At 29.6% G+C, this 56,097-nt stretch overlaps 2 protein-coding genes across 2 annotated transcripts; both read left to right on the top strand.

The window, feature by feature from the left end:
- The first annotated feature begins 2,175 nt into the window (after nt 1–2,175).
- LOC124821639 (PI-PLC X domain-containing protein At5g67130-like) lies at nt 2,176–8,426 on the top strand. The gene is made up of 8 exons (XM_088108046.1): nt 2,176–2,244; nt 6,740–6,805; nt 6,944–7,057; nt 7,137–7,274; nt 7,385–7,474; nt 7,613–7,916; nt 7,996–8,219; nt 8,327–8,426. The coding sequence occupies exons 1-8, from the start codon at nt 2,176–2,178 to the stop codon at nt 8,390–8,392; spliced, it is 1,071 nt and encodes a 356-aa protein (XP_087964172.1). The 3' UTR covers nt 8,393–8,426.
- A 2,278-nt stretch (nt 8,427–10,704) lies between these two features.
- On the top strand, nt 10,705–20,564 carry LOC148206528 (PI-PLC X domain-containing protein At5g67130-like). Its single transcript, XM_088108040.1, has 9 exons — nt 10,705–10,766; nt 16,874–17,021; nt 17,110–17,232; nt 17,325–17,462; nt 18,810–18,908; nt 19,031–19,334; nt 19,547–19,770; nt 20,002–20,088; nt 20,172–20,564. Exons 1-9 carry the CDS (start codon nt 10,705–10,707, stop codon nt 20,328–20,330), a joined length of 1,344 nt encoding a protein of 447 aa, XP_087964166.1. The 3' UTR covers nt 20,331–20,564.
- The last annotated feature ends 35,533 nt before the right edge of the window (nt 20,565–56,097 follow it).

Below are 56,097 nucleotides of genomic sequence, written 5' to 3'. Positions count from 1 at the left end.
AATGAATATTTATTGATATGAGTGCAGTTATAATTATATTTATGTACATTAGAATGAAATATAGATTTTATACACGTTGAGTGTAAAGACAGGAATCAATATAGAATTTACTTAAAAAACGAGGATGAAGTTAGTCAAAACTCACATCCACTCATACTTGTCACCCTGGCCAAAACCACATATTTAGTGTTCACATATTTATTGTGCTTCTTCATGTTTAGGTGTTGAGAATCACAATATTCTATAATTCTTACATGCTCTAGAATAATATATTGCTTGTTATTCTTTCTTTTACTTCTATTTATCAATTAGTAAAATTCAATATTGAATAAAATATTTTGTACAAATATTAACATGAAAAAATCACATACAAGTCAAGAAAACCCATTAAATAATTCATAAACTTATTAAATGTGTATCATATACACCATCATCGACAGATGAAGTCGAAGTGGCTATCGAAAACATCTAATAATAAAGATAAAACATTAACATCTTAATTACACATTAACATCTTAATTACACATTAATAAGCATCGAAACTAATGATTATATTGGATAATAACTAATCAAAGATCAAGAATATATCACTACAATGGCAAAAATATCCGGATAAAATTAGTCATGGATAGTTGATATCATATTAGTCATACACTTAAGTATTCATTATCTGGAAAAAATTAATATAAAAATTTAATTTATATTTTATTAATTTAAATTTAATTTAAATTAAATATTATTTTATAATTAATTTAATTTATATTATATTTTATATTTTCTTTTGTAATTTTATTTAAGGTTAAATATGTTTTTGTCCCTCAGTTATCATGCGATTTTAGTTTTCGTCCCTCTCTGAAACTTTGATACACTTTCATCCTCTTCTTTTAAAAAGTGTCATATTTAGTCTTCCATGACTAGCAGAGTTAGTTTTTTTCTGACGTGGCTAACGGGTGCCACGTGTAAGGCTAATTTGAATTTTGTTTGTGATTTTAATTAAAATTAAAAAAAAAAATATTAAATTGTAAGGTCAAAATTGGAAACCTTTTCTTCTTGCTCACTGGTTCATCCTCATGGGGACACTCTTCCCTCTCCATCTTCAACGCAGTCATGGCCAACATCATGACAGAAAAACTCATAAGAGGGTTCAACCTCTTCCCCTAAAGACCCGAAAGACCCCATCAGCAAAGCTCACACTTGCATGGTTTTTTTTTACGCATCACACCATGCATGCTTACATCACAACAAATATAATTCTTAGACTAATTGATGAGCATTTTCAAAACTAATTTCAAAAATTTTTATTTGAATGTTTCTATTACTAATTCATGGTAAAATTCAATATACTTGTTTTTCCCAACATAATAATTATAAAAACATTATTTCACCTCAAAACTAAATTACGAATCTAGAATGAAAATAATGAACATATATTTATCTAAAATCACTTCAGTTGATTGTTGAATGTGATTCTGGAAACATGATGCGAGTTCAAACAAACAATTAATGTGTCTGTGATTTGGGTAGGGAATTTAAGGTGGGTTCAAGCAATGGAGTGGTCTGGTCAAAAAGAATTTGGGGCGTCTTGTGCGGTCCCATTTTTGATGGATGGTGAAGAAGCACTTCTTCAACATGACAAACTTCCACCATGAAATTGGGATAAGGAAAACTGGAATTTGGGAAATTTAGTCCAAAAGATGACATTATGCTTCATTTGCTTCTTTTTCCAAATCAAACTCCGATTCCATTCAAAGCCTCTCATACGCCCGAGTTTGCTCCCATTGTTGTTGCCAAGGCTGCCTCTAAGAGGTTTCCCAATCGGACTTCCACAACTACGTCATTCCTATCGCCAAAACCTACCATCGCTTCGAGGACATCTGTAACCACACCTCCAAGGAACAAATCAACGACCTCGCCAATGTCGTTGCCGCCTCTAAGGTCCCTGCGCTCTACTTCAAGGAGGACTTTTGCCTCGAGGACAGAGCTATGTTCCGTGCCGCCTTCCCCTTTGCCAACGTTGCCAAGAACCTCGCGCTGCAAGAGAAACTCTCACACTACCTCGATGTTGTGGACCTCCATCTCATGAAGGAGATCTCGCTCCTCTCGTCCTCATTCTTCAAGACGCAGGGCAGCTGTAGGATCTCGATCCGCTCATGACTGTTGGACCTGATGTTAGCCATGGCTGCCTTGAAGATAGAGAGGGAAGAATGCCCCCATCATGGTGAACCCGTGAACGAAGAAGAGAAGGTTTTCCGATTTTGACCATACAATTTAATATTTTTTCTTTTAATTTTAATTACAATAAGAAACAAAATTCAAATTAGCCTAACACATGGAACACCGTTAGCCACATTAGAAAAAAACTAACGTTGTTAGTCATGGAGGAGTAAACATGACACTTTTTAAAAGGAGAGGGATGAAAGTGTATCAAAGTTTCAGAGAAGGACGAAACTAAAATCGCATAATAGTTTAAGACTAAAAACATATTTAACCCTTTTATTTATATTTTATGTTAAACATTTATAAAATATCTTCTTCTTTTTTTATATATTTCCGGGTATCCACAAGTACCCTCGAGTTTTAAAATACCCGCAAATATAGTGGAATTCTTCTGCGGAGGAGACTGAATGTAGCTTACTTGGAGCGAATCGATATAAAAACACTTGTGTAATTATCTTTTCTCTTATCTAAATGATCCTCTTACAAAAACCTGTAGTTGCATTTTACTTACAAACACAACAATCTTCCAAGCTAAATGATAATTTTTCATAAAGGAAGTTCTTTAAAAACACTTGGCAATTATCTCTTCTCTTATCTAAACTATCTTCTTACAAAAACCTACAGTTGTGCTTTACTTCCAAACACAATAATCTTCTAAGCTAAACAATAATTTTTCATAAAGGAAGTTCTTACAAAACATTGCAAGATATATTCTGAATAGCACGACAAAAACTACTATTGTTTATTCATATTTATCAAGTCAAGCGTCTAAGCTTTTAAAAGAAAATTTTAGAGCTCGATAATGTACTATATTAGAAGGGTTGCAAAAAGTTTGTCATTAACAATATTCAACCCCCCTCTAGTGTTTTTCAGGTACTTCGAGAGTGACTACTCTCGAAATAGTACTTATTATTGTTGTTACTTGTTTTTATTGGATTGAGAGTTCACCATTGGACCAAAAGTTATGGTTAATAGTTAGGACACACCTCTTTCTACTTTTTATAGTGTACCATTTTAAATGTCATGATTTGATTATAACTTGGCCCACTTGACCTACACCATGGGAAAATTGATGCATTCTATAACAAAATTTTGCTTTACAATTGTTTTACTAGAAATCAAATTCTTTGATTATGAATGAACCCATTGGTCTACACCAAGAAATATATATGGAACATGAAATAGTCTCTCTTTAAACAATTTTTCAGTGAAAATCAAACTTAAAACCTTAAATCTAATACTAATTGTTGAATCAATCACTTACCACTAAACCAAAATTATAGGTCATAGCCATAACATAATTCTTTCTAGTTATGAGTATATCATCCCAAGTGTAATTTGATTGACTCGATCCACTTGACTTATTATAACATATAAAAATTTATAATGTAATATTTTTCATACATAAGCATTCTACTCTTTATAAATTATATAAATATTTTGTTATTATTTTTAAATAACATAAAGAAAAAAAAAATGGAAGGGGGTAGGAGCTTATCTCGTACTAATTTATAAGCGTGCTTGGTTAAAAATCTGAAAGTAATTAATACCTATAATGAAAGTAAATAAAAAAAATTAAGTATGGCTATAAATAGGAGGGATTTACGTAAAAAGATAAGGAGAAAGGGAAGAAAGAGAATGAAAACATGGAGAAGAAAATCAAAAGAGAAGAAAAGTAAAAGAAAGAGGAGAAAAGAGGGAAAAAATAATTTTAATATATTAGTCTCTAATTTCATTATATTTATTTATTTATATTTGTATTATTTATATTTATGTTAATGACGCTCCTAATCTCATTGTATTTATTTATTTATATGTATATCCAATTATGTACTACTTATATTTATTTATATTTATCTTTAATTACATACTAGTTATATCTGTTTATTTATATTATTATAGGTTTTTTAGTGATAGAAATGAAACAACGTGAGAACCAAAGTTCGATTTTGATTTTAAATGTGGTAAAAAGAACCTAAAGTTTTTACTACACAATATATTTTTATAAATAAACATTAGAAACCAAATAAAAAGAACATTGATGCAAATTTATGATTAAACTTCCCCATATATGGTCAGAAATGAAAATGGAAAGAGTAGCAAAAGCCAACAAAAATGTATAAATGAATCCCTAAACCACCATCATTTGGTTGTTAGAGATCGATCATAACTCGCAAAAACATTTTCGTTATTTTTCTATAATGAAAAAAGAAGAAGGAACCATGATTTTAATTTATAAAAAGAAATTTACATCAGACTTTCTATTATCAATGTAAAATATATAATTTATGTCAAACACTACAAAATCCAACATAAATTATATGTTTCACGTCAAATACTCAAACCTACGACATAAATCATTTTTTTTTATTTATAAAACGGTTAGTGTGATTTTTTTTATTATGAAGTCATTCATTATCAAAAATAAATTAGGTGAAGTAAATCACTAGTGATAGTAACACGAAAAATATTCAACTCTATATTGTTTTTAACTTGTTATCACAACTTTAATAAATATTGTTTTTAACTTGGTATCACAATTTTAATTAAGAGGACCTAAAGTTTTAACCATAACCTCATTTTATAGGTTAAAAAAATTGTAAAATATATTGTATATATTCTCAACTCAAACAAAGACTATCTCCAGGTTTCTTTTAAACATAAATAATTTTCACGAGATTAAATAACTATGTATAAACTCTTTCACAACTTCTTTTATTTCTATGTTGCTAAATCAAATTAGAAATCTTAATTTCAATTACTTGCTACGTATATTATGAGTCATGCTCAAATGATAGATAATAAAATTTAAATTAGATTAGCACAATTTTTTTTCTTGACTCTTTAATTTAGTTCAATATGAAAAATATAATCCCACGCCCCTAATGCACAGTGACCAGGACCATCACGAGTTTCATTGTTTTCTTTTTCTTTTTTAATTTTCTAGTTTATCTGGACTGTATTGTATATTAGAATAAAGTTAAATATTAAAAAATAAAAAATAAAGATTTAAAATTAATTCATATTTTTTATAGGTTCCCTTACGTTATAAATATAGTAAATATCAAATAATAATAGATGATATTTTAATTCATAGAAACGATAATTATAGATTATGCCCCTAACATAAACTTTATATGAACGTTATATATAAACTAATTTTTATATTTTTATATGATTGTAAAATATTTTTCTTTTGAAAAAAAAACTACACAAGTAAATCAGCCCGCTAGACCCAAAGACTAAAATTACCTAAATTGGCCCAACAAGTCTTTTGAAAATGTACTATAAACCTGTTACTATAAGCTATACCAAAATCACAAGGACATTCAATTTTATTCAATTTTTTTATAACCAAACATGTTAATTATGATATTATTAATTATTTTGGAAACAATAATTGTTCGTCCCCTCGTAATTGAATCTTCGAGCTAAACGTTTGTCGATTTTGGTCAATCAAACATTTATAACGAAATTATTGTTCTACAAAATCTTAATGCAAAATAACTCTTTCGGTAATGTATCTTCTAGTAAAATCATAATTTCAATGGCTAATCTATATTCTCAAAGGTTAAACATTTCAAATTTTAATATTTATGAGTTAGTTAATTAATTAATATATCAAACTTACACATATACAAGGGTGCATATAATTAATTTGAGCATTTGTTTACACCTTTTCTCTCATTTAAAACTCTAATATTCAAATTACATTTTACTCTTCTTTTCCTCTTGAACGTATCATGCTTAATAATCCTACTGTTTTCTTCACCCATCTGATCAAATCTAAAATGCTTTTTCTTGTGAACATTCTACACAGATGAATATTGTATTATTTAAACGCAGAGATAGAAAAACAATTCTTTTTTATTTTTTCAATTTAACATTTATTCTGAAAAGGAAGACATGAATATAAACATAAATAATACATAAACACATCATTGCAACAAACAAGATTTTTTAGAACATTTTTTTCCCATATATATATATAGAGGTGATAATAATTCGTTTTTAATTAGTATATTCTACATAATCGAGTTAGGAACAATTGCATAAGCCACTTCTATTTTTTGTTTTTTATTCCCGTAAGAGGAACATCTTGCAATAATACTAGGCTGTAGAACTGCCATATGATAATAATTGAATAATGCACGTTTTATAGTCATTTTCATTTTTTTTCTTTTTATTCTTGGGTCACCATCATGACGTTATTGTTTGGTTCAACTGTTTTATATTTTTTGAACGTACTTTTGCTATGTGATAAGACCAAAGCATTCCTAAATTACATAACCCTTTGGAACTGTTTTAGACAAATTAATGTTATCCGACAATCGAAATATGATTAAAATATATGTTAGCCATTCAAATATATGAAGTTTCATTTCCAATAAATATATATATATGAATTGGTTGGTTGCGTAAGTAATGCATAGAATAGCAAATAATGGAGGTACATTGCAATGTTAAGATTCTGCTCTGCATATTGCTTTACATTCAAACTTTCATCTTTGTTCTTTTGCAGAACTACCTTCTCATCGCTACTTTGATCAGCACAAGTCTTGTATTTGCTTGCTACATCGTTCTCATGGTAACTATAAGTATTTTGTATTTTCATAAAATTTCATAAAAATAACTGTAAACATGTTCTAGTTACAGTTATATATATGTTCAATGCTTTCAGTGATTTATGAAAATCATGGTTATTGTGTGAAACTTGCTTGAATAGGTGGGAGAAACATGTTCTCGAGACATTAATGACTGTGACATGGGATTGCAGTGCATAGAATGCAACTCGAAAAATCGGTGTACACGAATTCGAACTATAAGTCCTATTTTAAGGGTCCTTACCATGTTCATCAACCTGTTTTGTACCTCTCAATAAATTTTGTATAATTAAGAGTATGATGAATGATGTACAGGTGAAGGATCTTCCATTCAACCATTACTCATGGCTTACAACTCATAACTCATTTGCATGGAGGGGAATGAATTCAAGCATCGGTTTTCCAATTTTGGCCATCATGAACCAAGAAGATTCCATTACAGACCAACTCAAGGTATGTTAAGTAAATGTCAAAAACAGTAATGATTATCAGATGAATATCGTTTCAGATTTTCAAGACAACTTCATATGCTCATAGTATTTGTCAGACATTTTTTGTTGCAGAATGGTGTAAGAGGATTGATGTTGGACATGAGTGATTATAAAGATGACGTTTGGCTATGTCAAGGGATGTGCTCTAGATATACAGCTTTTGTAAGGCATTTTGTAAAAAATTCACAATCACCACTCTTCAAAGTTAAAGTGTTGTTTGATTTGGTAATGCTTAAACATGTCTTTGTTTGACATTCTTAAGGGTCCTATAATTTTGAAATACGAGGTACAATTTAACAGCAACCTGCCATTCATGTTCTAAAAGAGATCAGGGCATTCCTCGTAACACACCCAACACAAATCATCACCATTTTCATTGAGGATCATGTAACATCGCCAAATGGTGTGAATAAAGTTTTTAATGCAGCTGGGCTGAGGAAATTTTGGTTTCCAGTGTCGAAAATGCCCAAAAACGGTGGTGATTGGCCAACAGTCATAGAAATGATACGCAGGAATCATCGGTTAATTGTGTTCACTTCAAATGCAACTAAGGAGGATTACCAAAGAATTGCGTTTGTGTGGAATTATGTTGTCGAAAATCATTGTGAGTTTCACACATTCTTTCGGAATCAAATTCTATAATTAAATGGGTCTAATAATTTATACCAGTTTTGATATTGTAGATGGACATGATGGCATGAAAGGAGGTTCTTGTTCAAATCGAGCTGAATCACTTCCGATGAACACAACAACAAAGTCATTGGTCTTAATGAACTACTTTCGAAATGTCAAAAATTCTGAGGAAGCATGTAGGGATAACTCTTCTCCTTTGATGACCATGATGAATATGTGCTTCACTGCTGCAGGTAATCGATGGCCTAATTATGTTGCTGTTGACTTTTACAAGGTAAACGTTTTATAGCACTTTGAAAACCACTTCCTTAATAGCATCAATTATAAGCTACATATTCATATATATATTCAATGGAACTTATACGTGGCTGAAACATCCAGAGAAGTGACGGTGGTGGAGCTCCTCAAGCATTAGACGTGGCAAATGAAAACTTGCTTCAGACATAAACAAGCTCATTGCAATCATCGTGGCAGGTATAGGTATACAACCAATGAATTGACTTAAGTTATTTTTTTATGCATGTGATGAAGGATAACACACTTCAAATTAGGAAAAACTCTCTTTTAACTACTCTTTTTTACAATAACATATATGATATAACACGTGATTGTTTTAAATAAATGAACTAATAAAATAATGACAGATAATCGGTTATCAAAAAGTTGTTAAAATGTTATAGTCCTTAAAAATATTATGTTAGAAGTTTGTCTATTCTCATGCACCTAATATACTTTAATTTGTCTCACGTATCTGAGTTGACGTATATTCATATGTATCCGTATATGAATTTTAGGATACTTTACTAATATTTATCAATAAATTATCTAATATATAAATCAATATATTAGTGGTAATAATATATAAGATTTTATGTTAAAAATTTTAGTACATACGCTATGATTTTAATTTGGATTCACAATAATAATTATATATTTATTATGTTTTTTAAAAATTTTATAATTTTTCAATATACATATATTACGTATCATACTTTGTTATTTTTAAAATAAGTACATTTATGTAAAACATACTTTTCGTATAACAAACATATCAAATTTTTGCATCATAAACTCACACAAGTTAATGTAATATCTAAAATTCACTTGAAAGTTTTTCTAGAAGGGTATGTGATGGATGCGAAGTTGCTTGTTTATTGGAATTAAAACTTGATTTACTTTTTTGTTTACAACAATGAAGTTTTTTACCCCTTAGCTTAAAATCAAGCATTCTTCAAATGAATCTTAGTCACGAAAGTTTATCCTTGGAATTTTTGTTTAGAGATATAAATAATTAAATAAACTGAGAATACAAGAATAAAATTGATGAGCATATCGTAATCTTGATTATGGTTGTCCTAATAATTTTTACCATTTTTAGTTTAACAATGTTCCAATTGAATTAAGTCTGAATTATGTTATTTTATGTTTGCTAAAGTTCATTATTAAAAATTAATCACTTTTATGAAAAAGTGTTTAAAAAATAATAAATATATTTATTTTCAAAAAATTGAACTTAACATTCACTTCATTTATAAAAGCATTTAACTTTACTTTTCAATATTTTTTTTCTTAAAGTCAAGACCCTATTTATATTTCAAGATATAAATGAAAAGTGAATTAATTCACTTCAGAATATCAAAACAATTAACTTCACAAACTTAACTTCACCTAAAAGTTTAGATTTTACTAAATTATGTGGGACAGACAAGTATATCATCTCCTGAATAATTTTATACAAGTCTTTCGGGTTAAATATGTTTTAGCATCTCAACTATCAAGTATTTTTGAGTTTAATTTCTCTTCCAAATTTTGGTTTACTTAGATTTAGTCCCTCTTCCAAACTTTGATTCACTTTAATCTTTATCCTTAAGAAAACTATAATATTTTGTTCTCCATGACCAACGACAGTTAATTTTTTTCTGACATACGTGGAAGGCCAATTCAAATTTTGTTTTTAACTCTAATTAAAATTAAAAGAAAAATGATTAAATTGTAGGGTTAAAACTGGAATCTCTTTCTTCTTCGTTCAAGGGTTCATCTTATGGAACACTCTTTTCTTCTTCATCTTCAACCAGTCATGGCCAACACCAAGTCCATTTCCAACTATTACACTTACTTTCTTGTGACCATGATTCCAACTCATTTTGACCTCATTTTTTTTTTCATCTATCATCAACTCAAATCACAAAATTTATCATATATTTTCCACTCTCACTTACTTTTTCTTTCCTTCCCCCTTTCCTAAACCTATTCCCCCAAAAATTAGGGTGGAGGGCATTCCACATTTCTTCCCCCTTCTCCAGGTATAATTATTAATTAACAAAGTGTTGTACCGAGAACACGAACAATCTCCGCAGTACTACCACCATCGTCGAAAACAGGAAGAACGTAAGCAACGCGGTTAGTGAAATTCTTGAGCACATCGTTGAAGGCGGTGCCTCCAGAGAAGACTAGCAAAACCCTAGAGTAAAGGAATCACTTGTGTGAGGGAGATCAACAACCTTTATTGTTCTGAAGAGTAATGAAAATGGGAATTAAAGGAAAGGAAGGTGGGGTTTCAAAGGAGTAAAGGAGAAGAAGAATCCTAGGAATTAATTCTAAGGTTCAAAAATTGTGTTTGGGGTGATGGAGGAAGCCTATAAAAGGGCAAGAAAATGAGGGTTAAAGGCATCAAAGCAAAGGTTTAGAACTTAAGAGTGAGAAAGAGATTTTATGAGGCACGAGTTGCAAGTTAGGAAGTTATTCGACTGGAATGCGAAATGTGTGAAGCTACGAAACCTAGTGGAAAGGGTAAAATAGTGAGGAAGAGCAAAGTGTCCAGGTTTGGGGGGTTATTTTATCTTGATGGGTTAATTGATTGGATAATAGTTTCACCTATGTCCTTTGTTCTAACTGTGAACGGATTGATGGTTTGTTAAATGTGTTTTTATAAAATGAAAATAGTGAGTACTTCAATAATTGTATAGGGGTTAGGGAGAAGATAAGAATGATATGATACATGTTCCTGTATTGGGTTTATACATTTAAAATTGGAATGTTTTGGTATGATTGTTTTCTAATGCGTAGTAATGGGAAAGGTTGGATAAGTCTGGGTTTTGGGTGGTAACTTGAAATTGGTTTGGAACGTTAATTGGTCATGGCTGGTTGAAGATGGAGAAGTAAAGAGTATTCCCAGAAGATGAATCCATGAACGAAGAAGAGAAGGGATTGCAGTTTTGACCCTACAATTTATTGTGTTTTCTTTTAATTTTAATTATAGTCAGAAACAAAATTAGAATTGGTCTTACACATGGCATACCATTAACCACGTCAGAAAAAAATTAACAAAGTTGGTCATGGAAGATAAAATATTACAATTTCTTTAAGGACAAAAATCAAAGTGAACCAAAGTTTGGAAGGGAGACTAAACCCAAAAACTCTTAATAGTTAAGAGATTAAAAACATATTTAACCCAAATCTTTAGTAATAACCCAATTCTTATTTGCCTCTCTTGTTTCACATTCCCAAAATTATAAAAACCAGAAAAAATATTTAGTGTTATTAGAAGATTTCTAACAAAGAATAATAATTATAATTATTATTATTATTATTATTATTATTATTTTGTTATTATGTTAACGTGTCTAAATTAAATAAAGAATGAGATTAGAATGGAATAATTTTTACTATGAGATATATGATACTTTTTCATTCTTTGAATTCAGGTGTAAATATAAGCTCGAGACATTCTTGCATTACAAAGCAAATGGAGCTTGTTATTCTCCATACATGTTAAGTTAACTTTCAACTCATGCATTTAATACAATAATACATTACTTCTAATTTCTCCAATAAATTGTTTTTCGTGTTTCATGAGAATTCATTTTCATATATTTTCTTCTTTGGAATAAAGACTAAATTTTATGTCTTTTAAGAGCGTTTTATTATTTGTGTTCAATTAATCTATACGATTTCTAGAATTCACCATAAAAACTCAGTGATAATAATTATAATAAATAATAATAATAATAAAAACAACAACAACAACAATAATAATAATAATAATAATAATAATAATAATAACACTAGTAAAAAATCGGGTTTTTACAGCGCACATTATGCCACGGTTCAACGAAAACCGCAGCATAATGGTGCGCGGTGGCAGTTTTGTAAATAAAACGAACATATATGCCGCGGTTCTACTGGGAACCGCGGCATATACCCCAGTCAACCATTGCCATTGACGCCACGTATGAATAAAAAATTAAATAACAGAGTATATGTCGCGGTTGTGCAGAGAACCGCGGCATATACCCAGCCAATTTATTGCAGGTGCTGACTGGGTCAGAGAATTTCAGAAGTTACAGGGGGTATATGCCGCGGTTCTCTGGGGAACCGCGGCATATACCCCTGTAACGTCTCAACTTCTCTGCCAGTCAGAGAATTTAAGAAGTTACAGGGGGTATATGCCGCGGTTCCCCAGAGAACCGCGGCATATACCCCCTGTAACTTCTGAAATTCTCTGAAAGGCAGTTGGGGAGACAGTTGTGTTGAACACGTTTAAGGGGTATATGCCGCGGTTCTACGAGCAACCGCGGCATATTCTCCTATCTGAAATTAATTTAATGTTTATTTGAAATATTTCGAGGTATATGCCGCGGTTGCCCGCTGAACCGCGGCATATAGTTTGAAAATAATTTCAAAAATGCCATTTCTGATAATTTTTTAAAATAGTATATGCCGCGGTTTCACGTCCAACCGCGGCATATACCCCTTTTATACCGCGGTTAAGTAGTGAACCGCGGTAGATTCCCCCGTTCAGAGTTAAAAATTAAAACTTGGAACAGTGTCGTCTTCCTCGCGCGTTCTCTGTTTTCTTTCGCGTTTCTTCTCCTCCGAACCACCCATCACCTCAGATTTCGCGTTTTTCACCGTTTAAACTCAGAATTGTTCGGTCATTATTCATATTTGACGATAAAAACGAGTTTTAGCCGATCAAAATCGTGATTTCGTTGCGTTTTTCACCCTCACCGCCGTCGTTCCTCTTCCAGGTATTTATGTCCTTTTGCATTCTTAACGTTATTTCTTCATTAGTTTTGGTAATGTATGAAGTTTCTATAGTTTTGGTAATGTATGGTATAATTTTTGCTTTAATTTTGATAATGCATGAAATTGTTATAGTTTTGGTAATGTATGGTATGGTTTTTGCTATAGTTTTGGTAATGTGTGTTGTAGTTCTTGTATTATTTATAAACCTTAAAATATTATTTATGTAATATTTAGGAATATGGATCGAAATTGGATTAATTTACCACGTATTAGTGCTGAGTACGAGAGAGGTGTAGAGGAATTTATACAATTTGCGCAACGTAATGAGGGGAGAACTGATGATGAAGTGAAGTTTAGATGTCCTTGTGTGAACTGTTTGAATGGGAGAAAGTTGAACGCAACTCAAATTAGAGAACATCTTATATGTGATGGTTTTCTAAGATGCTATACAACATGGATCTGGCACGGCGAAGAAATGGATTTTCCCACTGACTCTCAAAGTGTAAATGTTACTGATTCCACCATGGAAGAAGATCGACCGGATGAAGACAAATTGGAGGACATGATCCGCCATTTTCATTTTTTTTTAGGGTTTAGGCAGCGGTTCCCTAGACAACCGCGGCATATTCCGCAGCCTATATACCGCGGTTCTAACCGCGGTATAAAGTGTCTGACTTACTACCGCGGCTGAATATGCCGCGGTTCAAGAACCGCGACGTATAGTGAAAATGAACCGCGGTAAAAGCCCTTCGCTGCACTAGTGTAATAATATTATTATTATTATAATAAAAATAATGATAATAATAATAATTATAATAATAATAAGAATAATAAGAATAATAATAAAAACTATAAATTATTAGTATTATCTTCTCTTATATTTATTTTTAAATATTTCTTGTATTAAATATTAAATGGTAAACTAAGACTAACAACAGAGCAAAACACACAATTAATCATGTTATGGGCTCATATTAAAAAATAAATTTTAAAGACCATAATAGGAATTTAGGAGGTGAAAATCTGGCAACAATAAAGAAGGATACAATTACTCCTTTATGTAACTACTTGGAGATAAATACAAGGATAATGATATTTTGACAATATTTTAACATCATGTCTCCAAAATTATTCTATAATCAATAATAATAATCATAAACACCAACATGGACCAATCACAAAATGACAAATGATGTTAAAATGTTATAAAAAAATGTTGTCAAAGTATTATTATCCTAAATACAATTAAAAGGTTAATTTTATGAAAAAAAAACAGAGAATCGCACTCACCAGAAAGAAGAAAATGAATAAGGAAAGGTTTTTATGAATTAAGAAACTTAGTGCTACAAAAGACTATTAATATTTTAGTGGTTATTGTTTAATTTAAAATTATTAATGTTTGACAAATTTCAAGATTCAATGCTTAGCTTTACACATTCCTTATATTTTAGACTAAATTTTTTAACATTTAAGACCAAATTCATTAATATTTTGATGAAACAAGTATAAAATAATATTTTTTTATCATGTGAAATCAATATAATTATATAACTATAAAATAATTGATAGTGAATATATATATATATATATATATATATATATATTAGTACTCTTTATATCATGTAACCCCTAACTAAATATGAGTTTTATTTGAAAGGTCATAATTTTTTGTTAAGACGGTATATTTTTAATAATGCAATCACTCTTTGTTAAGATGGAATATACTTTGGAACTCAACCATTCCAAACAAAAAGTGATTAACATCCTAAAACAAATACAAGTTTGAGTATACTTTTCTAGATGACTATTAATACAAACAATATTCTTCCTCTCACACAAAAGACTTAAGATTGCTTGAAAGCAAGCACCAACAATATATCTTCTTCACAAAGATTTTTTTTATATAAAGATTAAAAGAAAAAAGTCTTTGCAAATGGTTTTAGAGTCGTTGTGAGGATTACGAGTCTTTGTCTTCTTTATTTATGGTCTATCCCGTCAGACAATGTATATGATTAAGTGTTTTTTATGCAACACTAAATATACATAATTTCTTTACACAACTTTTTTTTTACATAACATTGACTTATCAAAGTTACTTTCCACTCTCATTTAAAGTATATGATGAACAACTTGGATGCTTTTGCAAGACTCTTATTCTATCTTTTCAGAAAAGTTTTTTTGTATAGAAAAATTTTAAACACATTCTTAAAAAAAAAGTTTGATGTAAACATAAGATTAATTTTTATAACCACTATATTGCCTTAGTTTTCTAAAAAAAATTGTTGACCTTGTAAGAAATAATTTTAAAGATCATGTGTACATTTGTCTTATAAAGTAATAAATTAGCACACAAAATAAACAAAATCTCTTTTGATAAATTTTATTAGTACTTGAACGAATTCATCAAAAGTTGTTCATAACACAATGTCATTTAAATGGCTGTATGTATAATGATGATAAATATTAATAATAATTGTATCTAAAATTATTCATATTCTTAACAATATTTTTTAACAGTACTTTGTAGTGAGAAATGATTAATGTATTTTAAAATATCAACTTAACTTAAATGTCATAATACAAAGTAATACCTACTGTATATTTTATATAACAAAAAGTAATTTTAACAAAAATCATATATAAAATTATAGAGATTCACAATTGTGTAACACTTACCTAATATATAGCATTTTCTCAAAGTATTTCATTTACACTTTGTACCTGTATTTTCTCTCTCTAATGTTTTGTTTGGTAAAAATTATTTAGTATTTGTAAGAGTATAAGGAGATTGATTTAAGAATTTATGGGAATTGATTCGAAATGATTTGTAAGAATTATGTATATGTAGTGTTTATGCTGAAATGGGACGAGGATCTCCACTAAACGTCTTTTTGTCGAGCATTCTACCTCTCCTAACTCCACTTAACCAAACGCCGAATGAGGGTGACCTGCAGAAGATACACCAACCATCAAGTCAGAATTTTTCTTAGCAGGTATATTATGAGTAATCAAAAGTCAAAAAGTCCCCTTTTATCTCGAAAGTAAACCTCTCTTTGAATCTGACTAATTAATTTACCTCGTCATTAATCCAAATCTTAACCGCTCGACAGTAGCCGTTACGACATTAATTGCTTCTTAACTATGCTCAACAGTTGTCGGGACAGAGCGATTCCAAGACGTTTTCTTTACAACCCTTATCGTTCGATCATAATTGGGCCTATAGTAACATGTAGTCTAATTGATTTGTGATGACTTGTATGAAAAGTTTGAAAGAAAAATTGAAGTGTGAGATGAAAAAAAACATAATGAATTTAAGGAAGATTGTTTAATAAATTACTATATCTGATGTTTATTTTTTTTTAACTTTATTATTTATTAAAAAGTAATAAACAGTAATTTTAAATGATTAATATTTTTAATAAATAAATTGTTATTATTTTCTGAATTAATTGTTTTAATAAAAGAATATTCTTTTAAAATTACATCACCTCACATGTATAAATAAATTTTCTGCGCTTTCCATTAAATCAAGTTACATTCCTTGACGTTTCCTCCTGCCATCTGCAAAACAATGTTTCAAATTACATATCCTAATCCAGACAAAACATGTTACATAACTTTTACATGTATAAAATCATTTTTATTATCATTATCTTATTAATACTTGGTTTCCATTTAATCATATTATTTTCCTCTTATAAAAGTGGTGTAGGTTAGTTAGAATATCAGTAGTTACACATAAATATGCTGTGAAAAGGTTCACGTTCAGCTCACACGTCTTGCTCACATATTGCACTCTTTGGAATTCAAATTTCGCATTCAACTGTAACTGAAAGATAAAGGCGACACTATCTCATCTTTCCTCTCACCCTATCAGCACAACAAATAATCATCATGCAGGTATCTTTCTTCCTTCTTCCTCATCCTCTGTTCTTCCTCTGTTTCAAAACACAGACTTCACTTTCCTCTTTCTTTCTCGCAGAATCCAACACTTGCGACAACCCTTTTCGCCATTTTGCTCCTTGTCCACTCCTCACTCGCTCTCAAGGTATAAACCAACAACTTTAATGCTTTTCGATAACCTTTTTGTCTCTAATTTCGATAAACTTGTCTCCCAACTCCACACTCTTCAACAGGAAGGAAAAACATGCGTAGCAGACAGGAACTGCGACTCGGGTTTGCACTGCGAAACGTGCGTGGCCAATGGGAACGTGCGACCAAGATGCACTCGCATTCAACCCATCAACCCCACTTCAAAGGTCTCACCTTTTTTTACTGCGGTTGGGCTTTTTGAGTTTTGTTGTGTTGTGGCTTGAAAGTGCTGGTGATGAAGTTTTCAGTTTTTGAACAGGTAAAAGGGTTGCCGTTCAATCGGTATTCATGGCTGACGACGCATAATTCATTTGCGATTTTGGGTCAGAAACCAATGGCGGGTTCTGTTATTCTTGCTCCCACCAATCAACAAGACTCCATCACTAGCCAACTTAACGTGGGTTCTTTCTCTTTCATCGTTTTTCTTTTTCTTTAATTGTAAAAACTTTATATTAACTTGCTTACATCTTTACTTTTTCCATTCACTGGCAACTTAATATAACTTATACAACCAATTAAAAACCATTTATTTGATTATTTATCAAAATAATGTTATTAATTCACTTAAATGATACAGCTGTCATGAAAAAGATTATGTATAGAAAATAGGTTGTAAACACTTGTAATTATAATAAATTGTACATGGTCTGAAATAAGATAAATTTATTAACAACTTATATTGAAAATGATTTTTATTAATTGGTGGATTAAAATGTCAAACTTTGTTTTCTTTAGAAAACAATGCCAAAAACATTTAATAAGCGTGTCTAGGTTTTGTACTTTATTTTTATTGCTCTTATATAATGGTGGTATTTGGATACTTGAAAAATTTTGAATTCCCGAGAAGTTTAAGTAAAGAAAGGAAAAGATTTCTGAAACTTTAAGCAGTTGTTGGTGATCATTTTGTCGTGTCCCTCATTGTGTCCATTCTACATTCCGGGAGAGTAACGTTTCTGCCTTCTGCTCATTGCAAAGAACATAAGGTCCCCATTATGTTTCTTTTCAATTCTTTAAAACTGAAAAGTCAGAAAGTGGTTGGCTATACGGTTGCTTGCTGCAGGATAAATCCCTATTGAAAACAGGCCAAGATTTTGTATTTTAAATAAATTGAACTACTAGAATTTGTTTACACGGTTGAATAGTTCAAGTGGTTCCTAGTTTAATTTCTTTAATGAGATGCTTGCATTGTTCAAGCCCACCAGTGATGAGGATGGCTTTATCTGTTTTCCTAGGTACAAAGAATGTCTTACATGAGGGAATTATATATTAATCTGACTAAACAATCAGGATTGTTTTTCCTGTGGTTGAATATTACAATCTGTTTCTAGTTTAACTGGATTAGTTAGTGCCTTTGTGTGAAACGCTGCTTATTTTTTAATAATTTTATAACGACACGTTTTGAGTTGGTAGAACAGAGATGAAGGAACGGCTCAAAGTTCAAACCTTTTTCCAAGTGAAACAGTAAACTCATCTTGTTTGTATTCTCACAGTAAAATAACTTCATTGAATAGCTTGACTTGACAACATTTGGTAACTTGGTGGGAATTACTCACCAATTTTTATAGAGATCAAGAACTGCTCATTCTTAAAGTACTCCCACAATCTAAGATACATAGTACAAATTGGATGAAAGAGAAGTTATCCCTTTTAATTTACATTTCACATTTCACGTAAAAGGAATCTAAAATGATTTCACTTCTAGAATTTTGGCACCTTATTCTTGTATTTCACTTTTGTTTTGAAGAATGGAGTACGAGGGTTGATGCTTGACATGTATGACTTCCAGAATGATGTTTGGCTGTGTCACTCTTTTGGTGGTCAGTGCTACAACTACACAGCTTTTGTAAGTAAGAAATAGCTTGGTTGTTGGTGATACGAATTAATGATAATGCAATTAAAAAGTTGTATTTTTCTGTGACCATGAAATCTGGTTATCAATAGTTGTCTGAAATATGAACAATACAGCAACCTGCCATTAATGTTCTGAAAGAGATTCTAGTATTTCTAGAGGCAAACCCATCAGAGATTGTTACCATTTTCATTGAGGATTACGTTACATCACCAAAAGGCCTAACAAAGGTGTTTGATGCTGCTGGACTGAGAAAATACTGGTTTCCAGTGTCTAGAATGCCCAAAAATGGTGGAAACTGGCCAACAATTGATGATATGATCAAGAAGAATCAGCGTTTAGTTGTCTTCACTTCAAAAGCATCCAAGGAATCTTCTGAAGGGATAGCCTATGAATGGCGATATTTAGTAGAAAACCAGTGTAAGTACAAGTTCCTATAATTTATGTTTACTGTGTGTGAGGAAATAAAATTATGGATAGAGAAATGTCAGACACACCCTCTAAGGCATTATTTTAAATATAACTTTATTATTGATTAAACTTCACGAAAAATCGTAAATTTGTTTGAATCATACTAAATTATAACCAATCTTAAGCATTCTAAAAATGGCGAATACTGATGGGGTTCACAGATGGAAATGGCGGAATGAAGGTTGGTTCATGTCCGAATCGTGCAGAGTCATCATCTATGAATACAACTTCAAGATCATTAGTTCTGGTGAACTTCTTTCGAGATCTTCCTGATGTAACCAAGTCTTGCAAAGACAATTCAAGTCCTTTGCTTGATATGGTCAATACATGCTATGGAGCAGCTGGCAAACGTTGGCCTAATTTCATTGCTGCTGACTTCTACAAGGTATTACAATATTGGCCATGATTGGTATTCTCAACTTATAGAACGAGCAACTATTTGTACCAGTTTTTTCCTTAATAAAGAGCAAAAAAAAATGGAATGGGATTTTTTTTGGTAAGATAAAAATAGCTTATACAGAGTTAAAACTAAAATTTTATGACAGTTTTGACAAACTGATTTGTACATAGGTTATTAATTTTAGCATAGTAACTTTTTCTTACATTGATGTTTCAGAGAAGTGATGGAGCAGGAGCCTTGGAAGCACTAGATGTTGCTAATGGTCATCTAGTGTGCGGATGTGAAAACATTGCCACCTGCAAGGTTTGCAGCAATCAACATGTGACAAAATTTTCCTCTCCCTCTCTAGAGGTTGTTGATAGAGTAATGAATTTGGATTTTTGCAGGCTAACATGACATTTGGAGCATGTGAGGTACCTGAGGCTGAAGCAACTCCTCCTGCTGCAGCAGGTGACACTAGCTTTGGTGTTGGAAATTGCAAGCAAGTTGATTTGTTGTGGTGTTTTGCCACCACTGTTTTTGGGGCCATGCTTGTGGCATTGTGAATAGACATTTCCCTTGAATATAAGTAGGAGAAAGTGTGTGAAGAAACCATTTTTGGTGCAGTGCAATGGTGTTATTTACAGTTATTTGAATTTTGAGAGCAACTTTGGAAATTGCAGTTGTAATTTTATAGTCACTCCCTAATTAATATTTGTTAGTCATCAGTTGTGTTGAAGAAGAACCCTTTTTTATGTACCACAGACCTTTTCTTTTATATATATTTATATATACTTTGCACCTTAGATAATGTGATCAGGTGAGACTGAACTTAAACGTCCTTTAAAAGTACAAGGATTTTATTTAGTCGCTTAAATTAAAAAAATTGTTTTAGTCTATAAAAAATATTAAAATATTAAATGTAAAATATTAAATGTAAAATATTAAAAACAGATATAAAAAATTTATTTCAATCTTTTGAATTTGCTGTTTAGTAATTAAAATTGTATTTTAAATTTTTTTGGATTTTAAAGGTATAAAGGACCAAAATCAAAATAGTCTTGAATTTTAAAGACTAAATAAGACAACTGTAAAATATCAAATATATACTATACTTGTTAAATCAAGATTGCCCTCTACAGATATTTCTTAAATGATAATTTAGTGGTAAGGACAAATAAAATATGATATAAAAAAAAAACTATAAATACCTTTCTATTATTGTTCATTTATTTATTTTTTAAATAAGGAATGTAAAACAAAGAGTAGCTAAAATAAAAATCAATAAGAGAGTGAATTGATTGAAAAATGATCTTTAAACAATTTCAAGGAAAATTCATCTTAAATTGTTGACTATATAAGAAATTTAGTGTAATAGTATAAATGAACAACGAGAATAACAGATTTAATATAATAAGGCACAAACTTTTCTACGTGTTAGATTATGTTTGAATCTAAATCCAGACAAATCGAGTTGAATTTTTATATTAAAAATCTTAAATTATCTAATTAAAATAAACATATGTAATTAGAATAATAAATACAAATTACTCCTTAAAATATTCTTAATAAGATTTAGAAAAATAATGAAAACACTCAATTACCAATCATACATACCAAAAATATCAATACAAATTAAAAAAACATATCATCTAAAATATGACAAATTTATAATGAAAAACTTATAGCATTTAATATTGTTTCTGATGTATAGAATCGAGATAATTCACTTAGAGTAGTCTGGCACATTTCCCATCTTTTTTTTCTTGTAATTTGGATACTCTAACCGATAGAATATACATATTAAAAATATTCCTACACTTAAAGCAATTTAGTATTTATTTGATTTAATAATTAATGTTATAATAAATGCATTGTAAAAGACTTAACAATCATATATTTGATATTTGACTTATATTTATAGATTTTTTCATGAACTTTTAATTAGTATCGATTTAATCACACTCGAATTTGATTAAATCTTGTTATTAACATTGATTAATTTTCTCTCAAACAATCAATTTAGGATAATTCGATTGATCTAGACTATATATATATATATAACAATGATCACTTTTGTAAAATTAAATCTATAAGAGTCATATAATATATTTTTTCATAAAATAACAACAATCTATTTTTTAGACGTATGGAACGATTATAATGAATGAGAGAGCTCTTACTTTTTAAAAGAGTTTTATGATTGCTGATTAATATAATCAATTATAATTACATTATAATTAAACATAATCAATTCCCATAAAATGTTTTGGAGAGGACGATCACTTATTCACTATTATAATATTAGAAAACAAACAATTATAGATTTAGCTAAAATAGTTAATTATTGACTAATCATAATTAATTATATGTAAAAATGAACGTTTAAATTTAGTTGACATGAATTATTCATTGTTCATAATTAATTATTTGTAATATACGTTTTGATATAATTGTCATAATAAATTATTTCACTTTTCTTAATTAATTATTTCATAACTAGATAAAATTTAGGTTTAGTCTAATTTGACACAATAGATTAAAAAGTTAACTTAATCAATTATTATGTTCACAACGATAAAATGAGTTTTTAAATACAAAAATGTTCAAATTTTTCTTAAAGATTGATTCATTCCTTACATTTTGATCATACTAAGTTAGTAAGCAATGTAGTGAAAACTATAGAGAGAAGAGGTACACACCATCATCAAATCAACACATCATATTTGTTATACTTTACTAAGAAGAGTGATATTAGATATTTTTATATTAATATTAATAAATTTCTGTATATTTTATTTATTTGGAGTTATATATTTGTTATTTTATTTAAATTCTTTTATGTTATTTAATTTATTTTAAATAATACAATGGTCCTTTTCTTCTTAACTTTATTATTATCTTTATATTATTATTATTATTATTATTATTATTATTATTATTATTATTATTATTATTATTATTTAAATATCAGACACTGTGAAACAACTGGTAGCAACAACCGAAATTGTTGCTACAGTGAAAATGTTTGGCTATAACTAGAGTATTCCTCCGTGTTGAGCGACACTTGAGTCTCATAATGGAGCGTGAGTTTGCTATCCTTGAGTGTCCTTCGAGAGTGTCCTAATTTTGTGAGGAACCTCTCTCTAAGTATGCCTTTTGTTTTCGCATTCTTGTAAGTGTTTCATCCTCTCAATCTTTCGTTTTGTTCCTTCTTTCCTTTAAGCTTTCTTTTAATCCATGTTCTTTTACATTTACGTTCGTTCGTTGTTCTTGTTATACTTTTTTATTTGTTTTGTTATTTCACCACTCTTCACTTTTTTTTATACTAATAAACTAATAATGGGGTATATAAGCTGGAAAACTGTTGTTAACCTCCCTTCGTGAACAATGCTACGTACCCTAAATCTGGTAAGATCCTTTGTGAAGACCGGGATACATCTGGTCTGGACTTCAAACTAGACTATGGACAAAATTGAGTTAAAAGAAAACTAATTGTATCAATCCTCTTTGACACAAACATAATATTTCTGCACTTTTGTTTCTTAGAAAAATGAACAAAAATTTTAAAAATTTGGAAGTTCAAGACAAGTTGGGATATAAACAATGGTCCTTTTCTTCTTAACTTTATTTTTACTATTTTTATAATTTAAATAATTTTATATTCATATTAATATTATTATTATTATTATTATTATTATTATTATTATTGTTATTGTTGTTATTATTGTTACTCATTATTTTTCTTCTAGTAATATATTGGTTCTTTTTGTCCTTTTAAGTTTTTATTATTTAATTTTACTTTTAATGATATATTGATCCTTTTACTAATTATATTCTTATTATTTAACTATATTCTGTCTACTATACTTTTTCAGTTCTTTAGTTTATTTATATTTTTTATTTAATTTATTTTTAATTATATACTAGTCCATTTCTCTTTATGTTTCTTTAATTAAATTATATTTAAAGCCTTTGTTTGAATTATTCTTTTATGTTTTAATTTTAAATATTATGCTTATAATTCAAGAAATTTATATAAAAAAAGCATAAAAATAAATAAATTTTAATTAAACAAACATTGATGAAAAGAAGTTATCTATATACTTTATTATTATCTTTATATTTTTCAATTATTCTTTCATATTTGTTTATATTATTATCTTTATATTTTTCAATTATTTGTTCATATTTGTTTATATTGTGTTTATAAATTATTGACTAAAATAATGTATGATGTATCCTAATAATAAAGTTTTAGTAATGCTTGAAACTATATTAAAATGTCTTAAGTAGGTTAGTTGAACTTAGGAAGAGTCCTTTGATTTGCTTGTGTTAATACATGAGTTTCTACATTTGAAAAGTAAGAGTCCTTTAGTTTGCTTGTGTTAACACATGACTTTCTACATTTGAAAAGTCATAATTTAGTATAGTGCATTATTAAAGGTAAGGATCATGATAAGGTTTAAGACAACAATTATTGTGCAGGGAATATCTATATAATTTAGAGTAGTATCCTAAATTAGGATATTCATAGACTAAATTTATGACTATTTAATACCTGCTCAACATGGTCAACGTTATGTAATGAGTATATATGTTTTTATGGACTCTAAGAAGGTTAATATTCTTGAGAAAAAAAACTATTATAATTATAACACTAATTTTAGTGAAAAATATTCAACTACATAATATTTTTTTAATAACTTTTAATGTTTACAATGGATCATTGGATATAAGACATGAATCCATATGTTTGATAAAAAAATATATTGAGTCTTATAGTTGTATCATGTTACAAAATTAGCAAGTGTACCAAATCATGAATTAATAAAGATGATAAGTCTAGATATAATTTCCCATATACTTATGTTGTTTAGAAAAATAATGTTTATTCACTACAATGTTTAATGACTTTTGCATGGGTTAAACGGTCTACAATAGTTGTTAGATGCTATTATATTGGTTCGTTTCAACCTGAGCAACGTCCACTTCTTCCTTAAGACCTCTTAAAGGATTCCACTAATCTTTAACAAAGATTACACAAGTTTCACCATTTCTGGTTTAAAACGAATATCAACCACTACTGGTCTCAACACTAGTTTCACCATTAATCTTTTAAGTTTTTCTCTCTCTCTCTCTTTCTTTCTTTTTACTCAACAGGATCTGACTCTAGATAGTTTTAAGAGAACTCTTGATCTTCCATGATGATGATTTTTCTTTTCATTCCATAAGAATCAATCCTCTTCTTTAGTTTTTTTCTTTTTCTTGAAGGATATTCTATTTATACACCTTTTGACAATGTAACCGGTGGACGATGCTTGTCCTTAAGATTTGGTGATAATATATCTGTTAGATGAAGCTTGTCCTCGAGTTCATAGCTTTGTCATAGATGGCAGTCATAGCTTGATGTCTTTTTGTCAAAGCAAACTTACTTGTTTAGTACTTCATCAAAAGTAGATTGTACTATCTCTTTGGCGTGACTTTTGATGAGATGATCGTTCCATAAGTGTCTTCTTGTCTTTAACATTTATTTCTGACTTGTACTTGATAGAGCAGGTTGACACTTGTAATAGGCAATCTGCAGAAGGTAGAGTATATATGCATGCAGCAAATATGTTCTTTCTTTTATTACTTTTGCTAGTTTTGAACATTGAACATTTAATGACATTTAACGCTTTTCGCATTCTCTACCGTTCAGGTAGGATTTGATTGTTTGAGCTTTCTAGTGAAGATACCAAATGTTTTATGAGAGCTTCATTGTTGGATGAAAACACGTTTGACACATGGTATCATTTAGCCTATGGGAGACTTCTCCTAACGACACTTTGTTTAGTAGATACTCGTTGAGTTCAAGAGCATTTTTAGTAAGACATCTTTTATCATGTGTTTTTGGAACAAGATTTGTCCTTTTTAGTGCATTTACCCAAAATATCATCTTATGATAAGATTTCGTCTACCTTATTTAACTAGGCATGCCACGAGTGCATTTAGCAAGACTCACATCAAATAGCTAAACCGTTTAATGGTGCGTCTTATAAAGACCTTTCTCTTAGCGGTTCTCTTATACCTTATTTTCTTATTTGTATTGTGAATTTTAGAATAATACGTAGTCAGTTATCTTTTGTTAGTGTTGTTCATTAGTCTATAAGATGTGTGTAGTCGTTAAATGATCGTGGCCCATCCCTTAGAAACCTTTCTTTCTACCTACACTTATGTTTAGTTACGTGACTCTTTTCATAGGTGAATTCTTACATTTTGCATATAAGATTCTTTAGATTTTTTATGTTGTTACGCTTAGTGTTTTGTCGACTCGTTAATAGAAACACCATTTAGAAAACAAAAAATATTTAATATATAAAACGTTTAATATATGATCTTTAAACTATATAAAACGTTAAATTTTTTAAAAGGACTTTGGGCTGACCCAATTTTAATTTTATTATTTAAACTATATAATAATAATACTATTAAAAATAATAATAATAATAAGTATTATTATTATTAGTTAGTCACGCACATACAACTCGATTCAAAGATATATAAAAAAGATAGTTTCAATGCTAACATGGAAAAGTGTTTTAAACCATATTGTCGCAACCGGAATCGCGACGGGACGACGATCCAAAAAAGAAACGGGTTTTGAAAAGAGATTTGGAGTCGCCACCATAGTTTATTTTGGAAAACTACGGAAAAACCATAAAATGATAAGACACAGTCCGCGAAAACCAGATTCTGGGTTCGGGAGTCGGTTACGTGTAGGGAAGGTATTAGCACCCTACAACGCCTGCCCTAAGGCAGTACCTTTAACTAAATACGCGAATTTGATGTGGTTTTCAAAATGTTTAACTATCCCTAAAATAAAATTCTAAATAAACAAAATATATTTTTTAGTTTTTTGAGCCCGACAAGGATTGACCTTGCTCCTACGTATTCTCATTCAAAATGAGAAATCAGGGTTACGTAGTTCTTTTGAAAATGTTTGAGAGATTTGTTTGAGAGATTGATTGAAAGATTTGTTTGAGAAATTGATTGAAAATTCGTTTTGAAATGATTTTGGAATTTTTGGGAAGTGAACCTGACAAGGACTAGCCTTGCTCCTACGTATCTCCACTCTTGATGGAGAATCAAGGATCACGTAGTTCTGGGTAGCCATTTGTTTGTTGTTTGAAAATATGGATGTTTTTTTTAGTCTTTGAAGATTTTATATTTTTTTGAATTTTTTTGTATTTTGGAAAGAGAAAAGGTTTTTAGCACAAGGACGATGCGTGCGATCACACATGTGCTTAACCTTTTAAAACATATTTTTGTAATTTTACTTAAGAAAGGGAAAAGGTTTTTAGCACAAGGACGATGCGTGCGATCACACATGTGCTTAAACCTTTAAAATATATTTTTTTGTAATTTTAGAAAAGAAGAAGAAAAGGTTTTAGCACAAGGACGATGCGTGCGATCACACATGTGCCTAAACCTTTTCAATATATCTTTTGTAATTTCATTTAAGAAAGGGAAAAGATTTTTAGCACAAGGGCGATGCGTGTGATCACACATGTGCCTAAACCTTCAAAACATATTTTTGTGATTTTAACTTAAGGAAAAGAAAAGATTTTTAGCACAAGGACGATGCGTGCGATCACACATGTGCCTAAACCTTCAAAACATATTTTTATGATTTTAATTAAGAAAGAGAAAATGTTTTTAGCACAAGGACGATGCGTGCGATCACACATGTGCCTAAACCTTTAAAACATATTTTTGTAAATTTTATTTTTTATGTGTATATAAGTAAAATTATTATATATATATTTTGAAATAAGTGGATATTTAAAAGAAATAAATAAAACAAAATGAAATAAGATAAATAGAAAGGCAAATAAATAAATAAAAAAAAACAACAAAATGGGGGTGCCAAAATAAAAATAAAAAAAGGTCGAACGGTCAGTCGAAAAGCTTGGTTAACGAGCGGTCCGTGGAAGAAATGAATTGGACGAGCGGCAGAAGGAGAGTGATTAGGACGAGTGCCAGAATAAGGAGTGACCTGCACGAGCGCTATTTGCTTCCTGAACGAAAGCTTAAAACCGAACGCTTGGAGACAAACGTCATTGAGACCGAGCGTTCAAACGAAGACTGAACGTTTATTAAACAATATAACCGAACGCTTACTAACACATTACACGACCGAACGTTCACTAACACAAAACAAAACTGAACGTTCACATAACATGAACGAACGTTCACATATAACATGATCGAACGTTCACATAACATGACCGGACGTTCACATGAAGACCGAACGTTCACATGAAGACCGAACAGTTGACTCTTTGTATGACCGAACGTCCTAAAGATCTGAATGGCCGAACGGTCGAATAGTGGACTCTTGAGAACGACCGAACGGTTGAAGCTGAAAATTGCCGAATGTCCTAAACGTCAGTATGGACGAACGTTCGAATAAGGCAAAGTACGAATGGTGGAGGACGAACGTTCGTGAAAGTTAAAGGACGAACGGTTGCATGCACAGTTGATGGCGAACGGTCGCGTAGGATACAGGAAGAACGTTTGAAAGGGGAGAAAACGAACGCGCACGGTCGAAAAGGCTCAAGGTTAACGAGCGCTCGTTCGTTTGGATAACGAGCGCTTGTTCGTTTATTTCTGGGCCTGGCCCAGTCGAATGGTTTCTAACCTAGAATTTCCTAGGGGTTCAGGAGTGGGGTTATCATACAAGGGGTTACATACAATAAAAACTAATAACCAAACAAATGCTAATAAAAATAAAGAAACAAAAGCATAAAAATGAAGCAAGAGAAACAGCCCAACAAGAATAGGGGTGTGGAGATTAAAAACCAGAGGTGCGGAGTAAAGTTGAGGCTCCTTTGGTTTGGGTCAAAGTCCTTTTTCTCCAACTTTGAATCTGCCAAGGTGTAAAGATGAAAATAGAGGTGTATCCAGAAATGTGTGTCCAGGTCCAATTCTTCTTTACTTGCAGAAACAAAATGGGTTTCAGCCCATATGGCAGGGGGTGCGAATGGAGATCTGCATGTGGCAGGAAGAAAAGATGCAGCCCAAAGCTAGGCCCAAGGCTTCTTAACCCAAATCAACAACATTAGGGGTTCTAACAATTTCTTCATTTTCGTCTGCACCCAACACATCAGAGACCTAGAGTCTCCTCCTCCGATCAATAGAGACAACTCACCTTCGCCGCTCAACGGCCACGTCTTCTTCCGATTGACCACCGCGGACCAGACTAGTCACCGCAACGAAGGTGGCCACCGTATCACTGCCTCTCCGGACCAGCTACCATGCCATCATCTCTCTCGATCTAGCCACCGTGCCACGCCGCGCCACACCGCGCCACTGCTTCCTTGCTCTTGTCTGCTCTCTTCGACACCGGCAACCCAGGGAGGGGTTCGTCTACGCCAGTTCAAACACACGGGCCGCCGCTTCTTCGATCAGACCACCGTGAACCTCCTTCGTGGCGTCGCCAGTAATCACGCGCACCGCCAGAACCCGCGTCGGCCCAAGCTCCGCTCCGCCAACTCCTTCTCTTCTCCGCCTCTTCGCGTGCGAGAGAGAGACTCTCGCCCCTCGACGCCACCCTTAGTGAGGCCAACCACCGCAAGCCGTCGCGACATCATTCCTCCTTCCCATCCTTTTTTATCAATTATTGATTGGTTCAGTATTGTCTGATATTTTGTCTACTGGATTGGGAACGATTATTGTGTGTTGTGCACATATGGGTCTATTCTGCTCTGTGTATTGATTGAGTGCTTGGATTGATTCTCTTTTCTTTGCAGGAAAAAGGTATTTGGGGGATTTTGGTATTAGAAGTCAGGGTTGATGATGATAATGGGTTTGGAGGTGATAAGGGGTTCTTTCGGTGTTGACAGAGTATGGGGAAGGGTAGAGAGGAGTTTGAAATTAGGCCATGGTTGGGGAATTTCTAGTAGCCGTGAGTGATGAAAATGAAGAAGAAAAAGATCAAAATGATGGGCCGTGAGGTAATAAGGATGATGTGATGGATATGGGCTGTGAGTGTGAGTATGGAGGATGGGTGTTTGGCCGTGGACGTGTTGATGATGTTGGAGATGGTGTTTGAGATGAAGGTGATGAAGAAGAAGGTATTGTGATGGAAGTGTGTCAGGAGTGATGAGCCGAGTGGTGGAAGATGGTAGGCGTTGGTCGTATAGTGGATGGCGAGAGAAGAAGTTGATGGTGGCTGGGATGGAGGCTGTTTGAGGTTAGGCCGTGGTATAAGGTGTTGGAGATGAAAATGAAAAGGAAATGGATGAAAATGGTAGGTTCTGATCGTGGGTGTCCATATGGCTATGGTAATGGGTGTATATGAGTTGCCAGCATTGATAGAGAATGGAGGAGGATTGAGTGTTGTGTAATGCGAAGATGAATCTGTGGAGTGAATGGGATAGGAGTCTGTGTCTGATGGAGGTTCCTTTTTGCTATGTCCCCTGCAGAGTGCCTTCACGCGTGAAAAGTGTGCCTCATTCAGGGGAGGATTTCTGAAGAGAGGTCGTTACGGGTCAGGGTAGTGGAGAGCTAAAAAGGAACATGTCCTGCTTCTTTTTTTTTTCTTTTTTTTTTCAAATACTGAAAATCAAATGAAATAATAATAAAAAAACACAAAATAAAATAATAATAAAAACCACGAAATAAAATAATAATAAAAACAGAATTAAAATTATAAAAAAACATAAAATAAAATAAGATACAATGAAAAAGAAAGACCTATATTATTTAGCTAACCGGACGAAATTGGGTGTTGACAGCTGCCCCTCTTTACTTAGATTTTACTAGATAATATGAAAATTTGATATTTTCGTATTATCTAAGTAAAAGCTAAGTAAAGAAAGAAACACTAATTTCGTCTGGATTTCAAAAGAGAAAGAGGAAAAATAAAAACTAATTCAAATATATATCATAACCAAATTCATGAAAAAGATGAGATTGCAACAAAAGAAATCGACCATTGCGTAGCAGAGGGCCAACAACACGAAACGAAAACCTGGATTCGACCATTGACTGGCGGAGGGCCGATATCGCAGAAACAATAAACTGGATTTGACCATTGCCTCGCAGAGGGCCAAACTCACAGAACAGAAATTTAAATCCGACCATTGCCATGCAGAGGGCCGACAACAGAAAACTAAAACCTGGATTTGACCATTGCCTCGCAGAGGGCCCAAAATCACAGAAAAACTAGAGGCGCCAGACAAGACTGGGCTTGAAACGCTGAATCAAAACCGTGCTTGAGGGGAACGAGGTGTGCCAACCTCGTGGAGGGTGTACAAACCCTATGGACGAATGATATGAGGTGTACTAACCTCGTGGAGGGTGTACAAACCCTATGGATGAATGATATGAGGTGTACTAACCTTATGGATGAATGATGTGAGGTGTAGTAACCTCTTGGAGGGTGTACAAACCCTGTGGATGAATGATGGGAGGTGTACTAACCTTTTGGAGGGTGTACAAACCCCGTGGATGAATGCTATGAGGTGTACTAACCTCGTGGAGGGTGTATAAACCCTATGGATGAATGCTATGAGGTGTACTAACCTCGTGGAGGGTGTATAAACCCTATGGATGAATGAATGAGGTGTGCAAACCTCGTGGAGGGTGTCGTAACCCTTTGGATGAAGTGTGTGAGGTGTACAAACCTCGTGGAGGGTGTACCAACCCTATGGATGAAGTTGTTGAGGTGTAGAAACCTCGTGGAGGGTGTACAAACCCTGAACGAATGATGTGACCTCTTGGAGGGTGTACAAACCCTGTGGATGAATGATATGAGGTGTACTAACCTCGTGGAGGGTGTACAAACCCTATGGATGAATGCTATGAGGTGTACTAACCTCGTGGAGGGTGTACAAACCCTATGGATGAATGCTATGAGGTGTACTAACCTCGTGGAGGGTGTACAAACCCTGAACGAATGATGTGACCTCTTGGAGGGTGTACAAACCCTGTGGATGAATGATATGAGGTGTACTAACCTCGTGGAGGGTGTACAAACCCTATGGATGAATGATATGAGGTGTACTAACCTCGTGGAGGGTGTACAAACCCTATGGATGAATGAAATGAGGATCAATAGGCTCGACAAAGGCCTTGAGGTGTGCTATCGAAGAAACAACTCTTGGATTCAGATCTTTTTTGAAGAAAAATTGGTAAATACTGAGCAAAACATTAGAGAGATTTAGATATAAAGGTCTGCTAACCTTTTTCACCACTTCATTTTCCCTTTACGGATTTTTGAACAATTTTCTTTGCTTTCTATGAAATGATGTTATGTTATGATGGTGCATGAATGCATATGAGCCAGTGGTTTCTTTTTGGATCGTCGTCCCGTCGCGATTCCGGTTGCGACACATATTAATTGAAGATGATTATTTATAGTTTTAATGAATTTTGAAAAATATGAATGTAACTAATGAAATTTATAAAAAAATATAAAATTTATAAAAAAATATAAAATTTATAAATTAATATTATAAAATTACAAAGTTTTTACGGAATTCACACCAGATGGACCATCCCAATTCTCTCTACTTCTCCCTACTTCCAGAGATTCACAATTTTTTTTGTCTTTATCAAGAGAACATGCCTCACACCAACCACTTTCAATTCACCCTGTTTTGTCTAAAAGGGCTTTTGGTTGACCCAATTTTGCTTTCTACACTTTCTTCTGTTCTTGGCACTCCCATATTTGTTTCATTTTTAGTTCATGTTTCTCACCTGTTCTTAATATCTCTTTTGGTCTCTCGAAAAGGAGAAATGTTCAAAGTGATTATACGTTTATTAAAAAATTAGAAATGGTTCCAACTTGTGTAAAAATGGGTTAAGTTAATCCTTTTTGCTTATAACGTCAAAAATGTAACGGTGTAGGTGCCCCCTAGGCAAAACATAATGATCTGTCCAATTCTTGTCATTGTGTGACACTGTGAGGTTAAATGACGTGTAAAATTAAAATTGCGACAAAATAAATGGATTATGTGGCAATGTTTTAACATATGTTAAAAAAAGAGGAGTTAGGGTTGGGGTTCGTGCAACTTGGTTCCTGAGGTGATGAAAGTAGTTGTCATGAGATAGGAATGGCTTCTTGCATGAACCAAATTTGGGGTTCTTTAATTAATTATAAAATTAAAATGAAACACCTCACTATGTTGTTCCATCATTTAATTTAAAATTGTAATTTTAAATTTCATATCATAGTATCTCTAAGTTCTTTTCAAAATACTTATTTAAAAGTATTATTATGAATTCAAATTGTATAATTTATTTTTAAATTTGAAATCATTTTAAATTACAGATTTCAAATATATTTGAATAATAAATTTCAACACTTATAAATAAACTAGCTAAAGCACCTTACCTTAAGCGTCTCAAACTCTGAAAACAATCAAACTCTGAAAACAAACCAAATAAAGGATGGAAAACTAGACATTAACTAAGAAGTAAAATAAACAAAAAATGTTATTTACACCTTTAACTTTTAAAAACATTCTAAAAAATTTGAAAATTTTAGTACATTTGAGAAAGCTTCTTTTGAAAGTCAATTTTAAGAAGAAAAAGAATACCCATATATTATATTGAGAAAGCTTCTTAGATTATACAATTGATAATCTAAGTTGGAAACACATAACTTCTATCTGAATGAAACAAAATAAGATAGACACAAAATTATATGAACATATATATGAAAACTAAGAGGATGATGTTATTAATGATAAACTCTAAAATTTTGTAAAATTGGGAAATGTAAATTTTGTCTCACAAAATTGTAATAAAGTGAAAAAAAAAACATAAAAATACACCAAAAACAACAAGTTTGAGCCTTACAAAAAATTACGAAAATCTTAATAAAATGAAATGGTTCAAAGAAAAACCTTAGAGTAGTTTTCTAACTTTAAATAATAGGTCGAAACATTATACTCTTTTCCAAAAAAAAAAACAAGACTATTTTTTGAATCTTTTATCTAAAGTCTACTATACATTATTGTTAAAACTATAATTAAAAATATAAACGTACATTAATTTATAAATATATTTTGAAACCGTTAAAAAGAAAATATTTATGAATATAATATAAATACATAATTACATTAATGATAAAATTAAAACTTTCTATAAATAAATTATACGGCTATTAATTCCATGAAAACATACATATATCTATATCTATATAAGGCAATGAGTAGTGTTTGAAACTATAATTAAGAAGATGAAGGTGTGTTTGGTATTGCTGATTCTAATAGTTGTTTCCATTGAGATTGGTATGTGATATAAGGTTTGAAAGTTGATTTTTGGTTTAAAATAAGTTTGTAAAGTTAAGAGTCATGGTTTAACATTGAAATATATTATGTATGTTTTGTGAAACAGAAAGCCAAGGGCCATTGAAAATGATAGAAGGAAAAGTGTGTGAAGTGATGCTATCTGACGATTGTGAAATTGATAATTGCTTCGTTGATTGCCCCAAGAAATATGGAGCAGGTGCAAGTGCTCATTGTAGCCTTAAAGGGGAATGCTTATGCGATTATCCATGTTGAGATATTTTTACAACCTTTTCTTTCATTTAATATATAATTCCACACTTATAATGTCATATTCAAACTAAATAAAATTATTCTCTTATCATTATATTTATTTATGTTCTTCTTCTCAATCCTTCTCCACAGTCTAATTATTCTTTACTTCAAACAATAACTTTGAAGTTTAGTTAGTATATATGTCAATGTATGATGTTTATTTTTCTCTTATCTATATTAACTATAGAAAAAAAAATTAAACAACTTCAGACTTAATAAATTTTTGTTAGATAATGTAAAAACCGAATTTTTGTAATTTTTTTCTTTCCTAAATTTATGTATTTCCTTTTTTAAAAAAATCAATTTTTCACTTATTTTTCTAAAATTTATGTCTTTTATACTTTTTGAGTTCAATTGCAATTGAAATATCAATTTTTTCTTTTTTTTGTTTTTTACTTTTTATTAAAAAATGTATAACAAACATGTAGCCCTTTCACAAATCAAAATACCATACACAAGAAATTTATCCAATAATTTTTCATACTTCTCACGTATACCAATATTATTATTATTATTATTATTATTATTATTATTATTATTAAATATCAGACACTGTGAAACAACCGGTAGCAACAACCGAAATTGTTGCTACAGTGAAAATGTTTGGCTATAACTAGAGTATTCCTCCGCGTTGAGCGACACTTGAGTCTCATAATGGAGCGTGAGTTTGCTATCCTTGAGTGTCCTTCGAGAGTGTCCTAATTTTGTGAGGAACCTCTCTCTCTAAGTATGCCTTTTGTTTTCGCATTCTTGTAAGTGTTTCATCCTCTCAATCTTTCGTTTTGTTCCTTCTTTCCTTTAAGCTTTCTTTTAATCCATGTTCTTTTACATTTACGTTCGTTCGTTGTTCTTGTTATACTTTTTTATTTGTTTTGTTATTTCACCACTCTTCACTTTTTTTTATACTAATAAACTAATAATGGGGTATATAAGCTGGAAAACTGTTGTTAACCTCCCTTCGTGAACAATGCTACGTACCCTAAATCTGGTAAGATCCTTTGTGAAGACCGGGATACATCTGGTCTGGACTTCAAACTAGACTATGGACAAAATTGAGTTAAAAGAAAACTAATTGTATCAACCCTCTTTGACACAAACATAATATTTCTGCACTTTTGTTTCTTAGAAAAATGAACAAAAATTTTAAAAATTTGGAAGTTCAAGACAAGTTGGGATATAAACAATGGTCCTTTTCTTCTTAACTTTATTTTTACTATTTTTATAATTTAAATAATTTTATATTCATATTAATATTATTATTATTATTATTATTGTTATTGTTGTTATTATTGTTACTCATTATTTTTCTTCTAGTAATATATTGGTTCTTTTTGTCCTTTTAAGTTTTTATTATTTAATTTTACTTTTAATGATATATTGATCCTTTTACTATTTATATTCTTATTATTTAACTATATTCTGTCTACTATACTTTTTCAGTTCTTTAGTTTATTTATATTTTTTATTTAATTTATTTTTAATTATATACTAGTCCATTTCTCTTTATGTTTCTTTAATTAAATTATATTTAAAGCCTTTGTTTGAATTATTCTTTTATGTTTTAATTTTAAATATTATGCTTATAATTCAAGAAATTTATATAAAAAAAGCATAAAAATAAATAAATTTTAATTAAACAAACATTGATGAAAAGAAGTTATCTATATACTTTATTATTATCTTTATATTTTTCAATTATTCTTTCATATTTGTTTATATTATTATCTTTATATTTTTCAATTATTTGTTCATATTTGTTTATATTGTGTTTATAAATTATTGACTAAAATAATGTATGATGTATCCTAATAATAAAGTTTTAGTAATGCTTGAAACTATATTAAAATGTCTTAAGTAGGTTAGTTGAACTTAGGAAGAGTCCTTTGATTTGCTTGTGTTAATACATGAGTTTCTACATTTGAAAAGTAAGAGTCCTTTAGTTTGCTTGTGTTAACACATGACTTTCTACATTTGAAAAGTCATAATTTAGTATAGTGCATTATTAAAGGTAAGGATCATGATAAGGTTTAAGACAACAATTATTGTGCAGGGAATATCTATATAATTTAGAGTAGTATCCTAAATTAGGATATTCATAGACTAAATTTATGACTATTTAATACCTGCTCAACATGGTCAAAGTTATGTAATGAGTATATATGTTTTTATGGACTCTAAGAAGGTTAATATTCTTGAGAAAAAAAATTATTATAATTATAACACTAATTTTAGTGAAAAATATTCAACTACATAATATTTTTTAATAACTTTTAATGTTTACAATGGATCATTGGATATAAGACATGAATCCATATGTTTGATAAAAAAATATATTGAGTCTTATAGTTGTATCATGTTACAAAATTAGCAAGTGTACCAAATCATGAATTAATAAAGATGATAAGTCTAGATATAATTTCCCATATACTTATGTTGTTTAGAAAAATAATGTTTATTCACTACAATGTTTAATGACTTTTGCATGAGTTAAACGGTCTACAATAGTTGTTAGACGCTATTATATTGGTTCGTTTCAACCTGAGCAACGTCCACTTCTTCCTTAAGACCTCTTAAAGGATTCCACTAATCTTTAACAAAGATTACACAAGTTTCACCATTTCTGGTTTAAAACGAATATCAACCACTACTGGTCTCAACACTAGTTTCACCATTAATCTTTTAAGTTTTTCTCTCTCTCTCTTTCTTTCTTTTTACTCAACAGGATCTGACTCTAGATAGTTTTAAGAGAACTCTTGATCTTCCATGATGATGATTTTTCTTTTCATTCCATAAGAATCAATCCTCATCTTCAGTTTTTTCTTTTTCTTCAAGGATATTCTATTTATACACCTTTTGACAATGTAACCGGTGGACGATGCTTGTCCTTAAGATTTGGTGATAATATATCTGTTAGATGAAGCTTGTCCTCGAGTTCATAGCTTTGTCATAGATGGCAGTCATAGCTTGATGTCTTTTTGTCAGAGCAAACTTACTTTTTTAGTACTTCATCAAAAGTAGATTGTACTATCTCTTTGGCGTGACTTTTGATGAGATGATCGTTCCATAAGTGTCTTCTTGTCTTTAACATTTATTTCTGACTTGTACTTGATAGAGCAGGTTGACACTTGTAATAGGCAATCTGCAGAAGGTAGAGTATATATGCATGCAGCAAATATGTTCTTTCTTTTATTACTTTTGCTAGTTTTGAACATTGAACATTTAATGACATTTAACGCTTTTCGCATTCTCTACCGTTCAGGTAGGATTTGATTGTTTGAGCTTTCTAGTGAAGATACCAAATGTTTTATGAGAGCTTCATTGTTGGATGAAAACACGTTTGACACATGGTATCATTTAGCCTATGGGAGACTTCTCCTAACGACACTTTGTTTAGTAGATACTCGTTGAGTTCAAGAGCATTTTTAGTAAGACATCTTTTATCATGTGTTTTTGGAACAAGATTTGTCCTTTTTAGTGCATTTACCCAAAATATCATCTTATGATAAGATTTCGTCTACCTTATTTAACTAGGCATGCCACGAGTGCATTTAGCAAGACTCACATTAAATAGCTAAACCGTTTAATGGTGCGTCTTTTATAAAGACCTTTCTCTTAGCGGTTCTCTTATACCTTATTTTCTTATTTGTATTGTGAATTTTAGAATAATACGTAGTCAGTTATCTTTTGTTAGTGTTGTTCATTAGTCTATAAGATGTGTGTAGTCGTTAAATGATCGTGGCCCATCCCTTAGCAACCTTTCTTTCTACCTACACTTATGTTTAGTTACGTGACTCTTTTCATAGGTGAATTCTTACATTTTGCATATAAGATTCTTTAGATTTTTTATGTTGTTACGCTTAGTGTTTTGTCGACTCGTTAATAGAAACACCATTTAGAAAACAAAAAATATTTAATATATAAAACGTTTAATATATGATCTTTAAACTATATAAAACGTTAAATTTTTTAAAAGGACTTTGGGCTAACCCAATTTTAATTTTATTATTTAAACTATATAATAATAATACTATTAACAATAATAATAATAATAAGTATTATTATTATTAGTTAGTCACGCACATACAACTCGATTCAAAGATATATAAAAAAGATAGTTTCAATGCTAACATGGAAAAGTGTTTTAAACCATATTAATTGAAGATGATTATTTATAGTTTTAATGAATTTTGAAAAATATGAATGTAACTAATGAAATTTATAAAAAAATATAAAATTTATAAAAAAATATAAAATTTATAAATTAATATTATAAAATTACAAAGTTTTTACGGAATTCACACCAGATGGACCATCCCAATTCTCTCACTTCTCCCTACTTCCAGAGATTCACAATTTTTTTTGTCTTTATCAAGAGAACATGCCTCACACCAACCACTTTCAATTCACCCTGTTTTGTCTAAAAGGGCTTTTGGTTGACCCAATTTTGCTTTCTACACTTTCTTCTGTTCTTGGCACTCCCATATTTGTTTCATTTTTAGTTCATGTTTCTCACCTGTTCTTAATATCTCTTTTGGTCTCTCGAAAAGGAGAAATGTTCAAAGTGATTATACGTTTATTAAAAAATTAGAAATGGTTCCAACTTGTGTAAAAATGGGTTAAGTTAATCCTTTTTGCTTATAACGTCAAAAATGTAACGGTGTAGGTGCCCCCTAGGCAAAACATAATGATCTGTCCAATTCTTGTCATTGTGTGACACTGTGAGGTTAAATGACGTGTAAAATTAAAATTGCGACAAAATAAATGGATTATGTGGCAATGTTTTAACATATGTTAAAAAAAGAGGAGTTAGGGTTGGGGTTCGTGCAACTTGGTTCCTGAGGTGATGAAAGTAGTTGTCATGAGATAGGAATGGCTTCTTGCATGAACCAAATTTGGGGTTCTTTAATTAATTATAAAATTAAAATGAAACACCTCACTATGTTGTTCCATCATTTAATTTAAAATTGTAATTTTAAATTTCATATCATAGTATCTCTAAGTTCTTTTCAAAATACTTATTTAAAAGTATTATTATGAATTCAAATTGTATAATTTATTTTTAAATTTGAAATCATTTTAAATTACAGATTTCAAATATATTTGAATAATAAATTTCAACACTTATAAATAAACTAGCTAAAGCACCTTACCTTAAGCGTCTCAAACTCTGAAAACAATCAAACTCTGAAAACAAACCAAATAAAGGATGGAAAACTAGACATTAACTAAGAAGTAAAATAAACAAAAAATGTTATTTACACCTTTAACTTTTAAAAACATTCTAAAAAATTTGAAAATTTTAGTACATTTGAGAAAGCTTCTTTTGAAAGTCAATTTTAAGAAGAAAAAGAATACCCATATATTATATTGAGAAAGCTTCTTAGATTATACAATTGATAATCTAAGTTGGAAACACATAACTTCTATCTGAATGAAACAAAATAAGATAGACACAAAATTATATGAACATATATATGAAAACTAAGAGGATGATGTTATTAATGATAAACTCTAAAATTTTGTAAAATTGGGAAATGTAAATTTTGTCTCACAAAATTGTAATAAAGTGAAAAAAAAAACATAAAAATACACCAAAAACAACAAGTTTGAGCCTTACAAAAAATTACGAAAATCTTAATAAAATGAAATGGTTCAAAGAAAAACCTTAGAGTAGTTTTCTAACTTTAAATAATAGGTCGAAACATTATACTCTTTTCCAGAAAAAAAAAAACAAGACTATTTTTTGAATCTTTTATCTAAAGTCTACTATACATTATTGTTAAAACTATAATTAAAAATATAAACGTACATTAATTTATAAATATATTTTGAAACCGTTAAAAAGAAAATATTTATGAATATAATATAAATACATAATTACATTAATGATAAAATTAAAACTTTCTATAAATAAATTATACGGCTATTAATTCCATGAAAACATACATATATCTATATCTATATAAGGCAATGAGTAGTGTTTGAAACTATAATTAAGAGAAAGAAGATGAAGGTGTGTTTGGTATTGCTGATTCTAATAGTTGTTTCCATTGAGATTGGTATGTGATATAAGGTTTGAAAGTTGATTTTTGGTTTAAAATAAGTTTGTAAAGTTAAGAGTCATGGTTTAACATTGAAATATATTATGTATGTTTTGTGAAACAGAAAGCCAAGGGCCATTGAAAATGATAGAAGGAAAAGTGTGTGAAGTGATGCTATCTGACGATTGTGAAATTGATAATTGCTTCGTTGATTGCCCCAAGAAATATGGAGCAGGTGCAAGTGCTCATTGTAGCCTTAAAGGGGAATGCTTATGCGATTATCCATGTTGAGATATTTTTACAACCTTTTCTTTCATTTAATATATAATTCCACACTTATAATGTCATATTCAAACTAAATAAAATTATTCTCTTATCATTATATTTATTTATGTTCTTCTTCTCAATCCTTCTCCACAGTCTAATTATTCTTTACTTCAAACAATAACTTTGAAGTTTAGTTAGTATATATGTCAATGTATGATGTTTATTTTTCTCTTATCTATATTAACTATAGAAAAAAAAATTAAACAACTTCAGACTTAATAAATTTTTGTTAGATAATGTAAAAACCGAATTTTTGTAATTTTTTTCTTTCCTAAATTTATGTATTTCCTTTTTAAAAAAATCAATTTTTCACTTATTTTTCTAAAATTTATGTCTTTTATACTTTTTGAGTTCAATTGCAATTGAAATATCAATTTTTTCTTTTTTTTGTTTTTTACTTTTTATTAAAAAATGTATAACAAACATGTAGCCCTTTCACAAATCAAAATACCATACACAAGAAATTTATCCAATAATTTTTCATACTTCTCACGTATACCATTATTATTATTATTATTATTATTATTATTATTATTATTATTTAAATATCAGACACTGTGAAACAACCGGTAGCAACAACCGAAATTGTTGCTACAGTGAAAATGTTTGGCTATAACTAGAGTATTCCTCCGCGTTGAGCGACACTTGAGTCTCATAATGGAGCGTGAGTTTGCTATCCTTGAGTGTCCTTCGAGAGTGTCCTAATTTTGTGAGGAACCTCTCTCTCTAAGTATGCCTTTTGTTTTCGCATTCTTGTAAGTGTTTCATCCTCTCAATCTTTCGTTTTGTTCCTTCTTTCCTTTAAGCTTTCTTTTAATCCATGTTCTTTTACATTTACGTTCGTTCGTTGTTCTTGTTATACTTTTTTATTTGTTTTGTTATTTCACCACTCTTCACTTTTTTTTATACTAATAAACTAATAATGGGGTATATAAGCTGGAAAACTGTTGTTAACCTCCCTTCGTGAACAATGCTACGTACCCTAAATCTGGTAAGATCCTTTGTGAAGACCGGGATACATCTGGTCTGGACTTCAAACTAGACTATGGACAAAATTGAGTTAAAAGAAAACTAATTGTATCAACCCTCTTTGACACAAACATAATATTTCTGCACTTTTGTTTCTTAGAAAAATGAACAAAAATTTTAAAAATTTGGAAGTTCAAGACAAGTTGGGATATAAACAATGGTCCTTTTCTTCTTAACTTTATTTTTACTATTTTTATAATTTAAATAATTTTATATTCATATTAATATTATTATTATTATTATTATTATTATTATTGTTATTGTTGTTATTATTGTTACTCATTATTTTTCTTCTAGTAATATATTGGTTCTTTTTGTCCTTTTAAGTTTTTATTATTTAATTTTACTTTTAATGATATATTGATCCTTTTACTATTTATATTCTTATTATTTAACTATATTCTGTCTACTATACTTTTTCAGTTCTTTAGTTTATTTATATTTTTTATTTAATTTATTTTTAATTATATACTAGTCCATTTCTCTTTATGTTTCTTTAATTAAATTATATTTAAAGCCTTTGTTTGAATTATTCTTTTATGTTTTAATTTTAAATATTATGCTTATAATTCAAGAAATTTATATAAAAAAAGCATAAAAATAAATAAATTTTAATTAAACAAACATTGATGAAAAGAAGTTATCTATATACTTTATTATTATCTTTATATTTTTCAATTATTCTTTCATATTTGTTTATATTATTATCTTTATATTTTTCAATTATTTGTTCATATTTGTTTATATTGTGTTTATAAATTATTGACTAAAATAATGTATGATGTATCCTAATAATAAAGTTTTAGTAATGCTTGAAACTATATTAAAATGTCTTAAGTAGGTTAGTTGAACTTAGGAAGAGTCCTTTGATTTGCTTGTGTTAATACATGAGTTTCTACATTTGAAAAGTAAGAGTCCTTTAGTTTGCTTGTGTTAACACATGACTTTCTACATTTGAAAAGTCATAATTTAGTATAGTGCATTATTAAAGGTAAGGATCATGATAAGGTTTAAGACAACAATTATTGTGCAGGGAATATCTATATAATTTAGAGTAGTATCCTAAATTAGGATATTCATAGACTAAATTTATGACTATTTAATACCTGCTCAACATGGTCAAAGTTATGTAATGAGTATATATGTTTTTATGGACTCTAAGAAGGTTAATATTCTTGAGAAAAAAAATTATTATAATTATAACACTAATTTTAGTGAAAAATATTCAACTACATAATATTTTTTTAATAACTTTTAATGTTTACAATGGATCATTGGATATAAGACATGAATCCATATGTTTGATAAAAAAATATATTGAGTCTTATAGTTGTATCATGTTACAAAATTAGCAAGTGTACCAAATCATGAATTAATAAAGATGATAAGTCTAGATATAATTTCCCATATACTTATGTTGTTTAGAAAAATAATGTTTATTCACTACAATGTTTAATGACTTTTGCATGGTTAAACGGTCTACAATAGTTGTTAGACGCTATTATATTGGTTCGTTTCAACCTGAGCAACGTCCACTTCTTCCTTAAGACCTCTTAAAGGATTCCACTAATCTTTAACAAAGATTACACAAGTTTCACCATTTCTGGTTTAAAACGAATATCAACCACTACTGGTCTCAACACTAGTTTCACCATTAATCTTTTAAGTTTTTCTCTCTCTCTCTTTCTTTCTTTTTACTCAACAGGATCTGACTCTAGATAGTTTTAAGAGAACTCTTGATCTTCCATGATGATGATTTTTCTTTTCATTCCATAAGAATCAATCCTCATCTTCAGTTTTTTCTTTTTCTTCAAGGATATTCTATTTATACACCTTTTGACAATGTAACCGGTGGACGATGCTTGTCCTTAAGATTTGGTGATAATATATCTGTTAGATGAAGCTTGTCCTCGAGTTCATAGCTTTGTCATAGATGGCAGTCATAGCTTGATGTCTTTTTGTCAGAGCAAACTTACTTTTTTAGTACTTCATCAAAAGTAGATTGTACTATCTCTTTGGCGTGACTTTTGATGAGATGATCGTTCCATAAGTGTCTTCTTGTCTTTAACATTTATTTCTGACTTGTACTTGATAGAGCAGGTTGACACTTGTAATAGGCAATCTGCAGAAGGTAGAGTATATATGCATGCAGCAAATATGTTCTTTCTTTTATTACTTTTGCTAGTTTTGAACATTGAACATTTAATGACATTTAACGCTTTTCGCATTCTCTACCGTTCAGGTAGGATTTGATTGTTTGAGCTTTCTAGTGAAGATACCAAATGTTTTATGAGAGCTTCATTGTTGGATGAAAACACGTTTGACACATGGTATCATTTAGCCTATGGGAGACTTCTCCTAACGACACTTTGTTTAGTAGATACTCGTTGAGTTCAAGAGCATTTTTAGTAAGACATCTTTTATCATGTGTTTTTGGAACAAGATTTGTCCTTTTTAGTGCATTTACCCAAAATATCATCTTATGATAAGATTTCGTCTACCTTATTTAACTAGGCATGCCACGAGTGCATTTAGCAAGACTCACATTAAATAGCTAAACCGTTTAATGGTGCGTCTTTTATAAAGACCTTTCTCTTAGCGGTTCTCTTATACCTTATTTTCTTATTTGTATTGTGAATTTAGAATAATACGTAGTCAGTTATCTTTTGTTAGTGTTGTTCATTAGTCTATAAGATGTGTGTAGTCGTTAAATGATCGTGGCCCATCCCTTAGCAACCTTTCTTTCTACCTACACTTATGTTTAGTTACGTGACTCTTTTCATAGGTGAATTCTTACATTTTGCATATAAGATTCTTTAGATTTTTTATGTTGTTACGCTTAGTGTTTTGTCGACTCGTTAATAGAAACACCATTTAGAAACAAAAAATATTTAATATATAAAACGTTTAATATATGATCTTTAAACTATATAAAACGTTAAATTTTTTAAAAGGACTTTGGGCTAACCCAATTTTAATTTTATTATATAAACTATATATAATAATACTATTAACAATAATAATAATAATAAGTATTATTATTATTAGTTAGTCACGCACATACAACTCGATTCAAAGATATATAAAAAAGATAGTTTCAATGCTAACATGGAAAAGTGTTTTAAACCATATTAATTGAAGATGATTATTTATAGTTTTAATGAATTTTGAAAAATATGAATGTAACTAATGAAAATTATATATAAAAAATATAAAATTTATAAAAAAATATAAAATTTATAAATTAATATTATAAAATTACAAAGTTTTTACGGAATTCACACCAGATGGACCATCCCAATTCTCCTACTTCTCCCTACTTCCAGAGATTCACAATTTTTTTTGTCTTTATCAAGAGAACATGCCTCACACCAACCACTTTCAATTCACCCTGTTTTGTCTAAAAGGGCTTTTGGTTGACCCAATTTTGCTTTCTACACTTTCTTCTGTTCTTGGCACTCCCATATTTGTTTCATTTTTAGTTCATGTTTCTCACCTGTTCTTAATATCTCTTTTGGTCTCTCGAAAAGGAGAAATGTTCAAAGTGATTATACGTTTATTAAAAAATTAGAAATGGTTCCAACTTGTGTAAAAATGGGTTAAGTTAATCCTTTTTGCTTATAACGTCAAAATGTAACGGTGTAGGTGCCCCCTAGGCAAAACATAATGATCTGTCCAATTCTTGTCATTGTGTGACACTGTGAGGTTAAATGACGTGTAAAATTAAAATTGCGACAAAATAAATGGATTATGTGGCAATGTTTTAACATATGTTAAAAAAAGAGGAGTTAGGGTTGGGGTTCGTGCAACTTGGTTCCTGAGGTGATGAAAGTAGTTGTCATGAGATAGGAATGGCTTCTTGCATGAACCAAATTTGGGGTTCTTTAATTAATTATAAAATTAAAATGAAACACCTCACTATGTTGTTCCATCATTTAATTTAAAATTGTAATTTTAAATTTCATATCATAGTATCTCTAAGTTCTTTTCAAAATACTTATTTAAAAGTATTATTATGAATTCAAATTGTATAATTTATTTTTAAATTTGAAATCATTTTAAATTACAGATTTCAAATATATTTGAATAATAAATTTCAACACTTATAAATAAACTAGCTAAAGCACCTTACCTTAAGCGTCTCAAACTCTGAAAACAATCAAACTCAAAACAAACCAAATAAAGGATGGAAAAACTAGACATTAACTAAGAAGTAAAATAAACAAAAAATGTTATTTACACCTTTAACTTTTAAAAACATTCTAAAAAATTTGAAATTTTAGTACATTTGAGAAAGCTTCTTTTGAAAGTCAATTTTAAGAAGAAAAAGAATACCCATATTATATTGAGAAAGCTTCTTAGATTATACAATTGATAATCTAAGTTGGAAACACATAACTTCTATCTGAATGAAACAAAATAAGATAGACACAAAATTATATGAACATATATATGAAAACTAAGAGGATGATGTTATTAATGATAAACTCTAAAATTTTGTAAAATTGGGAAATGTAAATTTTGTCTCACAAAATTGTAATAAAGTGAAAAAAAAAACATAAAAATACACCAAAAACAACAAGTTTGAGCCTTACAAAAAATTACGAAAATCTTAATAAAATGAAATGGTTCAAAGAAAAACCTTAGAGTAGTTTTCTAACTTTAAATAATAGGTCGAAACATTATACTCTTTTCCAGAAAAAAAAAACAAGACTATTTTTTGAATCTTTTATCTAAAGTCTACTATACATTATTGTTAAAACTATAATTAAAAATATAAACGTACATTAATTTATAAATATATTTTGAAACCGTTAAAAAGAAAATATTTATGAATATAATATAAATACATAATTACATTAATGATAAAATTAAAACTTTCTATAAAAAATTATACGGCTATTAATTCCATGAAAACATACATATATCTATATCTATATAAGGCAATGAGTAGTGTTTGAAACTATAATTAAGAGAAAGAAGATGAAGGTGTGTTTGGTATTGCTGATTCTAATAGTTGTTTCCATTGAGATTGGTATGTGATATAAGGTTTGAAAGTTGATTTTTGGTTTAAAATAAGTTTGTAAAGTTAAGAGTCATGGTTTAACATTGAAATATATTATGTATGTTTTGTGAAACAGAAAGCCAAGGGCCATTGAAAATGATAGAAGGAAAAGTGTGTGAAGTGATGCTATCTGACGATTGTGAAATTGATAATTGCTTCGTTGATTGCCCCAAGAAATATGGAGCAGGTGCAAGTGCTCATTGTAGCCTTAAAGGGGAATGCTTATGCGATTATCCATGTTGAGATATTTTTACAACCTTTTCTTTCATTTAATATATAATTCCACACTTATAATGTCATATTCAAACTAAATAAAATTATTCTCTTATCATTATATTTATTTATGTTCTTCTTCTCAATCCTTCTCCACAGTCTAATTATTCTTTACTTCAAACAATAACTTTGAAGTTTAGTTAGTATATATGTCAATGTATGATGTTTATTTTTCTCTTATCTATATTAACTATAGAAAAAAAAATTAAACAACTTCAGACTTAATAAATTTTTGTTAGATAATGTAAAAACCGAATTTTTGTAATTTTTTTCTTTCCTAAATTTATGTATTTCCTTTTTTAAAAAAATCAATTTTTCACTTATTTTTCTAAAATTTATGTCTTTTATACTTTTTGAGTTCAATTGCAATTGAAATATCAATTTTTTCTTTTTTTGTTTTTTACTTTTTATTAAAAAATGTATAACAAACATGTAGCCCTTTCACAAATCAAAATACCATACACAAGAAATTTATCCAATAATTTTTCATACTTCTCACGTATACCAATATTATTATTATTATTATTATTATTATTATTATTATTTAAATATCAGACACTGTGAAACAACCGGTAGCAACAACCGAAATTGTTGCTACAGTGAAAATGTTTGGCTATAACTAGAGTATTCCTCCGCGTTGAGCGACACTTGAGTCTCATAATGGAGCGTGAGTTTGCTATCCTTGAGTGTCCTTCGAGAGTGTCCTAATTTTGTGAGGAACCTCTCTCTCTAAGTATGCCTTTTGTTTTCGCATTCTTGTAAGTGTTTCATCCTCTCAATCTTTCGTTTTGTTCCTTCTTTCCTTTAAGCTTTCTTTTAATCCATGTTCTTTTACATTTACGTTCGTTCGTTGTTCTTGTTATACTTTTTTATTTGTTTTGTTATTTCACCACTCTTCACTTTTTTTTATACTAATAAACTAATAATGGGGTATATAAGCTGGAAAACTGTTGTTAACCTCCCTTCGTGAACAATGCTACGTACCCTAAATCTGGTAAGATCCTTTGTGAAGACCGGGATACATCTGGTCTGGACTTCAAACTAGACTATGGACAAAATTGAGTTAAAAGAAAACTAATTGTATCAACCCTCTTTGACACAAACATAATATTTCTGCACTTTTGTTTCTTAGAAAAATGAACAAAAATTTTAAAAATTTGGAAGTTCAAGACAAGTTGGGATATAAACAATGGTCCTTTTCTTCTTAACTTTATTTTTACTATTTTTATAATTTAAATAATTTTATATTCATATTAATATTATTATTATTATTATTATTATTGTTATTGTTGTTATTATTGTTACTCATTATTTTTCTTCTAGTAATATATTGGTTCTTTTTGTCCTTTTAAGTTTTTATTATTTAATTTTACTTTTAATGATATATTGATCCTTTTACTATTTATATTCTTATTATTTAACTATATTCTGTCTACTATACTTTTTCAGTTCTTTAGTTTATTTATATTTTTTATTTAATTTATTTTTAATTATATACTAGTCCATTTCTCTTTATGTTTCTTTAATTAAATTATATTTAAAGCCTTTGTTTGAATTATTCTTTTATGTTTTAATTTTAAATATTATGCTTATAATTCAAGAAATTTATATAAAAAAAGCATAAAAATAAATAAATTTTAATTAAACAAACATTGATGAAAAGAAGTTATCTATATACTTTATTATTATCTTTATATTTTTCAATTATTCTTTCATATTTGTTTATATTATTATCTTTATATTTTTCAATTATTTGTTCATATTTGTTTATATTGTGTTTATAAATTATTGACTAAAATAATGTATGATGTATCCTAATAATAAAGTTTTAGTAATGCTTGAAACTATATTAAAATGTCTTAAGTAGGTTAGTTGAACTTAGGAAGAGTCCTTTGATTTGCTTGTGTTAATACATGAGTTTCTACATTTGAAAAGTAAGAGTCCTTTAGTTTGCTTGTGTTAACACATGACTTTCTACATTTGAAAAGTCATAATTTAGTATAGTGCATTATTAAAGGTAAGGATCATGATAAGGTTTAAGACAACAATTATTGTGCAGGGAATATCTATATAATTTAGAGTAGTATCCTAAATTAGGATATTCATAGACTAAATTTATGACTATTTAATACCTGCTCAACATGGTCAAAGTTATGTAATGAGTATATATGTTTTTATGGACTCTAAGAAGGTTAATATTCTTGAGAAAAAAAATTATTATAATTATAACACTAATTTTAGTGAAAAATATTCAACTACATAATATTTTTTTAATAACTTTTAATGTTTACAATGGATCATTGGATATAAGACATGAATCCATATGTTTGATAAAAAAATATATTGAGTCTTATAGTTGTATCATGTTACAAAATTAGCAAGTGTACCAAATCATGAATTAATAAAGATGATAAGTCTAGATATAATTTCCCATATACTTATGTTGTTTAGAAAAATAATGTTTATTCACTACAATGTTTAATGACTTTTGCATGGTTAAACGGTCTACAATAGTTGTTAGACGCTATTATATTGGTTCGTTTCAACCTGAGCAACGTCCACTTCTTCCTTAAGACCTCTTAAAGGATTCCACTAATCTTTAACAAAGATTACACAAGTTTCACCATTTCTGGTTTAAAACGAATATCAACCACTACTGGTCTCAACACTAGTTTCACCATTAATCTTTTAAGTTTTTCTCTCTCTCTCTTTCTTTCTTTTTACTCAACAGGATCTGACTCTAGATAGTTTTAAGAGAACTCTTGATCTTCCATGATGATGATTTTTCTTTTCATTCCATAAGAATCAATCCTCATCTTCAGTTTTTTCTTTTTCTTCAAGGATATTCTATTTATACACCTTTTGACAATGTAACCGGTGGACGATGCTTGTCCTTAAGATTTGGTGATAATATATCTGTTAGATGAAGCTTGTCCTCGAGTTCATAGCTTTGTCATAGATGGCAGTCATAGCTTGATGTCTTTTGTCAGAGCAAACTTACTTTTTTAGTACTTCATCAAAAGTAGATTGTACTATCTCTTTGGCGTGACTTTTGATGAGATGATCGTTCCATAAGTGTCTTCTTGTCTTTAACATTTATTTCTGACTTGTACTTGATAGAGCAGGTTGACACTTGTAATAGGCAATCTGCAGAAGGTAGAGTATATATGCATGCAGCAAATATGTTCTTTCTTTTATTACTTTTGCTAGTTTTGAACATTGAACATTTAATGACATTTAACGCTTTTCGCATTCTCTACCGTTCAGGTAGGATTTGATTGTTTGAGCTTTCTAGTGAAGATACCAAATGTTTTATGAGAGCTTCATTGTTGGATGAAAACACGTTTGACACATGGTATCATTTAGCCTATGGGAGACTTCTCCTAACGACACTTTGTTTAGTAGATACTCGTTGAGTTCAAGAGCATTTTTAGTAAGACATCTTTTATCATGTGTTTTTGGAACAAGATTTGTCCTTTTTAGTGCATTTACCCAAAATATCATCTTATGATAAGATTTCGTCTACCTTATTTAACTAGGCATGCCACGAGTGCATTTAGCAAGACTCACATTAAATAGCTAAACCGTTTAATGGTGCGTCTTTTATAAAGACCTTTCTCTTAGCGGTTCTCTTATACCTTATTTTCTTATTTGTATTGTGAATTTTAGAATAATACGTAGTCAGTTATCTTTTGTTAGTGTTGTTCATTAGTCTATAAGATGTGTGTAGTCGTTAAATGATCGTGGCCCATCCCTTAGCAACCTTTCTTTCTACCTACACTTATGTTTAGTTACGTGACTCTTTTCATAGGTGAATTCTTACATTTTGCATATAAGATTCTTTAGATTTTTTATGTTGTTACGCTTAGTGTTTTGTCGACTCGTTAATAGAAACACCATTTAGAAAACAAAAAATATTTAATATATAAAACGTTTAATATATGATCTTTAAACTATATAAAACGTTAAATTTTTTAAAAGGACTTTGGGCTAACCCAATTTTAATTTTATTATTTAAACTATATAATAATAATACTATTAACAATAATAATAATAATAAGTATTATTATTATTAGTTAGTCACGCACATACAACTCGATTCAAAGATATATAAAAAAGATAGTTTCAATGCTAACATGGAAAAGTGTTTTAAACCATATTAATTGAAGATGATTATTTATAGTTTTAATGAATTTTGAAAAATATGAATGTAACTAATGAAATTTATAAAAAAATATAAAATTTATAAAAAAATATAAAATTTATAAATTAATATTATAAAATTACAAAGTTTTTACGGAATTCACACCAGATGGACCATCCCAATTCTCTCACTTCTCCCTACTTCCAGAGATTCACAATTTTTTTTGTCTTTATCAAGAGAACATGCCTCACACCAACCACTTTCAATTCACCCTGTTTTGTCTAAAAGGGCTTTTGGTTGACCCAATTTTGCTTTCTACACTTTCTTCTGTTCTTGGCACTCCCATATTTGTTTCATTTTTAGTTCATGTTTCTCACCTGTTCTTAATATCTCTTTTGGTCTCTCGAAAAGGAGAAATGTTCAAAGTGATTATACGTTTATTAAAAAATTAGAAATGGTTCCAACTTGTGTAAAAATGGGTTAAGTTAATCCTTTTTGCTTATAACGTCAAAAATGTAACGGTGTAGGTGCCCCCTAGGCAAAACATAATGATCTGTCCAATTCTTGTCATTGTGTGACACTGTGAGGTTAAATGACGTGTAAAATTAAAATTGCGACAAAATAAATGGATTATGTGGCAATGTTTTAACATATGTTAAAAAAAGAGGAGTTAGGGTTGGGGTTCGTGCAACTTGGTTCCTGAGGTGATGAAAGTAGTTGTCATGAGATAGGAATGGCTTCTTGCATGAACCAAATTTGGGGTTCTTTAATTAATTATAAAATTAAAATGAAACACCTCACTATGTTGTTCCATCATTTAATTTAAAATTGTAATTTTAAATTTCATATCATAGTATCTCTAAGTTCTTTTCAAAATACTTATTTAAAAGTATTATTATGAATTCAAATTGTATAATTTATTTTTAAATTTGAAATCATTTTAAATTACAGATTTCAAATATATTTGAATAATAAATTTCAACACTTATAAATAAACTAGCTAAAGCACCTTACCTTAAGCGTCTCAAACTCTGAAAACAATCAAACTCTAAAACAAACCAAATAAAGGATGGAAAACTAGACATTAACTAAGAAGTAAAATAAACAAAAAATGTTATTTACACCTTTAACTTTTAAAAACATTCTAAAAAATTTGAAATTTTAGTACATTTGAGAAAGCTTCTTTTGAAAGTCAATTTTAAGAAGAAAAAGAATACCCATATATTATATTGAGAAAGCTTCTTAGATTATACAATTGATAATCTAAGTTGGAAACACATAACTTCTATCTGAATGAAACAAAATAAGATAGACACAAAATTATATGAACATATATATGAAAACTAGAGGATGATGTTATTAATGATAAACTCTAAAATTTTGTAAAATTGGGAAAATGTAAATTTTGTCTCACAAAATGTAATAAAGTGAAAAAAAAAACATAAAAATACCAAAAACAACAAGTTTGAGCCTTACAAAAAATTACGAAAATCTTAATAAAATGAAATGGTTCAAAGAAAAACCTTAGAGTAGTTTTCTAACTTTAAATAATAGGTCGAAACATTATACTCTTTTCCAGAAAAAAAAAACAAGACTATTTTTTGAATCTTTTATCTAAAGTCTACTATACATTATTGTTAAAACTATAATTAAAAATATAAACGTACATTAATTTATAAATATATTTTGAAACCGTTAAAAAGAAAATATTTATGAATATAATATAAATACATAATTACATTAATGATAAAATTAAAACTTTCTATAAATAAATTATACGGCTATTAATTCCATGAAAACATACATATATCTATATCTATATAAGGCAATGAGTAGTGTTTGAAACTATAATTAAGAGAAAGAAGATGAAGGTGTGTTTGGTATTGCTGATTCTAATAGTTGTTTCCATTGAGATTGGTATGTGATATAAGGTTTGAAAGTTGATTTTTGGTTTAAAATAAGTTTGTAAAGTTAAGAGTCATGGTTTAACATTGAAATATATTATGTATGTTTTGTGAAACAGAAAGCCAAGGGCCATTGAAAATGATAGAAGGAAAAGTGTGTGAAGTGATGCTATCTGACGATTGTGAAATTGATAATTGCTTCGTTGATTGCCCCAAGAAATATGGAGCAGGTGCAAGTGCTCATTGTAGCCTTAAAGGGGAATGCTTATGCGATTATCCATGTTGAGATATTTTTACAACCTTTTCTTTCATTTAATATATAATTCCACACTTATAATGTCATATTCAAACTAAATAAAATTATTCTCTTATCATTATATTTATTTATGTTCTTCTTCTCAATCCTTCTCCACAGTCTAATTATTCTTTACTTCAAACAATAACTTTGAAGTTTAGTTAGTATATATGTCAATGTATGATGTTTATTTTTCTCTTATCTATATTAACTATAGAAAAAAAAATTAAACAACTTCAGACTTAATAAATTTTTGTTAGATAATGTAAAAACCGAATTTTTGTAATTTTTTTCTTTCCTAAATTTATGTATTTCCTTTTTTAAAAAAATCAATTTTTCACTTATTTTCTAAAATTTATGTCTTTTATACTTTTTGAGTTCAATTGTAATTGAAATATCAATTTTTTCTTTTTTTTTTGTTTTTTACTTTTATTAAAAAATGTATAACAAACATGTAGCCCTTTCACAAATCAAAATACCGTACATAAGAAATTTATCGAATAATTTTCCATACTTCTCACGTATACCATATTATTATATTATTATTATTATTATTATATTATATTATTATTATTATTATTATTATTATTATTATTATTCAAACTAGACTATGGACAAAATTGAGTTAAAAGAAAACTAATTGTATCAACCCTTTTTGACACAAACATAATATTTCTGCACTTTTGTTTCTTAGAAAAATAAACAAAAATTTTAAAAATTTGGAAGTTCAAGACAAGCTGGGATAAAACGATGGAGTCCTACTAAAGAACAAGTTGCCCTACTAGAGGCCCTTTTTGCATATGGGATACGAAATCCAAATAGAGAGCAAGTGCACGAGATTGCAACGAAACTTAAAATTTATGGGGAAATTGGAGAGTATAGCGTTTATTGTTGGTTTCAAAATTATGGGTATCGTGAAAAGCAACGATGCTTGAAGCAAAGCACCATCACCACATCTTACTCTCCACTACCCCTCTTGCCACCTTTTATGAATGGTAAGATATGTTGTATTTTTACTTTTATTTATTTATTTATTATTATTATTTTAACATTTCTAATTTTATTTATTTGGAGATCTTGCATGGATAGCGTTGTCGGTTTCAGATCAGGTGACGTTGGATCTTTTTCCAATCCCTCTCATTCCTGATGAAAGAGAGATTTCTCCTCCCCTACTGTTCCAGGTGAAAGCTCCTTCCATTGAGCTTTCCTTACGATTGCCTTCCGCCGAAGAATAGTCTTTATTATTATTACTATGGACTGTAATCTTTAACGACCACTTGTGATCGACTTTTGAACATCTTTATTATTATTATTATTATTATTATTATTATTATTATTATTATTATATATTTATAGACTTAAATCTAACGTAAACTAGTTAACCATCATTTTTTTTAGACATGGTTTAAAGTTGATTCCTTGATTCATGGTAAAGTAACTTTGCGTCCTTACTGTCAGATCTGTCGGTTTGTTTTTATCTACGAGCATTAATTTGTTTAATTATTATTTATTTATTTTGTTTAAGTAGTGTAAGATAGATTTTATTTATCACAAGGGTAAGACCATCTTCGGTGTAATGGTTAAGACATTGGGTTTTTCATTAACTCTACTCATATTGGTGTTTCTTCCTCAATAATTCTATAGATGCTCAATCTTCCTTCCTCGGTCTATACTAAGGTAAATTTGACACTTGAAGAGTTGTATTGATTTTGGGTATTTACAAGATTCAAGCCAAAAGTGAAATTTTCAAAGGCTTAGGAATGAAAATCTATTATTGTAAATTTTTACTCTGATGATGAAATTAATTAAATCTTATGTTTTTCTTTGATTCATTCATTTGAAAGCGTTTAAACATATCCTACTTACCTAAATTGAACTATATATATGTGTCTAGCCGGTTTAACGTGCAATGCTAGTTATACATTAATTAATTCACTTAATTAGTACCTACACTTATAATATTAAGACCTATTCTAATATAATTTAGTACACTGTCCAATAGTACCTTACGTTTATAACTCCTAATCCTATCATGTATCCGCACCATAAAAATTATAAATTCAACAAATCAATGACCAATAATAGTTGAGACTTTATCAAACATGTTTATAGAATTGAAGTTCACTCAAAACAACCATGAATCGCTACACTGATACCATAAAACAATGACAAGTAGTATTTGTTCATCATGTGAATTATGAAATCATGATCAGCGCTATACTAGACATAATGTATGTAAATTCCACATAGACTAATAACCAAAGATAATATCATGTGGAAATCAATAGCAAAAGATTGACTTCATTTACCTAATCAATTTATAATTCATTTCAATAAACAGTCAAACATATATATACGCATCGTAATGCCAAAGTAATTAATTTCAACTTGTTCATTCGATACACATACTAGAAACTAGATGAGCTCACTCCCCAAAGCCCCAAAATCATTGCTCTGATACCATTAATGTAACATCCCATAATCTCACACTTGATAATTCATAGTTGATATGTATATATGTTTTAAACTTAGATTTCAACTACAAACTCATAAATATAACTCGAATTCTTCTAATTTATTCTTCTATCTCTTTCTTCATTGGCACTGAATCAGACGACATTCCTTCATCTGCTCCCGTATAACGAATTATACGATCAT

The sequence above is a fragment of the Vigna umbellata genome, chromosome 1 (genome assembly GCF_029865625.1).
Source record: "Vigna umbellata cultivar VRB3 chromosome 1, Vumbellata_1.0, whole genome shotgun sequence".
Classification (NCBI taxonomy): Eukaryota; Viridiplantae; Streptophyta; class Magnoliopsida; order Fabales; family Fabaceae; genus Vigna; species Vigna umbellata.
The sequence above is the reverse complement of the archived record's forward strand: the minus strand, read 5'-3'. Positions and strand labels throughout refer to the sequence as shown.

What these genes read in the sequence shown, in the direction of transcription:
- LOC148206528 (XM_088108040.1), top strand. Translation starts at nt 10,705, where the DNA reads ATGTGTGAAGCTACGAAACCTAGTGGAAAGGGTAAAATAGTGAGGAAG. An exon ending in GCTACAACTACACAGCTTTT is followed by an intron (nt 18,909 to 19,030) that starts GTAAGTAAGAAA and finishes TGAACAATACAG; the next exon opens with CAACCTGCCATTAATGTTCT. An exon ending in TTGCTGCTGACTTCTACAAG is followed by an intron (nt 19,771 to 20,001) that starts GTATTACAATAT and finishes TTGATGTTTCAG; the next exon opens with AGAAGTGATGGAGCAGGAGC.
- LOC124821639 (XM_088108046.1), top strand. Translation starts at nt 2,176, where the DNA reads ATGGCTGCCTTGAAGATAGAGAGGGAAGAATGCCCCCATCATGGTGAA. An exon ending in CTTGCTACATCGTTCTCATG is followed by an intron (nt 6,806 to 6,943) that starts GTAACTATAAGT and finishes TTGCTTGAATAG; the next exon opens with GTGGGAGAAACATGTTCTCG. An exon ending in CCATTACAGACCAACTCAAG is followed by an intron (nt 7,275 to 7,384) that starts GTATGTTAAGTA and finishes TTTTTGTTGCAG; the next exon opens with AATGGTGTAAGAGGATTGAT.